We start from the raw sequence: 71,751 nt of genomic DNA on the forward strand, positions 1-71,751 counted from the left end.
TCTGGATGCGCCAAGAAAATAAGAGTCACTTCGCCTTCCAATACCTACTTCCTCATTGTGTATCCGTGTTGATCGGATAACCACTCAGATTGTTCCATAACCGCTCTACCATCCCATTCCCTCTTCCTAAAGGATGCTCTTGTCGTGTAAATTTGCTTCAAAGTGGACAAGTTATCCTTATCATCCTCCTTAATCTTCCTAAGGATGTCACTTGGTTTACACGCTTTCATCGACCTAACTATTTCCAATTGATATGGTTTCAACCCTCAAACGGCTGCGTGTCCAATAAGATATTCCGGATCATTATGAAAACCATTCATCACTTTATAGATCTTGTGAACCTTAACACTGGGTCTATTAACTATAATCTTAAACGGGCAATCATACTTCTTTGATTGAGTAATGTATTCCCTTGTCGTCTTCTTCGCGTACGGTTTGTCTTTTGCCCAATGACTTTCTTGCTTTCTACCTCTCTCACAAATAAGTTCCAAAAGATCTTTACTTGAACGACGACCTAAAACTAATGCGCATTTGATCTCTATTCCCTTGTCTATAAACCATTGCTTTGCATCGTTTCTTTCTTTCCATTCCAAATCGGTGAAATAGTGGGCATAGGTATCAGGACCCAGTAGAGATACGGTTTGGGATGATCTTCATCAAACGTCGTAACAATCTACAACATATATCGACAAGTTGAGGTTTTAGAATCGGTTTATATGTCACAGTCGAGAGAACCGATTGTCATGAATCGGATTACATGTGCAAATATAAAGTCCGATTAGGGACTTGATGATTTCAGAGAAAAATTCCCAAATTTCACAATCGTTTCACGTTAAATAACATATAATCCGATTATGAACCTCATTCTTCCTGGAACATTTCGTGTTCACAATCGAATTACATATACACGTAAATGAACCGATTGTAAACTTCGTATATTTTACGTGATTATCAAGTGAAGGAATCGGATTATGTACATCACCAACAAAAATCGATTTTGGTCACGTACCCATCGCGCCAGAAATTTACTACAATCGGATTATATGACGATGAACAACAACCGATTGTTGTACCCAATTTGGGGATTTTACCTAGAATCGGTTTATGTGGTGATATCGAATAAACCGATTCTGGGGATTTTTTTTGAAATTTTTTCCCTTTTTGGGCGATCTAGACTTGCAGAAACATGTTTTTGGATCATTACAACTCATACCTGTCTATTTGAAGCATTATCACCTTCTTCTTCCCGGAGACATTGTTCTTGTGCTTGAATAATATCCTTAAGCATTATTTGGTTGACACTCTCTTCTTCATTCAACAAATTATCCAATTCAGTAGGATCGAAATCATGATTATATGATGCACCCACTTCTTCATCACTACTAGAGTCTTCATCGTCACTGTAAAGTTTCATTTTTGATAAGAAAAGCACAAACCCTAGTTTTTTGTTTTTTCTCTCTACTTCTTCTTTCCCTCCAAACCTTAAAAGAGGAAATAAATTTCTACTCTAATCCTAACACTATAATCAAACTCAATCACTAATTAATTTAACTAATACTAACTTAATTAATCATCAATAATGAATAAGGGCATATTAGACATTAACATAAATATGAGGATAAGAGGTTTCTAGAGATTACTTCTTAATGATCTTTTTTGTTTTTTAGTCATAGGCCCCAATTTAGCCAGGCTTTTTTCCTACGGATATTGTTTAGATTAAAAAGTCTAATTAAACGGACCGCCTAGAAAGCCACGAAGAAAACCACCAGACACAATAATGTGGCCCCCGGATAAAATCAGGCAGTTGTATTTTTATTTATTTTTCCTGTTGATATTATTTAGATAGATAATGATAAGCGAAATAAAGTAATTTTCAGGAGTCATGGAAGAAATAATAAGAGTACTTTATAAGTTACAGGATCTTTTTGAAATTTGATTTCAAAGTTACATCCTAAGTGGTATCAAAATGCCATCTTAATATATATAATTCTTTGTTTTAGTTGGAAAGACAGGACATACCAATTTTGATGTTCCAAAATTGAACAAATATCATTCTTATCGGATGGAATATTAGTAGAATCATTGAGTGATGATGATACTAGTAATTTATGGTCAAACTTCGTCATCAACATTTTTTTATGGGATAATTAGTGTTTGATATTCAAGTTTTGACCAACACTAGCCTTTGGTATAATATTTGTCCAACGTTAGGGCTTGGTACCTGGACCAAACGATGAACTTGGTTGACTAGTTAAGTCTTGATTTCTGTTTAGTAAATTAAAAATAAAGAGTTGACGCAATTAACACGTGAGAGTCTAAAAAGTCACATGCCTTCTATTTATTCATACGACCAAGATTCTTTAAATTCAAAGGTCAGATTTTCACCTTTTTCAAAAAAAAAATTGACCGTTGGCTGAACTTTATAAAAGCAACTCTTGTTTTTTCATTTTTCACTACAGTCACCTACAAAGTTTTATCTTCTTCAACATCTCAATACCTACCATTTTTCACACACAAACATACATAAAAGAGGGTTCAAGCTCAACACCAGCAAGAAAGTGTCATTTATGTCTTATTGAAGGTCATGTTGACAGAGATTATCCTTGGGAAGGCAAAAAATGCAATCTTACCAACTGCAAGAGATTCCAATTTCTTAGAAAAGAAGTAAAAGGAAGAAATGGTTTCCAACCCTATGTCAAGAGCAAATATTGTGGAGTTTTCATCTGGTTAGATGCTTATGTATCTTCACACCAAGGTATTCCACCACCTCTGAATGATGAAGACAAACTGTTGAAATACAAACAGTTCTACTGCTACTCATGTGGGGATGCTAATCACATGGCTTATAACTGCAAGATCAACCTATTACCATGCACAGATCCATCCTGTGATGGTAAGATGAAGCTGCTCACTTCTAGAAAACCGGAATCCATTGGAAAAAAATACTACTTGTGTCAAACATGTAAGAAGGTTAAGTTTATATAATTTTTAAAATAAAGTTTCAGAAGATGTATGAACCTCGTAAGTTGTCCTAAGTTGTAATGAAGCCATTAAGTTCTAATGAAAAGATGTTCTAAGGTCTAATGAATCTAGTAATAATGTTCTAGTATGTTGTTCATGAGTAGCATTGTTGGCAAGATTTAACTATCCAACATTCATTCTGACAAGTAAATATAAAAAGATATTGTCATTAAGTTGTTCATAAAGATGACAACTACGATACTATCACACTGTCATAAATAGGTAATTAATAACTTAGAAACTGCATATTTTGTTCACAACCATCTAACTTGTAAATAAAATCAATTGCAGTGGTCCAAAAGATAATAACTTAGCTACCTAGAGCAACGTAAAGTAAACACGATCATTCTTCAATTAGGTCAATAGTAATTCCATTAAGGGCATTACCTATGGCCCTTTGAATTCTTATGCTCCTCCTTGGTGGTGAAGCTAGGACGTGTTCAGGCAGTTATGCAGGTTCAATTACTCTTTTCCTCTTATGTTAACCATCTAGCAGCACCACCTCTGGTTTTTAGACCAGTATAGTTACCTCTCATAAAGCAACCATCCAAACCTCTTATAAGTCTGACAGGAATAAAAACTGGAGTTGGAGTTGATTCTTGCACATCAGCTGCTACAATAGTCTAGCAGTAGATGTTCAAGGGGTATAAAAATGGCAGTAATTGCTGGGAAGATATATAATTTAGTAAAAACTAGTTCAGTAGTTATTACCTGAGGTATGGAAGTAAATTTCGAAGGTCTTCTTACTCCTATATCAACTCATGGAATCCCAAGACCAACATTGTTGCCTCTTTTCGTGTACCGAGTCACTGACTCACCTCTTATCCCACCTGTACCTGTACCTCCACCTGTAGTACCTGAAGTCCGACCACCTACACCACCTCTTCCTCTTGTAGTAGATCTACCAGGAGGCACCAAACTGGTTGTACATATGAAGTTGTTATTGTTGTTGGATCTGTTGTTGTTGGTGGAGCTGCTGGAGATGTTTCTTCAACATCATCCCCAAACAACAAGTACTCATCTCCCCTCCTCATTGTCCCATTTACTCCACCTCTAGTTATTGGACCACCTCTTTCTCTTGGACCACCACCTTTCACAATAACTGCCACATCACCTATCACTTCAGCTGCCATTCCATCTCTTTTGCCACTTCTCTTGTTCTGCTGTTGACTTTGATATTCTTCAAAATCCCTAGCTGGATTCCTTCTCACATGTGGTTCAATATATGCAAAACAAGCAAAAAGTTAGAGACAAAGACAAAATCAATAAAGTAAACATGGCCAAAAGACAAATTTAATAAACAAGTATAAAATATGTCACCTTGTTGGAAAAATTCAGCCTTTCTAGGACAACCTTTCTTGTGGTACCCAAACTCTTTACATAGTTTAGATTGCTTCCTTTGCAAATTTCCACCTCTTGCCTCAGCTGCAGCTCTTCTCCTTTCTTTTCTTGGTCTTCCTTTTTGCATTTCAAATGGAGGTGGTGAAACCTTGTGTTCTATGTCATCCTTTTTCATCCACTTTGATTCATTATCCATTGGACCAACAATTCCTTCATAATTAAGTTGTTCTATACTTGGCCACAAAGTGGTATTCATCAAGCAACCTGCAAAAGTGGTTTCAAACAATAGTGGTATTAAACAATAGAAGTTAGATGTAGAAAACTTACTCTTTCCGGTCTGCATTCCTGTTATAGAAAGAGGCATTAATTGCATGTTCACAAGGAATCCTAGTGACATCCCAAAACTTATAGTCACATTGATGCTTGGATAGTGTTACCACCCAAGACTGTCCATTTCTGTGATCAAGGATTTTCTACACATATTTGCTAGTAGGAAATCTTTCAAATGCTATTGCTTTTTCTCTATTCATCTTGTAGATCTCTTCCACTCTAGGCACTACTCCTCTATCTGCATAACCCTCATCTTGTATTTTCCTATTAAACATTAGTCTTTTCACTATAAGGTGATATTTCTTAAGAAACTTGCATACTGGCAACCCTCTTATATCCAAAATCCAAGCATTAGAGGTTTCACGAAAGTTTGAAGTTATATGCTCACAACTTGATAAAGTATCAAAAAAAGTTCTTGCCCACTGTGCTGAATCTTCCTTCACATATGACCTAGGTGCATCCTGTGCAAGTGCCTTTAAATTGTCTGGCTGATATCTCTTGACTTATGCATGTGTCGAAAAAAAAAATACTTATGGTGACGGTTCAAATCACAAAAATTTGTTTCCATAGCTGATATATGACCCTTCTCCCTATCACTGATGAATGTAAGTGCTCTAGGATGTAGTTTCAAATATGGTGCCATAATTCTAAGAAACTCAATCAAATTCTCTTTGTTTTCTTTTCTACACAAGAAAATAACAATGGGAAAAGTTCATTGTTTCCATCTAATGACATGATAGACAAACACACACCACCATATTTATCTTTAAGAAAACACCCATCTAAACCTAGAATATGCCTACAAGCATTTTTAAAACCATCCAATGAACACTTATAAACTATACATAAGTGCTTAAACTTACCACTTTCATCTGTTGCAACACTAAATGCTATCTGGATTCCTCTTTAGCAACTCAAAGATCATTACATAGCTTTCTTCATAGTTACCAAAAACTCTCTCCATACACATATACCAAGCATGCCAAGATGTCCAGTAAGATATCTCTACATGATGAACCCTCTTCGGCCTAGAAATCCTTAACTTAACATTTGGATGATCCATGAAAGTACCTAACATACTGAACACCCACTTGCAGAACATCACAACCATATATATTAGTATTGCAGTGTTGTATATATATATATGGTATTACATAACTTACAAAAAATATGACACTTTCATATTACACACCTTGCTTTCTCTAAGGGATGGTTAATTCCGTGTTTACTAACACATGTGTGCTAAAAATACCATTTTTTTCACCTAAATATCACTTTATCCCATACCCAGGAGCAGTATACCCTTTATTTGCAGTATGGTTTGTTCTTACATTCATAGTGATGTTAAATCTGGGTGTTCTTCACTTGGGTAATGTCAAAATTCTGAAAGATGTTCTGATCCTTGATGTAATCCCTGCATTCTTGATATGTACTCCATTCCTGCCCAAGAAACATCTTGTCCAATATTGTTTTGGTACTTTTACAAGTCTTCAACTCCCCCACTTCAAAAACTCTGCCCGTATCATAAACATAGTCCTTAAACTCCACACTCTTCTTAATCGCACCTGTTAATTTCACAGTCAGGTCATCTTCTTTATCATTGGATTTTTTCTTTGGAACTTCTACTATCTCTCTTGGTCTGACTCACCAGCAGATAAATACTTTTCTTCAGGTCCACAATCATGAATGCTTAATACTTTTTTCTTAGGTGGTTCCACGTCTGCTATTTGTACTTGTGTAACTGACTCAATTAGGGTAACATCCACATCAAAATTTACTGATGGTTCTACTTGAGCATATGTACCACCATCTCCAACATTTACTGATGGTTCTACTTGAGCACATGTACCACCATCTCCAACTAAATCATTTACAACACTACTAGACCCAAGTATGTTAACACCTTTCTTTACTGTCTTCCTTACTTTCCTTCCACTACCCCCAACCACAACTTTAACACCTTGCATAACTTTATTTGTACTACCAGCAACAATATTTTGTACACCTTTGCTAACTTCATTTAACACAGTACTTGACCCAACTGCATTTGACCCACTATCTGCATTCACATTAGCATCGTCATATACATTTACAACACCCCCTGACTTGAAACATTTCCATCTTGATTACTTGTAGTAACAGTTGGCTTGTCATACTTGTGCAACATAGACAACCAATCTAATTCATCTTCCAACAAACAATCAACCTTTTTCACATTTTTAGGAGTATATTTCTTAGCCCTACTTGTCCCTACCACAAAACCATATTTAGTGGGGTAAAACTTAGGCAACTCAAAGCCATCTATTTCTGCATTTCAACATCACACCACAAGTTAGAAAACACTGTATACTTTGATCAAAAGGGAACCAATAACTTCACTGCAGAAAGATAAAATTATGAAAATTAAAATAAAAAACAAGGAATCAAACAAAAGTTGACAAACCCACATTATATTTCCCCTTTTCAATCATTTTAAAACACCCAAATCGAAAAATCCCCAATTTTTTATAAACTCTAAATTAATTTAATTGAAAAAATGAAGAGATTTCAGAGATTAAACGAAACCAAACACTTAAAATACTCTTACAAGTACTAATCATATCATAAATAATGAATGCAGACAAGAAAAAAAATGGTAAAAAGATCGAATCGCTTACCATTCAAATCGATTGAACAGTTAATCAACACCTTTTATAACCTTGCACTCCTAATAACCCTAACAACAATACCTTAATAATATCTTCAAATACCAGTGAATGTCGAACTCAGTCTTCACTTTGTTTGAAAACACTTAACCATTTCTCAGATCTAGTCTGATAGAGGCGGAAAGGAACTAAAGAATTAGGGAAGTATCATTTATGTTTATATATCTTAGGTGAAGTTGAATCGTAAACATTCATTTTTGTGAGAACCATACACGTGTTTGATGAATCAGTCTGTTAGGGACTCAGTTTGTCATTGTTAGTAAAGCTTAGATTGTTTTAGTAATTCTTTATTTAGTCTATGGAATTTAGGACACGTCATCACTTAACTGGTCAACCAAGGTCAGAGTTTGGTTTAGATATCAAGCCCTAACGTTGGAGAAATGTTAAACCAAAGCCTAGTGTTGGTCAAAACCTGAGTATCAAACACCAATTATCCCTTTTTTTATCGATTGAAAAAGTATCATAAAATAACTTCTCCCTGCTTGGCACTTTCTAGATTCTAGTTATAGGCCCCATAAGAATCCATTGTAGACATAAACTTGATAACAAAATTTTTGCAAATTCAACGCGAATTTTAGCTATGCGAACTTCCGCAATGGCTCAAAATATTTTTAAATAAACAGATATACCCCTGTTTTTGAATCTGAAAGTTAAATATATCCCTGTATTTTTTCCCTATCAAATATACCCTTATCCATCTTGATTAATTAAATATTATTATAGTTTACTTGTTTACCCTTTGCTCGTTGCCATGTTGACCTTCTATATTATTTTTCAGGCTCGCCAGGCTTAGATTAGGTTCGTTTCGCCAAGGGTTCATGTTTGGATTTTTAGTTGGTGAGAAGTCAACCTTATACAACATTTTTCAAATTCATCAAGCCTTATTCAGAATCTTTACACCGCTTTCAGGCTAGTCGAGCCCGATTTAGGATTGTTCACTGTTTTTAGGATCGTCGAATCATTTACCATCCTCATGATTCAGGGGTAAATAAGACTTTAAAATTGGTGAAGTAATTTCCACCCAACACTTACAAAATAATCAATGGGTAATTTCTGAAGATATGCTTCAATTTTCACTAGTGTTGAGCTTCCACTAATTGAAAATGACAGAGATACCTAGCATGGTGTGCAAGTCAGACTAGCTCTTTCTCAGTTACTTCTGCTATGGACAGTATCGGAAAGCATATACCTAAACTGAATTGGTTCAAGAAGATATTAAAGAATACAATCCATCCCATTGTTTCAAGTAATATTTGGAAAATTACTAGAAATGATTGTTCTACTGATGAAAATCTTTGAAGAAGAGGTTTTCATATGGCATCTAGATGTTATTTGTGTCGTAAAGAGCAAGACTCCTTAGAGCATAATTTGTGGACTTGTGACGTCAATCAGATCCGGTCTTGGTTGTGAGGTATTTTTCATTTCTTAAATACCTATTCTTTTGAATATGTCCTGAATATGGGTAAAGCTAAAAGTCATATGGTACAAGAAATATGGTATGTCGCTGCCATAGATTTTATGGTGGAGTTATGGTTCTTGGGGAATCTTATATGCTTTGAGGATGAGAAACCATGCAAGGAAAAAAATCAGGAGTAAAATCTTAAGAATAATTCATGTGTATGTGAATGCAAATTAAAGGGATATATGTGGAACAATGATTAAAACATTCTTCAGGTTTTTGACATCTCGTACATGAAGATTCAAAATTTTGGAGTGATTGTATTATACTTCAAGCTTCCCAATACTGATGAGGTCCTTTTATGCAGTGATGGTACTTCAAGAGGGAATCCATGTATATCATGATACGGATTCTTAGCAACAATTAATTATGGTTCTTTCTTATATGTTGAATCAGGGGGTATGAGTATTATAACAAACTACATTGTTAAATACTAAAATTAGTGCTATGGAGTGGGGTTTTGAAAACCAGCTTACCTGAATTTCCGTTTGAGATGGAACATAATTAGAACATGATTCGCAGGTGATTCATTTTTGGCATGCTTATAAGGAGATAAATTTCTCCGCTGGTTTATTAAAACAAAAAGGAGTTTTATTGCAGAGAGGTGAAAAAAGGTATTAATGGTCAAGATTGGAAAATATGTTTAGATTGGAATTTCCAGATATTATTTACTACCGATTTAGAAATAATGTTTGTGAGATTTTTAGTTTTGCTTCTCTTTTTTTAGTCTTTACGGGCTTTGGATATGTTAACTTCTGGACTACTCCTTTTCGCGTGAGTTTTAAATTTATCATCTTCTAAGCTCATTTTCTTTCGGTTCTTGTATTCTTTGATTATTTTTGTTTTAATAAAGTTAGTTTTCTCTAAAAAAATAAAAAATGTCACCTATCACTTAACTGAATGCAAATCGGATCATGTCAAAATAGGTTTAGATTTGCAAAGTGCAAAACAGAAGGGTTATCATCACAGAAATCCAAAGGTTTGGAGTTTGCTTGGCTGAAAGAAAAGGTTTGAGTTTTCCTATATAAACGGACATAATCAAATCAGTAGAGTTGGTGGGCAGAGAATCGGTGTGAAATGACATTATGGTCCCTTAAGTTGCTTAACCAAACCCTAATTACCAATTCGTCATTCGGAAAACGTACGGAACGGCGTACGTACGGGTATTATTCGGATTTATAAAAGTTGAGATCGGTTAAAAATCCGGTCAATGACTCGTGATTCGGCAGTAATACGGAACGGCATACGTACGTATATCATTCGTTTTAGAGATATGAATTCGTCGAACAAAATTCGTCCCATATATATATAATAAATTGATTAATATTGTTTATCATAATATACTAATTTTTTTATATTTACATTGGTTCCAAGGTGAAAAATAAGTTGCAAATGTGTTATATTCAAAACATGTACAAAAACAATCAAAACAAGTGTGTAGAACAGTTGGTTCTATGTAATTCTGGTGGAATTAGATTAGGCAGGTTCGAATCCCACCTTGGAATCATCTTTTTTCACCTAGGAGGAGGCGTAAGGGAAAGTCAACTCAACTGGTTAGTGAGTCAACTCGGAGAGAGAGTCAATTCGAAAAATACGCGCATTATTCGGGAGACTGGTATTATACGCGTACTAGGTTCGGAGTTTGATCCAGACGCGAATAAAACGGAAAACGAATAAGTCAACTCAACTGGTTAGTGAGTCAACTTGGAGAGAGAGTCAATTCGGAAAACACGCGCATTATTCGGGAGACTGCTATTATACGCGTACTAGGTTCGGAATTTGATCCAGACGCGAATAAAACGGAAAACGAATCAGTTCGGAATAATTCGCGAACAATTCACGAATTGCTAACTAGGAACCAAACCGGCTATGAGAAGTTAATAAGCCGTACCCGTAAACTGAACCATACCCAAATTCCCCCATTTATTCCTTTCTTCTTCGTCCAGACTCGTTATTTTTTTTTCTAATATCCTCCTCATTTATAAATTTCAAGAACTTGAAACAACCTTGATCTTTATCTCGTGGACAGGTTTTAAGTTTCCGGTGTAGTTGGTAAACGGCTTTTGAGCAAGTGTAATGAGCTAAGAAATTCAAAAGCTTATATGTGTGAAAACAATCAATCTGAAAAGATAGGTAGGAAATACATGCCTTAATCTAATGTCGATTATTATTATTTTTCTTATTTTTTTTTGTCGTGTCTGTAGATCCGTTAAGTGGTACATGCTAATTAAGGAACAACTTCATCCTGACCAATATTTACTAATGGTTCTTTTCTCATACAAATACTTGATTGTTGGATACCACATGTCTCCCCATGAAACATATTTTCAAAAATTAAGAAGATGAACAGTTCAACGAATTGAACACCGCAGCTGGTGGTGGAAAAAATTGATTAGGTGCTGGCGGTGGCAAAGTCCTCGCTCATAGCCATCCTTTTCTCCTTAGCTAATATGTAATACGGTGTTATCGACTAATAATTGGGTGAAAGAGGTAAATTAAGGGGGAGAGGGTGCATATGCATCGGAGAAACCACCGTGTTTCTCTTAAATGTGTTACATTGTTTGATCCTGATAACGCAGTCATGGAACTTTATGTACTCAAAAGTGTATGTGCAAAATATTTTGACATCTTTGTGGACGTGCCTATCTGACTGATCCTGCTGAATCCAGAAACTTTTTGAGGTGTTATTTTGTGAAACTCTTGACAATATGTTGTATTAATAATTCACACTCTACGGCTCTCCCATATAACAACTAGAACAAGTCTGGTTGGAATGATTTTTCTTAGCTCTCCCGGTTACCAGCGTCTGTCTGATCACATACCCATTTTAGTTTATACACCCATAGATCAGATGACCCAACTTATTTTTTACGACCATCTGGCGTCGTACCCAATTTATTATGCATGATCACCATAGCAAGTTACCCAATTTATTTTATATGGCCATGGTTACCATAATATATGTTTATTTTTTCATGCCATATGCTAAATGGGCAATGTATTTGATCAAGAAATATTACGATGTCACTAATCGTGTTAAGAAGATGACGCCGATGACTTTAATTAATACATGATGATCTGGTAGGGTACGTTTTAACAAAGTGTCCTTTACTCGCATCACTTCATCCCTTTCCCGGCCGACTCGTCTACAATGAATGACTGTTTAGAAAAAGTTTCAACTAAGAGGAACTAGATTATGCTGCAAATATGTAAATGTGATTGATATTTACGCCCAACACCATTCTATAGAAGTTTGAATTCCTTGTACATTACACTTGATCTAACTTACAGCAGAATTCAGTTGACACTTAGGTTAAAAACCACCAAAAGTAACTCTAAGTAGAACCTGAATTCACATCAATACAAGTCATTATAATTACCACAATATAAGATATTTTCCAACCATTTCCTCAAGATCACTCCAAGCTACAACATTCCGTCATGGAGATCATCTCTCTATGAAGCATCATTTCTTTTTTGTAGATGAGGGAGTAACTGCCGGATTTTTTGTAGAAAATGATTTGCTGGCAAGCATGGATGATTCTCCCCCTTTCTTATATTCATGCAACAATGTTTATAGCTAACGTGCATCCTTCAGCTCGCAACAGTATCTCCTTTTGAAACAGCTCATATAAATGCAAAAAAGAATGACAAGTCGGCATACATCATAATGTTAAAAATGGGTATCATGTACGCAGGCATCATGGTATTTGGAAATAAAAAACCTACCAACATATGACATATACTTGTACTGAAATAAGTAAAGAATGTCAGTAAACTGTTACCCTCTTTATCTGTTTTTCCGGCTTTTCATCAAACGCTTTGTGAGTGTCAAAGTTGTATTTAGTACCCATATTAGATCCGGATCTTATAAACTATCCATATTACCAATCGATTGAGGGATTTACTGTGTAGTCCAGAAAACCCAATCCGGATTACTGGCTAGTCCAGCGCCAAAAATATTTACTCCCTAATCCAATTTTTTTTTGAAAAGAGTAAATTTACTCTACTAACCCTAATATATAACATTACGTATAGTAATACATATGTTACTTGTATACTAGTAGTAATTAGTAGTAACTAGTATGTAGTAATAACATATGTAGTATGTAATATACTAGTAGTAACTAGTATGTAGTATGTAGTAATAACATATGTAGTATGTAGTATACTAGTAGTAACTAGTATACTAGTAGTAATATGTTATGTATTGATACTACATATTGATATGTAGTATGTTATGTATTGATACTACATATTGACATGTAGTATGTTATATATTGATATGTAGTATGTTTGATATGTAGTATGTTATATATTGATACTACATATTGATATGTAGTATGTTATATATTGATATGTAGTATAGTATACTAGTAGTATATACTAGTAGTAATTAGTATGTAGTAATAACATATGTAGTATGTAATATACTAGTAGTAATTAGTATGTAATATGTAGTCTGTAGTATACTAGTAGTAACTAGTATACTAGTAGTAATATGTTATATATTGATACTACATATTGATATGTAATATGTTATGTAGTGATACTACATATTGACATGTAGTATGTTATATATTGATATGTAGTATGTTTGATATGTAGTATGTTATATATTGATACTACATATTGATATGTAGTATGTTATGTATTGATACTACATATCAAAAAAAATTTGTTATGTATTGATACTACATATTTTACTACCAGTACCAGTTACTACTAGTTTACTAGTATACTAGTATACTAGTAAACTAGTATACTATAATATAGTAGTATACTAGTTTAGTATAGTAAAGTAGTTACATAATTTACTACTTCCTCCGTCCCACTGTTAAGTGACCTAGTTCAAATTTGCACAATTTTTAAAACAAGCAATGGAAAAGAATATTTTTAAACATATTTTACAATTATACCCTTATAGATAATAATTAGTGAAATTTTGAAATGATTTATCTCTCAAACTACACCATTGATGTTCACAAACTTTATACCATTGAAAAGCATTTTAAAACACCTATGTAACGAATATAAATATGCCTATCAAATTATGCATATTTCATATATTTCTTATAATCAATTAAAAGGATAATTTAAGAAATATCTCCTTGTTTAGTGATATAGGTCACTTAACAATGGGACAAAATCTAAAAATAAATAGGTCACTTAATAGGGGGGCGGAGGGAGTAGTAACAATAAGATATTTTTGTTACTACTAGTACAGTACATATTAATATGTAGTATCACCGTATTGATACTACTAGTATGTAGTAACATACTACTAGTAACATTTACATGTGTTGATACTAATTAGACCTGAAAGGGTGTTTTAGGAATTTATAAAATACACTTTATAGTCTCCACGAAGTTTTTGGACTAGAGAGTAAATAATCTAATCCAAAAACATGTTTTTGGACTAGAGAGTAAATTTTTTCCACGGGTGGACTAGCCATTAACTGGATCTGCTAGAACTGGACTAGACAGTAATTCCTACTATAATTGAAGGGTAAGTTTGGAAGAAAAAAATATGAAACTTAAATAAGAGGGACGGACAACCGATTCTGTCCATTTATTTATCCTGGCGTTTTTAGGGGCCACTCAAAAGGATTTAGGGGCCAACAATAAAACAAAAAAGGTCACCCAAAGGGAAAATGTAGCCAGCCCTTATCTCGCGTAATTCGTAATGGCGAAATTACCCTTATATATTCGGAGGATATGATAACATTGTTACCTTCCGAATGCAATCGTAGGCCGAAATATTTGCCAGACGTCCGATTATACGAGGTGCAGTATTTCTTGGTTCGTGTTTTGGATTCAGCGTTAATCGGGAGTTAAATATATTACAAAACCTACCGATTATAAGTTGCCGCAAATTAAAATTTTGAAAGCTACCATAATCGGTAGATATGCTAAATCCAATACCTACCGACACTAGTAGAAAAATATCTTTTCGTCACAGTAATTTACCGTGACCAAAAGTCTATGGTCACGGTATTCCATTTTTTGAGATTACGTGTCCAAAGGCTGCGAGGCCAAAAGTATGTCATTTGGTCACGGTGTTTCACCGGGACCACTATTTCTATTTAGTCATGTATTTTATTTCACCCGTGACAAGTTTGTGGTTTAGACACAGAATATTTAGATTCACCGTGTCCAAACTTTCTCATTGGTCTCGGAATACATTTCACTCCGTGATCAATCTATGTAATGGTCTTGGATTGTGAAACTCACCGTGTCCAAACCAAGCATCTCCATGCGGGGATATTAAGTGTCCACAGTTTTTTAGATTAATATTGTTCCCATAAAAATCTTCAAAAAAGTAATAAAATTGAATTTTTATTAAATTATAAATCAATCAACAAATATAGCCTACTGTTCACAAAGACAGAGAATGAATAAGAAAGAAATGATGAAATCCTATTTACAATACTGATAGTAATTTTAATGACTATTACCCAATGGAAATTGGTGATAATTGAGCACACATTCACTCCCAACAGAATGTCTGGCGCTTCCATGCCAGTCTTACTGAGAGCATTCACAGGTTTCTTTATCCAAAGAGAAACTCATTGAGATCATAGGAATATATCAATGAAATACCTTTACGCGAATATACTTTGTGCGTTTAAGTTTCTTAGTGAATTTAAATCTCAGACATAGCATTGTGACATCTGTATTATCACATGTTTGGCATCTGGATTAGAAACTTGGGGTGCCTGGAATTGAATGGCATATTGCCTCTCTGCATACACTTTTCCAGAAGTTCCTGAAATGTAGCCAAATTGGTGTCATTGCTTTATCAAAGTTTTAGATTAAACAGTACAGATGATGTTAGTGGTCTGATATATCCACGACAAAATGAAGGAAACAATTTGTTTGTCATAAGTTCAGCATATAAGCTTCATGATCTGAATTTAACACAACATCTTTTCATGGTGGATAACCATTGTAAGCCTAAATCAGATAGCCAGTTGTTCAAAAGAACCGCAGTTCCAACCACCTGAGGGAGTACCAAAATTATTTTGACTATTTTATTTAAATTCTACCGAACACACCATACTTGAGTACCCAAGTTGACTATTTTATTCGTTCTCTGGTTACAGGTTGGTTGCTAAAATTCACTCAACTAAAGGGAACTACAGCCGTCAGGAGGAAGCTGATCCACACAATATATATTATGATGCAAGTATGTTGATGCAGTACATTCAACAAAGACCACCAAGACAGACACAAGTCAAAAGCTTTTCCGAAATACTGAAACAATTATACAAAAGCATTCAGAATACTGGTTTACCTTTATTGGAGGGTACTTAGAGAGCGGACTAGGGAGCATGACCATGGGCCAACTTTAAAGCATTTTATCCCAAATGACCAGATATCAACTCTGCAAAGTGTATACACAAAGAAACGTCATAAGAGTAGATAGTAGTTCTTATAGGGATATGACACAAGGGTTTTCTGTATCAGTAGTTTGTTGAACAGTACAGTAAGACATAGGAAACAACCAGTCACTTAAAATCGTATCCACTTCGTGGCTGCAAAACTTCTGAGCAATCCTGTAAAATGTGGGAATGTTTCTGAATTCAAATTGTGTACATCAATGAAGAAAGAAAAAGAAAAAAGGAAGGAAGAAATATTAGATTTTAATCGAGAAAAAACTTGTTAAAAGGAAAATAAAATAATCGAGCCAGTTATGCACGGCAAGTCAGTGGTTAATGGCCCATCTGATAACTTCAAAGATCACTATCGCCATTACCATTTCCAAATTCCATACGAGCCAGAACTCAGAGATCCAGTACTGCCAAACTTCATCCATGAAAATGGTTGGAAGGGTGTGAACCTTGTGGAGAAGCCAGAATTTAAAAGTTAATAAAACTAGATGGTATACAAAAACCACAAACATAGAAGAAAGTGTGCTACTGAGAACCGCACTCAGGAAGCAACCATTGAAGTTCAATCAGAGCCTTCACTGTAGAATCAAAAAATCAAGAAACAAAACACTAAAAGAAAACTGGAATTACAAGGTAAATCGACGGAATTACGAGGAATAAGTCAAATCAAAATAAAAAAAAAAATGATTTAAAGGGAAATTCAGGGCTTACCACAAAAGTTATAGGCATCGAGGAGGATTTCATTAAAAATGATTTCAAATTAAACCCCCAAAAACCATGTAATAGATCACACTACCTGCTTAGATTCTTTATCACCATCATCAAAACATAATCGAGTAACTCAGAAGGTCAATTTTATCTAAGAGGAAGAAACTGTAAAGTATAAAAACCCTAATTATCTAAGAGATTAAATTCCGAGAAGAAGTAGAAAGAATTGTCTGGTTTTCTAGACATAAAGATGACATTAGAGCAAAGAAATTGCAGTTGGGGTTCATGTAATCGTGTGGTTTCCAAAACTGTTTGGCTAGAAAGAGGGAATGAGATGAGATAAATCAGGAGGTGGAGAAGTGCCCATCGATAATGGGTAACCTTTAATGTATACGTGTCTTAGACAATGAATATTAAACACGGTCAAAATGACCCCGTGTCCAAAGAGTTGAAGAATGGCCACGATTTTACAATAGTCCGAGACCAGCACATTTTTGGTTACGTTTATAGGTTAAACCGTGACGAGGGCAACCGTGACTATAACCCATTATTGTACTAGTGCGATTATTGGTTTCTCCACATTCAACTTTCGTCAAATTAGCCGTTGGAGTTTTTGGGAAAAACAAAAAGAGCCGTTGGACCCTAAACCTATATAAAGAAACTCATATCTATCACCCCAATTGCACCAAACTCTTTCCTCTCTTCAGTTTTAATTTTCATAACAAAAAACATGGATATTGCTTTTGCCGAAGAAGAAGATTGTGCTATTTATAGAGCGTGGGTTGTGGTAACTACTCATGATCGTGTTCACAAGCTCCACAAATCGGAATCCGAAGAGCAGATATGGAACCGTATCTTAATGGTATTTGAGGCCTTAGATGGTAATCGAATTCGAAGATCATCCAATGACATTAAGATGAGAAAGAATGCGCTAGATAAGGAGATTGACAAACTTGAAGATGAGGAACGGTTTGTTAGGAACGTTTTTCCTTGGTGGACGTATGAAAAACGAGTAAGTATCTCTGTAACTCCAATTCACATTAACAAAAGTTAGTACTAACTTGTTACTCATTCATAATTTCAGAGAAATCTTGCGGATCGCCGGTATGTGGACCTCTACGGGAAACGATTTGAACATGAAGGATGCTACAAAATCAAGAGGGACAATTTCTATGGTCACTGGAAGTTATGATCTGTTTTAATACTTTTATGGTCAATTAGGAGTATGGATTTAGGTGCTTTTGACGAAATTGTAAGGTTAAGGCCGTTTGAACTTTATGTAATGGATGTAATCGGAGTATTATTAATATAAAAACTAGCCGATTATACGAAATCGGTAGATTATTTTGTTAAACAACCTACCGATTGTAATATTCGGTTATTTTATGAGTCAACTTTCTTTCCGATTATGGTGTTGTTTGGTTCCAGGAAACAGTTTGTTTTGAACTTGTGATATTCGGAGGATAGGTTTTTTATAAATTTCCGAATGTACGATGGCCCAAAAATCAGAATTTGGAAAAACTTATACTTTTCAAATTTTGTCTTTGAAATAATCGGAAGTTAAATTAGTTACCAAAACTTCCGAATATGGGATGTCTAACCTTCAATATTGGCCCTTGGAACCACCTGGAGCCATGGCGTGGTTTGTTTTGAACTTGTGATATTCGGAGGATAGGTTTTTTATAAAGTTCCGAATGTACGATGGCCCAAAAATCAGAATTTGGAAAAACTTATACTTTTCAAACTTTGAAATTTAAATAATCGGAAGTTAACTTAGTTACCAAAACTTCCGAATATGGGATGTCTAACCTTCAATATTGGCCCTTGGAACCACCTGGAGCCATGGCGTGGTTTGTTTTGAACTTGTGATATTCGGAGGATAGGTTTTTTATAAAGTTCTGAATGTACGATGGCCAAAAATCAGAATTTGGAAAAACTTATACTTTTCAAATTTTGTCTTTGAAATAATCGGAAGTTAAATTAGTTACCAAAACTTCCGAATATGGGATGTCTAACCTTCAATATTGGCCCTTGGAACCACCTGGAGCCATGGCGTGGTTTGTTTTGAACTTGTGATATTCGGAGGATAGGTTTTTTATAAAGTTCCGAATGTACGATGGCCCAAAAATCAGAATTTGGAAAAACTTATACTTTTCAAATTTTGTCTTTGAAATAATCGGAAGTTAAATTAGTTACCAAAACATCCGAATATGGGATGTCTAACCTTCAATATTGGCCCTTGGAACCACCTGGAGCCATGGCGTGGTTTGTTTTGAACTTGTGATATTCAGAGGATAGGTTTTTTATAAAGTTCCGAATGTACGATGGCCCAAAAATCAGAATTTGGAAAAACTTATACTTTTCAAATTTTGTCTTTGAAATAATCGGACGTTAAATTAGTTACCAAAACTTCCGAATATGGGATGTCTAACCTTCAATATTGGCCCTTGGAACCACCTGGAGCCATGGCGTGGTTTGTTTTGAACTTGTGATATTCGGAGGATAGGTTTTTTATAAAGTTCCGAATGTACAATGGCCCAAAAATCAGAATTTGGAAAAACTTATACTTTTCAAATTTTGTCTTTGAAATAATCGGAAGTTAAATTAGTTACCAAAACTTCCGAATATACCACACAAATCATTGTCATTTGAACTTGTCTAACTTAGTTACCCAAACAAATTTCCGAATGTACAACAAAAATCATTGTCATTTATCTGCTCTTCTTTACTTTACGACCGTGACTACCTCCCAGTCCTGCACGACCACGGGTTTGAGCACCTTCAGTTTGAGCAGCTTCAGCGCTCGATGAAGCTCGAGTTCTTTTACCCGTCTTTGATACTGCCACCTTGGGCTGATGCCTCTTCGTGACTTTCTCCCCAAACTGGGCAGCATAATCTTCGTTATCCATATTATCAACTAGATATCTAGCCTCTTTGATCTTCTCAGCTGGCATGGGATCTACGCTCTTCAAGCATGCAATTAACATTTTGGAAAAACGCTTGAACCTATTCACCTGTTTTTTATACGTAATAACATAACATCAAACGGTAATTACCTAAGATTTATAGGAATAATATAAAATAAACAAAAATATAAGAACACGCACCAGTCTATCATAACCAGCTGGTTTGTCTTTGATGATACAATTATAACTTGAACCCGCCGGAGTAGTGTTGGATTTGATTTCACGGATAACCAAAGGATGTGATACCTTGTTATACCAACTCATATAGTCTGGAGAATTTTCATCACCTCGGATGGTTCGTCTACCAGTGTCGATAATGAAGTCATTCCTCTTATCCCAGTTATCAAGAACAGTAGGTGGGCCTGTGTGAACAATCGTGAGATTGTCACCACTAGAAGAACACAACTCCAACTCCAATTTGTAGTAATCCCCCATTTTCTCCAGAGGTTGATGTTGTATATACCCGTGTTGTCGCATCACCCTAGAGGGGTTATACATCACATATTTCCGATTGTATATAATCGGAAAACAAAGTAAGTACTTAACCACCGAATAACCAACATTCGGGAAAAGAGATGGATAATTTCCTACCGAATATGCGTCATTTGGATTTATGGATATGCATCATATGTATTGTCTACTGAATAACTATAGAGTGAGTTATAGAGTTAAAGAAAAAACCTGCAATAGAGCCACATTCCCGGCAACTTGGCAGGTTCCTAGCCTCGAAGCCTTTCTCAACTCTTCCATCAAGAATGCTAGGCATGTCGTGCCCCAAGAATAGTCACCGACTTCATGGAGAGGATCCAAAAGTTGTATAAGGTTGGCTTCGATCCGGTTGCCAGAAGTATTGGGGAATATGACACATCCCAATACACAAAGGAGATATGCGGTGGCAGCGTGGTTCACTTGCTCATCAGTTAACGTTCCATTCTTTTCCTTCTCCAAGGTGCCTCGAAACATATTCATCAAAGATGTAATGTTGATCTGTCTTGTTCTGTAACTTGCATGCCTCCTAAACTCTGCTGTTGTTGTCTCTTCATCCCAACCTAAGCACTTGTTAGTTAGAGAATAAAGTTGTTCCCAACTTAACTGCTTTGTGTAGTTAAACTTCACAGCTGTGCCTTGGTCGGGAAGGTTAAGAATCTGCACAACATCATCCGGGGTGATCGTCATCTCCCCAAACGGCATATGGAAAGTATCGGTCTCATGATACATTCTCTCCACGAACGCCGATATGGCCACACGATCATGTTCCAACAATGAATTCTCGGCGGCATTAGCTAACCCCGAGTTGGCAACAATTGTCTTGAACCTTTCACATTCACCGGATAAAGGCCACGCAAGCATTTTTGTTGGTGCGACGGTAGGTTTGAGTAGACGGACCGCATCTTGATGATCCTATTAAAGTACATAAAAAAATCCTTAATACAAGTATTACGATATAACACATAGACAATACATTAATAAAAAATAGTAATTTTATTACCTCGGTTTCATATATTTCTCTGGCCCATGAGTCTTTGTATCCAAATAGCAATTTTCCTCCATCCGCTGGTAGTCCAAGGATTGTGCCTGCTGGAATACCCTTCTTCTTCAAGTGCTGAGGGACAAGATGTGATGCTTTCTTAGCAATATCCTTCCTTACAACATCTTTTCCTTTTTTGGCTTTTTGGGTACCACTTGGTTGTCCTTCTTCTTCTACTCTTGCCACTGGATCAACTGGTTCAACACTTGGTCCTGCACTTTGTTGAACGGCTTGTTCAACACTTGGTCGCACCCCTTGTTCACTTCCTTGTTGTTCAACAGTTGGTTGCACTCCTTGTTGACTGCTTTGTTCTTGTTCGCTTTGTTGAGCACCTGAATTATCTTTGGCACTCCTTTCCCTCCTAGCACTAGCTGTCACTTTCTTCCTCCCTTCTCGACTTTGTCTAAACAACAAAGAAAGGAACAATATTTACAAACTATACAATCGGAAGACAAAGTATGGAAATATAACCCGAATGTACACATTCGGACGTAAGAAGACACATATTGTTCCCGAATACAAAACAATCGGAAGCTAACTAAACATATTTGCAACCGAATATACATCAATTGGAGTTCAGAAGCTGTAAATTTTTCATCCTACACAATCGGAAGAAAAAGTGCACCTCTATAACCCGAATGTACAAATTCGGAAGTAAGAAGACACATATTTTTTTCGAATGAAAAACAATCGGAATATAACTAAACACGTTTACAACCGAATATTCATCAACTGGAGTTCAGAAACTCTAAAATTTTATCCTACACAATCGGAGGTATAAAACATTATATTGTCTTCCGAATAAATACTGGCCCCAAAATGGGATTTTTCCTATATCATAAATTTTGAGATTTTTTCAATATATACATTCGGTAGTGAGTGTTCTTCCGAATACTTTGTGTCTACTTAAATATATTCGGTAGCCAAAAAATTCATTAAACTACCGATTATTAGAAGTTTGTATCCAGGAAGATATGGCCACCAATATTCGGCAGATAATCATCAAATCTTTCTCCCGAATACTGTCGATGTTCTTGAAAAATGAAGAACACGACTACATTCGGAAGTAAATGAGCATGCATATCGTCCGAATCTGGATAAATAACCGAAAACTCTAGAAATTTTTTTTCTCGATTCGACGAATTAAAGCGAAATAAACCCCAAAAATGATAGATTCTTACCTAATTGGGGCCATTTGAAGTTGACGAAGTGTTTGAGTCTCGGAATCGCCACCACCGACTACATTGCCGGGTACTTGTTCTTCGCGTTCTTCGCGTTCTTCTTCATTTGAAGCAAGAATTTCTTTATTTCTTGCTAAAATTCCAATGTTTGGATCGATACCCCGAGCAACATTTTTGGTTCTAGGTCTGTGGGTTTCATTTCTCTTATCCATTGTTTTATAATCGAATCGACGATGTTTTGATTTTACGATTCGCGGCGATGTTTCGGTTGAACGAGGAAATTTTTTTTTCTTCCACAATCGGAAGATAATATGAAACTGGAAGAAGAAGAGTTGGAATGAGTAGAATTGTTTTTGATTTGGTTTTTATACAGTTTTACCAGAAGGGCATTTATGTAACTTCAATATCATATAGGGTACCCTTAACTAGAGTCTTTGGCTGGGTATAAATTGATGGCCCCTAAATCTTTTTGAGTGGCCCCTAAAAACGGCAGGTTATTTATATAGGAAAACTCAAACCTTTTCCTTCAGCCAGGCAAACTCGAAACCTTTGGATTTCTACGATGATAGCCCAAAAAAGAAGAATAAAAAGAAAAAATAGGATCACATTTACAAGGGCCCAGCCCCACACAACAGGGCCAAAAATAGCAAGTTACTGTTTTTAAGCTTTGCTCTCAAAAAAATTCATCTTTCAGATCTTCCCCCTCAAATGCTAAAAACCCTAACTTCTCTTTCTAAACACAGTTTTCAGATGGTTCCAATCTCACTCTTCTCTTCTAAGATATTGCATCAATTCCAGGATGGGGAATTTTAAGTAAAGCATGTGGCTAGACAAGTAATGGAGTTGCTGCCGGTACTACAATATCAACAGAAAGAACTCGACTACTCATTCAATTTTGGGTGATTCATGTAAGTTGATTGAATTTTTTTTCTAACACTTCAATTTATGTTTCTACTAGATGCCGAAAATTAGAATACTACTCACAAATTCAACATACATGCTGATTAACAATCTGCTTCACAAATTTGATACTCGGACTTGTAAATTGCGTATTTCCTGATAAATTTTACTGAGAATGTGAATAGGAATTCTCAGCTAGTTGATGTTCAATTCTTTCTGAATTCGACGATTATTGGGTTTATTGGTCTGTGATTTTGCTATGAAGTATTTCGCTTACAATCTTGTCTATAGTAACATAAGAGGAACCGCCAGGTGAGGTGGCCTCCTCCGCTTTCTTCTTCCACTCCATGACTTTTTTCTTCATCTTCTTACCTTTCTCTCCATCCATTAACTCTCTCCCTAACCTCTCAACTTCATCTCTCTCAACATTGCTATCGATTTCCATACCGACTTCCCAGTTCTTGCATAAGTACCTGCAATTTGGTTGTTGATCCCCCAAAAACGGCCAACAGAGCATAGGAACCCCACAGCTCAAGCTTTCGAGAGTTGAATTCCAACCACAGTGTGTCAAGAATCCAGCTATTGATGCATGATGCAGGACATCTTCTTGCGGGCACCAACTTGCTAGTAGTCCTCTATCTTTAGTTTCTTCTGTAAACTCAGCTAGCAACGAAGCCAACTCACCAACTACTATATCAGGTCTAATGATCCATAAGAAATTATGGTTACTGTTGGCTAGTCCCCATGCGAATTCGACGAGTTGTTGAGTTGTCATAACAGTGATGCTGCCGAAATTAACATACATGACTGAGTTAGGTTCTTTCAGATCAAGCCATTTCAAGCACTCTGTATCTTCTTTCCACAGATTTGATCCAAGAGATTGCGACTCGCTTAAAGGAAACTGATTGAGGAGTAAATGAAGAGGACCAACGGCGTAAACAGGCGGCAGTGGCAACTGAGACTTGAGTGCATCCAAAACCTCCATCTCCAGGGCGTTGAAGGTATTGAAAATCAAGGCTGTAGCACCGGTGTTTCTTTCAGCTTCTCGCCTAAAAAAATCGAACAGGGCATCATCAGGATCGGTTGTCCGAACATAGCTGAGTAAATCTTTGAATCTGATATCTTCCATACCAGGTATCCAATCAATTACTGTATTCTCCATGTATCCATTTGTTAGGTAACTTTCATCTGTAGTTCAGACAATACTTTAAAAGTTCAAAATATTATACTATAATCGATGAAGTATATAAATGTTGACAGATTCTCAGTACATGTTTTAAAATATGTATATTGATTTTGCATACCTTTGAGTGGAACAAGACCTCTTTGGATGAGATTACCAAATTGCAGAACACAAACAAAGGCGCTAAAGCTGACGGGCCAGTATAAGAAAATTGGAATTCCAAACTCTTTAGCAGCTTCTAGAGTGAAGCTCATACAACCATCAGAAATGATACAACTCACAGGAGGGACATTTGAATGTTTAGTATTGCTTAGTCTATGCATAAGATTTTGAAAAGGTTCTAAGCAGTTCTTTTGTGTTGACATGCACAGGGTTAGGAGATCTTGGCTGGCATTTGGATGGGTTGGTGGTGGAAGGCCGTCAGGAATGGTTTCGAAACGAAAATCAGGTAAGCCTATTAGTGAATCTGACCCCCTTGCATTTAGTAAACGTTGATGATTGAATTCTGTGTTTACAAAGGTTATTTGAAAGCCTTTGAAATGAAGAATCTTTGCTAGCCTCATCATGGAGCTTATGTGGCTCTGAAATGGTAAGGCGATGCAAACCACGTGAATCTTCTTCTCCATTTTTTGTGTGTGATTGTGTGAAGGGAAGATTGCTGCTATCTTAACGCATCCTTATAGAAAAACATTAGGTTGTTATATATGTATTTCAGGTAAACAAAAACACTGGTTGTAGATATCTTTTCAACCATGTAAGCAAGTCCAATAGAACATCCAAATCAGGAAAACTACAAATGCGGAGTGGTCCCGTTAGAGGATATTTATGACGAAAATTGGCAATAATTGAAAAGGAAGCAAGTGGCACAGCCAGAAATAAACAAACCTGTCAGAAGATATTATACTCAATCGATCATTAGAGTCGTGCATTTTGACTTTTGACTACTGACTTAGTTCTCAGTATCTCTGGTCTAATGAGCTTTCAGTTTATTGCTGGTACATGTTAGCTATTTGCCAGTTTTAAATACAGTGGAAGTCGATTTGACAAATATCTCCTTTTCTAGACAATATTTCCTGAATAAGATCAACAAAACTGCTTCAAAAAAAAAAAAACAAAAAAAAACAAATTAAAAATATTTGCAAGTATTGGTTTGATGTTCTATAAACTGTAGGTTTGAGACGGGTATGTGTATTAACATTAATATATACGTATTCACTATCTAATGTTGTTAGGTGTTTTCTGTTGCATACACAGTGATTGAAAATTTATTTTGTTTTGCAGGAAACAAGTACGCCACTAAAATGAGTCGTTTTTTTGAAAATTTGAAATAGTAGTTTTTATTCCTTTTCATAGGGAAGAATCCCATCACAAACTAGGATAGCACGTCCTAGCATTGCAAGACGAATCACCAATGCACAAAACATTTAAATGCTCAAGTTTGACTGTTATATCAATCGGCCCAGTTATTTGGTTGTTCTGTGGTCAATAACGTTATGCCACATCATCTATCCTAGGAATCTTTTGTAGCATAAATTTGATGTGAAGCATTTTTGGCTGTATGTATGCTATATTATGCTGCAACAATTTTCAGTCGCATAGCTAATGTAAATTTCTGCCATGCTTCAAAGTTTTCTTACATAGCACTATCATGCCCTAAATTAAAACTACAGTTCTAACATTTTCTCTTTCTAAACACAGTTTTCAGATGGTTCTAATCTCAGTCTTTTCATCTCAGGTTTATATCAAATTTCTGCCATGCTTCAAAGTTTTCTTACATAGATGCTTCCATCAATTCCAGGAAGGAGAATTTTAAGTGAAGTATGTGGGTGGGAGAACTCCACTACTTATCAAATTTTGGCTTATTCATGTAAGTTGATTGATTATCTTATAAGTAAAACACTTAATTTTATGTTTCTAAATCCCGAAAACTAGAATATTATGCACAAGTTGAACACAAATGCTGATCAACAAGCTTATAAGACTTCACAGATATGACACAAATGCTGATTAGATAAGTCTTAATAGATTTCACAGATTTGACTGCACTCATACTTGTAATTTACATACTTCCTGATAAAATTTTCCAGAATGCAGAATGTGCTCTTTCGTTAAATTTTACATTTAGTTAAGTAAATAGGAACGCTTAGCTACTTGTATCTGTAATTCCACCTGAGCCCCTGCAATCATTTGGTTGCTTGGCCTGAAATTTTGCTACCAAATATTTCGCTTACGATCCTGTCTATAGTAACGCAAGTAGAACCGCCCGGCGAAGTGGCTTCCTCCGCTTTCTTCTTCCACTCCAAGGCTTTTTTCTTCATTTTTTTACCTTTCTCTCCTTCCATCAACTCTCTCACTAACCTCTCAATTTCATCTCTCTCAACATTGCTGTCTATCTCCATACCAACTCCCCAGTGATTACATGAGTACCTGCAGTTTGTTTGTTGGTCTCCATAAAACGGCCAACAGAGCAAAGGAACCCCACAGCTCAAGCTTTCGAGAGTAGAATTCCAACCACAGTGCGTTAAGAATACAGCTATCGACGGGTGATTCAGGACATCCTCTTGCGGGCACCAACTTGCTAGTAGTCCCCTTTCTTTAGTTTCGTTTGTAAACTCAGCTGGCAACGTAGCCGACTCACCAATTACCAGGTCAGGTCTTATGATCCATAAGAAATTATACTTACTGTTGGCTAGTCCCCATGCGAATTCGACGAGTTGTTGTGTTGTCATAACAGTGATGCTGCCAAAATTAATATACACGACCGAGTTAGGTTCTTTGGAATCAAGCCATTTCAAGCACTCTGTATCTTCTTTCCACAGATTTGATCCAAGAGATTGCGACTCACTTAAAGGAATCCGATTGAGGAGTAAATGAAGAGGACCAATGGTGTAAATTGGGGGCAGTGGCAGCTGAGACTTGAGTGCATCTAGAACCTCCATCTCCAAGGTATCAAAGGTATTGAAAATCAAGGCTGTAGCATCGTAAGTTCTTCCAGTTTCTCGCTTTATAAAACCAAGCATGGGATCATTAGGGTCGGTAGTCCGGATACTACTTGGTAAATCTCTAAACCTAATATCTTTTATACCAGGTATACAATCAATTGGTGTATCCATGTACCCATCTGTTAGGTAACTTTCATCTGCAGTTCAGAATACATCAAAAAGTTCAAAATACTACAAAAATATAGTTGATGAGGTATAAAAAATGTTGATAGATTTTCAATACCAGTTTATATTAGTTATCCTTACCTTTGGGTGGAGCAAGACCTCTTTGGATGAGATTAGGAAAGTGCATAATACAAACGAAGGCAGAAAAGCTAATTGGCCAGTACAACATAACTTGGATTCCGAACTCTTTCGCAGTTTCTAGAGTAAAGCTCATACAACCATCAGCAACAATACAACTCACAGGAGGGACATTTGTGGCATTGTTTAGTCTGTAGATAAGACTGCGAAAAGGTCCTAAGCAGTTCGTTTGTGTGGAAATGCAGAGTGGTATGACATCTTGGGTAGCATTTGAATCGGTTGGTGGTGGAAGACCGTCAGGAATTGTTTCGAAACGAAAATCAGGTAAACCTTCCATTGAATCTGGCCCCCTTGAAGAGAGTAAACGTTGATGATTGAATTCTGTGTTTACAAATGTTACGTAAACCCCTCTGAAATGAAGAATTTTTGCTAGCTTCATCATGGAACTTATGTGACTCTGAAATGGTAAGGGGATGAAAACCACGTGAATCTTCTCCATATTTCTTCACTTTGGTTCTATCTGTTGTAAAATGTTGTAAAATTAAGGAACTTCTGAAGATGGTACAGCTGACTCTTAGTCTAGGCGTCTCTACCTTCAATATAGAACAAAATACTTGAGATGCAAGAACACTTTGACATCATTTAAGGTCAACTATTGAAGGCACCACGATAATGGAACCACTACTAGGTAGAATATTTAAATATCTAATGAAAACCCGATTGCTTTTTCTTGTCGTTTTTGAAGAACACAAGTAGCTGTAACTGTGATTTTTGAGGATCGTATGTTGTGAGTGGGAGGTTCATGGTTCATTTTTTATATGCTAAATGAAAATTTATTATACCATAATAAGTAACTAAACTGAGATTTTTTTTTATGATTAGTGTATGTTCATTTTAAATCATGTGAAAGCATGTGCCGTAGTGGCTTAGTGCTTTGTGCAGGAACAGTCAACTCGGGCCTCGTAAAAGTCTAATCTCTATGCATGTGGGTGTGTTAAGAAATAGCCTAGGGAATGTCGACGAAGTTACCCAAAGTAGTTTGGGCCATTAAGTTTTATGGTAATGGTCTGAAGACTCTAAATCTATGTCTAGTATACATGAGAGGGAAAAAGTTTGGCCTATTTTGGAACTCACAGGTCCCAATCTAGGTTTGTTATATTTTTTGTTTATCCCAAAATAGGTTCCAACATATTGATGCACCTACCAGTCTGTCTGTGACATATAGGTTAGGAATATTAAAAACAATATTTATGGTCTGAACTATTTATTCTTTAGGTGTTCTTGTTCATTAGATTTTCCCCTAATATGCTAAATCCTTAAACCCTACTAATTTCTCTTTTTGAACACATTTTTCAGATGGTTCTAGTCTCAATCTCCACCTTATCGATTTCATCTCTTCTAATATATCCCATCAACTGGAGTGGGAATCTTAAATAATGCATGTGGCTAGACAAGTAATGGAGTTGCTGCTGGTACTGCAATATCAACAAAAAGAAGCTTTGGCTTATTCATGTAAGTTGATTGATTATCTTTCAAGTATCAGACTTAATTTATGTTTCTAAATGCCGAAAACTAGAATAGTATTCATCAGTTAAACACAAGTGCTGATTAACAATCTTATTAGACTTCACAAATTTCAAATTTGACACTCATACTTAGTAAATTACATATTTCCTGAGAAATTTTACCAGAATGGAGAACGTAAATAAGAATACTCAGCTAGCTGTGTGTTTCATTCTACCTTAGCCTGGATAATCATTTGGTTTATTGGTCTGTAATTTTGCTAGCAAGTATTTCGCTTACAATCTTATCAATAGTAACATAAGAGGAACCACCAGGTGAGGTGGCTTCTTCCGCTTTCTTTTTCCAGTTCAAGGCTCTCTTCTTCATATTCTTACCTTCCTCTCCTTCCATTAACTCTCTCACTAGCCTCTCAACTTCATATCTCTCAACATTGCTATCGATCTCCATACCGACTCCCCAGTGGTTACACAAGTACCTGCAATTTGTTTGCTGGTCCCCGAAAAACGGCCAGCAGATCATAGGGACCCCACAACTCAAGCTTTCAAGAGTTGAATTCCATCCACAGTGTGTCAAGAATACAGCTATGGATGGGTGATTTAGGACATCTTCTTGTGGGCACCAGCTTACTAGTAGTCCTCTTTCTTTAGTTTCTTCTATAAACTCAGCTGGTAACGAAGCCAACTCACCAACTACCAGATCAGGCCTTATGATCCACAAAAAATTATGCTTACTGTTGGCCAGTCCCCATGCGAATTCAATGAGTTGTTGAGTTGTCGTAACTGTGATGCTGCCGAAATTCACATACACGACCGAGTTAGGTTCTTTGGAATCCAGCCATTTTAAACACTTTGTATCTTCTTTCCATAGGTTTGATCCAAGAGATAGTGACTCACTTAAAGGAATCCGATTAAGAAGCACATGAAGTGGACCAATGGCGTAAACAGGAGGTAGTGGCAACTGAGACTTGACTGCATCCAAAGCCTCCATCTCCAGGGCATCAAAGGTATTGAAAATCAAGGCTGTAGCATCATAAGTTCTTCTAGTTTCTCGTATTAAAAAATCGACCATGTCATCATTAGGATAGGTAGTTCGAAAATTGCTAGGTAAATCTCGAAATCTTACATCTTTTATACCTGGTATCCAGTCAACTAGCGTCTCTAGATATCCGTTTGTTAGGTAATTCTCATCTGCAGTTTAGACAACACTTCAAAAAGTTCAAAATACTATACATGTAGTCATTTAAGTATATAAATGTTGATAGATATTCAGTACCAGTTTTCTATTGACTCTGCGTACCTTTGAGTGGAGTAAGACCTTTTTGGACGAGATTAGGAAAGTGCAGAAAACAAACGAAGGCACAAAAGCTGATTGGCCAGTATAACATATTTGGAATTCCAAACTCTTTAGCAGCTTGTAGAGTGAAGCTCATACAACCATCAGAAACGATACAAGTCACAGGAGGGACATTTGAAGATGCAGTATCGTTTAGTCTATGAATAAGATTTCGAAAAGGTTCTAAGCAGTTCTTTTTTGTTGACATGGACAGGGTTGGGATATCTTGGCTGGCATTTGGATTGCTTGGTGGTGGAAGACCGTCAGGTATTGTTACGAAACGAAAATCAGCTAAGCCTTTAAGCGAATCTGGCCCTCTTGCATTTAGTAAACGTTGATGATTGAATTCTGTGTTTACAAAGGTTATTTGAAAGCCTCTGAAATGAAGAATCTTTGCTAGCTTCATCATGGAGCTTATGTGGCTCTGAACTGGGTATGGTATGCAAACCACATGAATCTTCTCCATGCTGTTTAATCTTTGTCTCTCAGTCTCTCAGTCTCTCTCTCTCTCTGTAGTGTTGGGGAGATTACTGCTATCTTTAGCATTTTTATAGGAAAACAGTAGGCTGTCGTGTATTTCAGGTATACCACAACTTTTTTGTTGTGGATATCTTTCAGCCATGTAAACAATCTCTCGTAGAACATTACGACGAAAACCATTAGTGAAGCTCTGAAGGATAGTATAATTAAACATGTATTGATAGATAAACGATCTTGCATCGCATCGATAGTTTTAGAGTCCTTTCTTAATCTGTACTTATGTTGTTTATAGCGGGGCGAACCTATTCTCGTTTTAATGTATTGAGAGTGGCAATTTAAACCATGCTGTAATTAGGAGTAAATGTGCAATCTTGTGATTCTTTTGTTCATGGGATTGTGATGTCTATTAGACCGTGAGCAGTTAGATCCATCTTGCAGAAATATATGAAATTGCAAGGGCTTGTTGTGTTGCTTTTCGGTTTTGTAATTGATCGAGTTCTCTTAATGTTTTTCACTTTAAAGCCTGAAGGGTAGTTTTTTATTGGTTCTATGAGCGTCAAATGAATAGCATTTTATGAGTGATCCCGACATGGAAATATCTAAAGTGAACTGTTTTGAGGCCGTAATATTTAGAGCCACATTGTAATATTAGGTAGCTTGAGCATTTTGGATTTCTGGAACTCCGCAAATCAAATCCTGCAATTTAGTTTAAAGTATAGTGTTTCTTTTTTTTCTTCATTTTTTCAACGGACTTGGGTAATTCATTGTTTGTTCTGTATCAAGAATTTTAAGCAGGACTGGAAAGCATGATTGCTTTCTGTATAGTGTTCATTTCAGTTCAGACTTCTGGCTTCTTCTTGTCATTAATTTCTTCCTGTTGCAAGCCTATTTTTCTGGTTTGCTGTACTTCTAATACTGTACATCCTTCTTAGCATAGTCCACTTTTCTCCATCAAAAAGAATCTGATTACAACTTTCCGGAAACATATCTAATGTGGTCACACTAGAATATCTATAACGGTGTATGCATTACTGGTGACAACTACAGCAGCATCGGGCCCTTATTCTTGAGTTATTATTTGGGGGTTGGGCACAATAGGGTTGGTACCACAGTCACTAACAATCCAGTATCCATTGGACCAGAAAGAGTCGCATTTTGAATTAAATTCCTCAACTGTTTTATGTTTAGCTACGAATCTTATGATTCTCATGCTGTTTTAGGTTGATTGGCTTGTTGAAGATGTAAAATGAAGATATGAAAAGTCTCACCGTCCTACCCATACCGGATGATTTCTCCGGCGTCAGTTAGTCAAAAAGGTTTGACTTTTATGTTCGCGCAGATGGTATCGAAGTTTAGGCATTTAGCAAAAATAGTGAAAGCGGATGACAGACCATCCAATCAGACTACACAGAACAGACACAAATAGTGAAAGTGGGACCCCAGTTTTCCCACGTGTCTTTGCTGTTTTTGGAAGTGTAATCACATTTTTTTCAAAAGTAAAGTGGCACCACACAAAGAACTGAAATATAAGGGGTAAAATTTAAGAATTTTTGGGACTTCCATAATTAAATCGCGGTCCCTTCCAACGGAGACAATAAGGAGGGAACCCACCCTAAATCCACTACGTGTTAGACCACAAGTTGGGGAAACGGTCCATTTCACTGTCTCTATCGGGGTAGATCTCTGGATTCAATTAAATTATGGAAAAAATCACAATTGCTAAAGAGCTAACACAGCCGGCTGAAAACATGGCCAAGCAAGCATCGTTGAAGCCGAGGCTCTCGGACGACCCAGCCATCGGCACCCATTAAATTAATGAAACCTTAAGGCCTATTCATATGCACATGTTAAAGAAATAAAGTTTGATACCAGGTGGGCATGACAAATGAACTGCGCTACTATGGAAAATCACTGAACGATAGAATTACTATCGGTTATTATCAACAGCGTTGGCGATATTGTGAATATAGCTATCGTCATAGACTTCATCACACGCTTTACTATATATACGTCCTTGCACTTCTTCAAATTAGTCACACTTAGTTCTACATATATTTTTACCATTTTCTCTATCTATATTCTCAATTTTAAATTTCATAATCATTTATGGCGAGACCCAATGAAGAGAGAAATTTTATTATGAATTGGATTGGGTTACAGCAAGAAATACATCAACAGGGGTTGCAACGACTTGATGATGAGGAAGCTTAAGATAAACAACTAATCGACACTTTGATGTTCGTACATTTGGGTCAAATACCTAGAGTTCCAGAGCCAAAAGAAGTATACTCAACAAGATATAGTATCGAGGGAGGGAATTTTACCACCAGAAGCTGATGCACGATTATTTCCTTCCTAATTGTGTGTACTCTGATCAAACTTTCCAAGGTCGATTCCGCATGCCTCAGAACATGGTGAGAAAGATTATTGAAGAGCTTTTTCTAGTAGAACCTCAATTTAATTATCAGTTTGATGCACTAAATATTAGAGGTCATGGTCCTAAACAAAAAGTTACTTCGGCTTTAAGGATTTTATGTCATGGCAAACCAGGGATGCGAACGATGTGTACCTTCATATGGGTAAAACAACTTTCATTCAGTTACCTTTCATTGTTTTGTGAAGTTATGATTAATCACTTTGGTCCAACATATTTACGAAAACCAACTAAGGAAGATGTTACACAAATATTAAGGGAGAATGAGGAAAGGGGATCCCAGGAATGCTAGGTAGTCTTGATTGCATGCATTGGGTATGGCATGGATTCCCTGTTTATTGGTCTGGTCAATATAAGGGTCATTACCCGAAACCAACCGTTATCCTTGAAGCTGCTGCTTCTTATGATCGTTGGATATGGCACTTCTTTTTTATCTTCCAGGTTCACAAAATGCCATTAATGTTTTGCACAAGTCGTCTTGTTTGAAGATCTAAAGTATGGAATTTGTCCCCAAGTCCCTTTTACAATCAACATCCATCAGTACACTCATGGGTATTATCTTATGGATGGTATCTATCCAAAATGGTCAACTTTGGTTCAATGTTACCGTCATCCACCTGTTTATGCATTGGGCCATTCATACCGACATTTTAACGAGCGCCAAATTGCTTTGAGGAAGGATGTGGAACGCGCTTTTGGAATTTTGAAGATGAAATTTGCTATCATTTGTGAGCCATATCGTGGTTTAAGTCCTTGTGAAATGCACAAGGCTATGCTCACTTGTATAATTCTCTATACCAAGAGAATGAGCGAGCGACTTTGTTAACCTTCGAAACCTGTGGTGGAACCTAGCGCCCTACGAGAAACGACCAGCAGGCAATGACATGGATAGACTGTCGTCTCACCCGAAGTCAGGGCGGAAAATTTGTGTAGGATTGAATCTCAGAGCTTCTCGCACATCCGGAGTTTTTCGAGAAAAGGTCCATTCCCTCAATATCAAGATTGGGTCGAACATGGTAATTCAAGAAACCCGTCGCCATAAGGAGTGAACTAACTATGAAGATGAAGATCTGATGCCTGAAATTCAACCACAAAGAGACTTGTCTGCAAGAATTATGGGTAAGTGAATAATTACATTTAGAACCAGAATTTATATGACAATTTAAGAGAAGATCTGAGAGTGAATCTTTGACAGAGTATGGAAGAGCGGGTGGGGGTACCATTTAATTGTTAATTTGTTTGTAGTTTTTTTTATTCAATATAAAGTTAATGATTGAAACTTATTTAAGTATACTACGATAACATTTCAAATTAATAAACTTTTCATTTCAGACTAATATGTGTTTGGCATAGATGGATTTGAGGGTGGAGTAGAGTTGGGGGAGGTAGTTGGAGTAGGTACTTTACTTTAACACTGGTTGGCATAAATATTTTAGGAAGGATTTCAATTTCCCGTCAGTTTGTTCTCCTTTATTCCGTGGAAAAGAAGTTGACAGGGTATCCCTCAGAATTCGAGTTCCACTATTTATTTTCCACCCATATAAAAAGCAATTTTTCGTCCTTCTCTCTTCCTTTTCCATTTCTTTCTCCTCTTCGTGAAAAACTCCGCCAAAGCGATAAAGCTCTAGATCCAAATATGGGTAACTCTCAATTTTTTCCTCATCTTTTCACCTTCATCTATGAGTAAATCGTTGTCGTTCTTTCTCTTGTATAGTGGTATTTTTCCTTGTTTGATTGATCTACAAAACCCTAAATTTTTCTTCTTCTAAGAGCAACTGCACTGGTGCGAGTATAACCAAAGACCAAAGAGGAAAAAAAAGACCAAATTTTGGGTTTAATCTGGTGTGTGACCCTACGGTGGAAAAACTAAATTTGGTCAGACGGATATTATACCAACGCCTGGTGTGGGGCGTAGAATATACCAACGCCTGGTGTGGGGCGGGGAGTATACGTTCGCCCGGTGTAGAAAAAAAAAATAAAAAAAAGGAAAAAAAGTGGGGCGGAGGTATTATGCCCGCCCCATGCATTTGAAGTTTGTAAAGAGTGGGGCGGAGGTATTAAGCCCGCCCCACACAAAAGATAAAGAAAAAGACGGGCGTGCATTATACGTTCGGCTGGTGTGGGGCGTGGACTATACGTCCGCCTGGTGTGGGGCGTGGACTATACGTCCGCCTGGTTATGGGGCGTGGACTATATAAACGCCCGACTATATTTGGGTTTGGTCTTGGTCGCAGACCAAATTTGGTCCGGAATTTAGTCTTTGATCAAATTTTGATCGATGGTCCGTCCCACTACACCTATCAACTGGACACTATATTTGGGTTTAGTCGTACATTGTGGACGCTCTAAGGATTAGTAAAGACCAAACTTTTGGGTTCCTATATAAACTAGTAAAAAAAAATTGATAATCAACAAGATGTTTAACTGGGGTGCGAGATGTATATGTATTGATGAATTTGTGTTTTATGTTCGATCGGTCTTTAATTATGATGATATTAGCTTTGATCCAAAGCCTTTACTTGATCTTATTGGATGGGTTGCATTTTTTATGTTTCATATTCGGGTCATGAACTCCTATTGCGTTTAATTAGTTGTCGGTCTTGTTCAATCTCCTTTTGAGTCTCGAAATGAGATTAGAGTAGGACTCTGCAGTAACTAAATTTTACATACTACTTACTTGTTTTGCTGTACAATTATGAGTTGATCTATTTCTTTTTTGATGGATATGTCAAACCCTACATTTTTATTATGAATCAATACTACTTGTTGTGCCGTATAATTATAAATTTGATCTACTTGTTGCTTTAATTGTGAATATGATTACTTGTGTTTGTAATTTGTGTATAATTTGTTATATGGGTTTGCATGCACTTTATTGATTTGTGGTTTTTTATTTTCATATGTCTATGTTAGTTATAAGATTGTCCATCAGTTTTAGCATGGTCGATTGGGATAATAGCAGAGATGATGATGAGGGAGTATTGTATGTAGTATGTATGGCCGTTTTTGCGGTTTGTTTGGAAATGGAACACCAACCTCTATTTATTGCAGATGAACCACTAGTGGATCTAATTAAATATTGAAAGAGAGTGTTATTTAGCAAGATTATATAAGGGGAGTGATAGGCATTGTCATAATGAACTAAGAATGTACAAAGCCCCTTTTGTCACATTATGTGAAAGTTTAGTTGCGAAGGGCTTGTGTGACTCAAAATATGTAAAAGCTGAGAGAAAGTTGCAATGTTACTCCTTGTTATTGGCCATGACACTAAGAACCGACACTTTACGTTCGATTTTATACGTTCAGGGGAAATGATTAGTCGTTGTTTTAATGAGATATTGGACACAGTAATTAAACTTCAGGCAGGTCTTTTAAAACCTGCCAATCATAGATCATCACCTACAGTCAGTAGTCGCCCTCATGCATGGCATCATTTCTTTGAGGTAACTTTGTACTTGTGGTGCTGTCTTTGTTGTTGTTGTTTTTTTTGTGATATTATTTGGAATTTACCTAATGAGTTAGTTTAACATGGAAGGATGTTGTTGGAGCACTTGATTGTACTTACATACATGCCTCTGTGTTATCGAAAGATCAACCAAGGTTCCGTAATCTAAGAGTGACATACGTCAAAATGTGCTTGTCGTATCTTCTTTTGACATGAAGTTTACTTACGTTCTAGCTGGATGGGAAGGGTCAGCTCATGGTGGGAGAGTTTTAAACTCTGTTGTGAGTCATCCAATTCATCCTTTGACTGTCCCAGCTGGTTAGTGGAAAATACTATGTTTTCTTGACTGTCGCTCTTTTGTTGCATTATATACCTTTTCTTGCCATCATTTAAAACACAATGTCAAATACTAATATCTTATTTCTACTTTAGTGAAGTACTACTTAGGTGATGCTGGCTACCCAAATGCACCTGGTTTCTTAACATTATACCGTGGAACCCGTTATCACCTCAAGGATCATCAAGGTCGCCCTCCAGAAAATGCTAGAGAGTTGTATAATTATAGACACTTTTCACTGAGGAATGTGATAGAAATGTGTTTTGGGTTATTGAAAAAAAGATTTGCATGTCTAAGAACTTTCACATTCTTCCCATATAAAACACGAGTTAAGTTAGTTATAGCTTGTTGTATCATCCATAATCATATTAGGGAGGTCGATCCAGAAGACTTATTTGATAATGAACCAGACTTACCCGAGGATTCTGACGCCGAAATTAATCTGACGGAGCAAATTATTAATTTTTTACCAACACCTGAGTGGACAACCAAAAGAGATCAGTTAGCCGAAGCTATGTGGAATACTTATAACCATAACAACCTCAGAGATCATTAGCTTATACAGTATTATGTTTTGTGCTTTTTGTTAAAAATCATATATATAAGTTGTTAGATTTTTTTTCGTGGTTTGTGAGAAACAATATTGTCTTTTACTGTGCTTTATCTAATTAGTAACTGTTTGGCATATACATCTTCCTTCAATCATTTTGCTCAGTGTGGTTTATTTGGAGTGCCAGTTTGCATGTTATAAATGAAATGTGATATATTTTGATTTATTTGTATTCGCAATATTATTAATAGTGAATTTCAGGTTGCAGAACAAAGTAAACATGAGTAGAGCGGAGAACAATGCAAAGATCACGCATGTCAGATGGCATCCAGATATGGATCGTGTTCTGATTGATATACTGGTCGAACAAATTGCATCAGGAAACAAAGGTGACAACGGTTGGAACTCAGTAACTTATCATCAAGTTTGAACAAACATAAAATCTAAGTTAGAGCTAGATGTCAGTGTTGATAACGTGAGAAATCGTCTGAAAACATGGAAGGAAAGCTACGCTGCAATGAGTTTTCTTCTTGACAAAAGTGGAGTTGGTAGGCATCCAACAAATAACACGCTTACAGCTCCCGACTCGGATTGGAAGGAATTCCTTGAGGTAACTTTTTCACCATTTTGATGTACTTGGAATACGTTGTATATCTGCAAGTTATTAATTTGCATCTCTTTTGATTATACCATAACTCATAGTATAGTAAATACCGCGATAAGTCCCTAAATAATTTTGATGATATTCGAATTATTGTCGGCAATGATCAAGCAACTATTAGTGAAGCACAAACAATTGTTGTTGCTGAAAGTAATCTCAGAGATGATGGTACCGCACCTGATGGCAGTGAAATACAAGAAACTGATCATGCTGAAAATGGTGAGATAGTAGGTCATGCTAACATCGGTGAAGCAACTGGTAGTGCATCTAATCGAACTTCTAATGTAGCTGCATCTACTACCACAGATAATGTAAATAAAAGGAAAAGGAAAAATCGGGAGGATGCAGCATCCAAAAAGGAATCAGTGACCCAAATGGAAGAAGGCATTACTAGCATTGCAAATCATATGATCTAAAGAGATATGAAGCCTGACATTGATGTCTTATTTGAGTCACTAAGAGCACTATTGCATATAACCTCTATCATGCGTGTGAAACTTGTTGAGTATCTTGTGAAATAACGCTACAAAAACTAAGATGTTTTTCAAGATGAAAGAGGATGAGCAATTAGATTGGTGTAGCATTCGATTCCATGCACCGACGGATGGATAAGATCTGAATTAGAGGGACTTTTTTGGGGATTGGTTTGGAATATACCAACTTTTTAGGATGTGTAGTTTAATGCTCTATCACTACTAAGTAGCTTTTGGACAACATACAGTTGAACTGGCTGGCTGTTTTTTGAAGAAGTTCTGCTCAAATTTTATATATGAACAATGAACAAGTTCAACTCGATCTATATATGTTATATATGTAGATGTCTTTTGTGGAAGGGTACAGATACAGACTCTGTATTTCTACTGCGTCGACTTTTGGAGATGGAATTATCAACTCTGCGCAGTTATAATTAAAGGTAAAAGTCTTTCCATCTTCATTTGTTTTCTGTTATTTTGTCTTCACTTACTTTTTAATCGACAGTGGTACTTTTGGTTAGCTTTTGAATCCCTTTTTTTAGGGCGGCTCCTATGGCAATGAACAAAAATAAAAATTTGTTAAGCCACGTGGATGAACAAACTACATTCTTCACTATGGAAAACAAGGTAAAATGAACAAATATGATATTTTAGGGTCCCACTAGTGATTTTATTAATATAAACTAATAAGAGTTGGGCCCCACTAATGATTTTATTTATATAAACTAATAGGAGTTAGGTCCCACTAATGATTTTATTTATACAAACTAACAAGAATTGGGTCCCACGGATTATGTATATAATAATAAAAAATAAACCTTAAATATAATAATCAAGTTTGGGAGAGAGAAAAGCAATGGGAGATCTTCTTTCCAACTCCAACGATCTTCCCTACACCTCCGCGTCTGTGGCACGATTTCCCGGTCTATCATCAAGCACGCGTTACATTATCCAACTCAATGAACAAACCAACAAATTTATTTGTTTGAACATCCATTTTTCATGTTTGTTGAGTCCATAGTGGGAACAAAATGAACAAACTTAATAGTTTGTTCATTCCATTGGAACTGCTCTTAGTAACTTGATATTGAGATCTGTACATTGTTTATATAAACAACAACAATACTCGTAAACTTCTCCCACACATTTTTCATGTTTGTTGAGTCCATAGTGGGAACAAAATGAACAAACTTAATAGTTTGTTCATTCCATTGGAACTGCTCTTAGTAACTTGATATTGAGATCTGTACATTGTTTATATAAACAACAACAATACTCATAAACTTCTCCCACACATTCGCACTCGACACACTTATAGGTCATAACAATCCAACAAACCTTACATTCATTTGGGTATTCTTGTTTGCTTCTCCCCACTTGTCTTTATTTTCTGTTTCTATTTAAATTTCTCTAATGTACCTCTTTCGCAGGCGACTGATTCGAACGCCAGCAGCACCAGAGCAGAGCATAATTCCCAAGTTCTTTTTTTAAAAGCAAAATGTTCGCGAATGATCCAGTAGAAGCATTTTAAGCAGGACTGGAAAGCATGATTGCTTTCTGTATAGTGTTCATTTAAGTTCAGACTTCTGGCTTCTTCTTGTCATTAATTTCTTCCTGTTGCAAGCCTATTTTTTTGGTTTGCTGTACTTCTAATACTGTACAATCCTCCTCAGCATAGTCCTCTTTTCTCCATCGAAAAGAATCTGATTACAATTTAATTGTTCGTATAACATTTTACTTTATGGAAACATATCTAATGTGGTCACACTAGAATAACTATAACTGTGTATGCATTACTGGTGACAACTACAGCAGCATCGGGTCGTTATTCTTGAGTTATTTGGGGGTTGAGCACAATATGGTTGGCACCACAGTCACTAACAATCCAGTATCCATTGGACCAGAAAGAGTCGCATTTTAAATTAAATTCCTCAACTGTTTATGAACAGTCTCATTGTCCTACCCATACGGGATGATTTCTCCGGCATCATCTAGTGTTAATATGTGACTTGTGTGAAAATCATAAGTCGAAGACAGGATTCTGGGATAGAGCAGGAATCTATCATCTTGTCTAAAGTTAACATATCAGTTTTAAGCAGGTGCACGCAGTTCCAAATTTTAAGCATTTTTACCTATCATTTTTCTTTTTCAGAGTAAAATTTAAAAACTTACGCAACTTTTCTAAATCAAATTTTTAACACTTCAGAAAACCAGTGGGGAGTCTGAGGACTAGTGTCCCCCACCTATGTAGCTTTGTCCATGCCTATTGAACAATATCGACACGGCAGATCAATATGTCGCTATGATTTGAGGTGTGTGTGTCCGGTTTAAATCCTGTGAAGTAATTAGTGACTAAGATAAAGTAACATAAGATTTTGTGCAAGATCTCAGTTAACACCTGATTCCACGTGAATCAGATGTCTGATTGTTTCTTTTTCTATTTTGAATCTTTTCTAGCTCTCTATTTGGCTTAGATCTTGATTGTTTTCTCCTGAGTTACCTGACTCGTCTGTCATTTAGATTTGACTGAAATCACTTGACTTATCTCGATCTGACTTAATATGTTTGTTTTTTTAGTCAGATCTGATTCAAAAATATTAGTCAGTGGTTTGTTCCCATGAATCAGGTGTTTTATTACCTGACTAAAACATGTTCGAGTCAGGGGTTAGCCTGACTCAGATCTAACTCGAAAAAGAAAACAAACGGTCTGACATCTTACTCGGACTGAGTTAGTGCCCGAGTCAGATCCAGACCCCGAGTCAGCAAAAAACAAACATGCTCTTAGACCTAATTCCTGATTCAGACCCGTTTGAACCAGGTAACGGGATTCATCTGATTTACAAGACTAAATCCCTGATTCGCATATTTTTGTGTCAAATCTGACTTATAACACAAACATATTGAGTCAGATCCAGACGAATGAGCCAACAGTCGCATTTAAATAAGTCGGACTTATACAAAAACAAAAAAAGATGGTGTCAGAAAATTAATTTTGAATAAAAAAAAAAAGTAAAAGAAAAAAAACATAGCCATGCCAGCATAGAAGACGGGGCTATTCGAACTGACAAGTGCCCATAAAGGTTTAGAACTCTATTATTGGGGCTTTGAGGGGGTGTGACTTTGGGGACTTAAAATGCTAGATGGAGACTAAATGGTATAGGGGGAGATCAGATTTATGTGAAAGTTCAAAAACACCCTCATATATTTTCATTTAAGACACTTCTACCCTTCCATTAATTGATTAATCTAACCAATAAAAAAAAATTTAAAAGAAAAAACTGATTTTTCATTAAATGTTAAAAAGCCTGAAAATCAAATGAGTTAAAAGAGAAAAAAAAAACTGCCCCTCATTCCCTTTCTTCTTCTCTGCCCCTCTTCTTTTCTTCTTCTTCTTCTTCCATTCTTCTCCGTTCATCAACGATTAATCGTCGATTCAAAAAAATTACGTCGTCGATTAAACTCATTGTATAAAAGCATGAAAGCAAAGGAAAAATTAGGTCGTTCTTCTTCGAATCAACCTCCTATTGAAGCAGAGAAACCAACTTCAACTAATGAAGTGGTAACTGAAGATGAAGAGGAATTGAATAAAGAAGATGGACCAGCCTCCCAGACTCCTGAGATGACAACAATAAGGTACGAATCGAAATACCCACTGTTTATTTAAGCTCTTTCTCGATCTTTCAGTTGGTTTCGAAGATTTTAGGTCTGAAAAAAAAGTTTCAGAATTTGATTACGGCTAGGAGTTCTTTGATTCCCAGCCGTAAATAGGTATCACGGTTGGGAGATATAAGAACTCCCAACCGTTTTAATTTTCACGGATAAGAAATTGTTGAATACCCAGCCGTAATTCTGGTCGATGCGTACGACCAAGAATTTTCCCATCCGCAAAGACTGAATCACGGTTGGGACTTTCCTAGCCGTATATGTCTCTGAGTTCGAATGCATTTTCAGCGGTAGTGGTAACGTCTGGGTTTTGTTGTCCGTAATTGGTTTTCCAAACCGTAAATAATAGTTTCCTAGCCGATTTTATTAGGCGTCTAGGTCTTCTTATCCGTAATATGAGAAATCAATGAAAAGAAAAAAAATCCCAGCCGTTATGGTTTTTACGGCTTGGTCGATAAATCAACTTCCCATCCGTTATTATATTTGCGGCTGGAATTTATTATTTATCCTAAACGTTTTTTATTTACGTCTTGGACTTTCGATAAATATCCCATCCGTAGTTATGTTTTCGTCCGGAGCTTTGTACACATCCTAGCCGTGTTTTTGTTTTCGTCTAGGTTTTGCCTAGATTTCCCAGCCGTTGTGACTTATCTTCTTTTGCATTTTGGTATGGTTTGTCTTTGAACAGAAAAGAAGAAAAGAGGAAGAGAAGATCAGCAGAATTAACACCTTCTAGTGAGCCCACTCCGCAAACCCGTCACGGAAAATCATTGGGTGCAAACGCAAGGAATACAAGTGAAGTTGCAGGAGGAAATGATGATCTTGTTGTTACTGAAGGAAATCAAGGTGAAGTTGCTCTAGGAAATGAAAGTGTAGATGCTGTTACTGAAGGAAATGTAGATGTTGTTGTAGGAAATCAAGGTGAAGTTGCTCTAGGAAATGAAAGTGTAGATGCTGTTACTGAAGAAAATGTAGATGTCGTTGTAGGAAATCAAGGTGAAGTTGCTCTAGGAAATGAAAGTGTAGATGCTGTTACTGAAGGAAATGTAGATGTTGATGTAGGAAATCAAGGTGTAGATACTGTTTTTGTAGCAAATCAAGGTGTACTTGCTGTCAATGAAGTTGCCACTTCTAGTGCTTCTCTTGATAAAGGTGTAGTTGTTGCTGAAGTTGGTAGTTCTAGTGGTGCTGCTCTTGATAAAGGTAAAGCAGTGGTTGAGAAGAACAAGAAGGATGGAAAGAAGAAGTATGCACCAAAGGATAGAGCAAGAGATATAATTGATGCCATGGAGTTTTTACCTAAAAAGAAGAATGGGAGATCTTGGGGTTCGCCAAGAGATCGTTCCGTCTTGATTGGTTACGAGTCATCATGGGCTTCTAGAGTCTGTGCCGCAAAGGTAATAAATCAAACTTAATATATGTTGTTTTCAGTTTATTATGGATATTCAATCGTAACAACCAAAATTTTATATTATTTGTAGTTTCCTGATAAAGCGGTCCCTAAACTAAAGCACCAACAACCAAAGTTTTGGCCGTTGGAGGGTGAGCATCCAGATGTGGTAGCTTTGGTAAAAGCTTCGGGGTTATGGTCCGAAATCGAGGCGCGGTTTGCAACTTTAGAGAAAGATTCTGGCCCGAAACCATGACTTTCCAACTCTCATTCAGCGAGATGAATATTATTTCGGATGATGTGAAGGAAATCACCGATCTTGCTTTGGAAGGAAAGGCTGTGCATCAGGGTTTCAACAATTCTCTACCTTATGATGAGCTTTATGTTTTGGTTAACCATTGTCTTGGATGGGATAAAGAGAAAGCGGAAGAAGAGTTTGAGATTGGTTATGGAGCCGCTCCCATAGATAAAAGGGGATTTAATAAACCGCTGAAACTTATGAAACAGTTAATAAGTCAAGGAAGATTAACCTGGTTCGTCTGAGGGAGCAGTTTGAGGATTCTGGCCGTAAGACCAGGAATGGACAGATCATAATGGACACATAAAGAGCTAGACATACGGGTATAGCTTACTTGTTTCACGCTCTTGGGACCGTCTTTTTTCCAGATTTCTCAGGAAATAAGGTCAATGCTTGTTATTTGCAATGGTTGAAGACTCTCAGTCTCGATCCAGAAACAAACGAGGTTCCCAGGTACTCGTGGGGCACCGCCCTACTTGCTAGTGTGATGGAGAATCTTTGCAAAGCTTCTAGGTGGAACATAACACAAATTACGGGTTGTGTTGCTCTTATCCAGGTATTTGTTTTGTGTTAATATAACAAATGTTGGTTTATTTTACTTTTGTGTTAATTGATTAATTTTTGTTCCGTAGTCATGGGTTTACGACCATTTCAAATCCTTGAGGCCTACTAAGGAGAAAAACTGGCCTCTAGAGAAACCTACAGGAGGAAGATACCCCTTTGGAGGGACCCAACACTAGGGTAAGGAGAACGAAATGATCGAAATGAGGAGAAAATTGGATGCTTTGAAAATTGATGATGTGAACTTTGATCTATATTTGAAACTTGATGAGGATGGAGATGAGGAAGTTGGTGATAGAGTATTTTCTAATGTGGTGACCTATGCGGGACCTTTGTTTCATTCAACCGGGTTCGTTATTTTGGATCCTCGTAGAACGCTCCGCCAATTAGGTTTTTTCCAGAAAATTGTACCTCAAGAATCTCGTTTTCCACTGAGCGTAGCCAACTCCATATTTAAGGACAAAGAAGTCAGATTGAAGTATGCAACAACAATAGATCCGTCGGTCGAAGATTGGAATGATCGTTCCCAACCGACAAACCAAATGAGTAGAAGAGGGCTTGAAGGTGCTCATGGGACATCCGAAGCGGATGCCAATTACATGGAACGGTATCAAGAGTGGGCTCATCCTTATGTGGAAAATGTGGATCCCGAGGCGCAACGATATTTGAAGAAAGCGGCGAAAGAGAGTTCAAAATCAGTGGAAGAGATAAATGAACAAGATGAATGGGAGGGGATGGTGGTACGTATACTATTAATGATGTTTATAAATGTTTTTTTTTGTTGATTAGATATGAATAAGTGTATTTGATATGAAAAATAGGTTGAACGAGTTCATTGGGTGTCCAAGGTTATCACCCGTATGATTGATTCGAGAGAGCAGTTAACCGTCCCTGAACTAAGATTACTTCGGAATCGAGTTCAAGGCATAATACTCCCTGAGGTTTATATCCTCAAGAAGATGACCGATCAAGGAGAAGTAAGAGGGCTAGGTCTCCTTCTTCTAGCGACGACTCGGATACTCCCTCCCGCGTGCAAGCTCCATCAAAGCAAGGAAAAGGCGGCAAAAAAGGAGGCCATGCTGGAACAAGTGCTCGATGTGGAAAAAAAGAAGGCCGTGGTGGAACAAATGCTGATCGAGGTGGACGTGGTGGAGGTAAAAAGAATACCACTCAAGCCGGTAAGGGAAAAGGAGGTAAAAAGGCTAGAGTTGTAGAACCAGTTGTTGAACATGACGATTTGGATGAGTTTTTACAAGAGTCTTCTGGGGAGGAATCAAGTGAATGACAATCTACTCGTTTTTTAGTATTTTACTTCATGAATATTTTGTTATCTAAGCCTTTAACATTTTACTTTGGTTAAGGATTGATATGGATGGATTTTTATAACTTTGCATTTATGAATTAATGTTAGTCTTTCAATGTGTTTGTGTTTAATCTAAGAAAAATAAGGAAAAAAACAACATCATTGTTTTTTTCAGGCATTTTCGGCTAGGTCGTTGCTTCACAAAACCTAACTGAAAATACCCATAAATATTGAAAAACAAAATTTGATAGCCGTAAAAGCTAGAACGGTTAGGAACTCCCAGCCGTAAAACTGCCCGCAGTTAGGAAACCCGTTCGTTTTACTTCAACAGTTGGGAAATACCTACCCGTTTTTGATCTGACTTCCCTGAACTACATTGAGTCATGTTTACGGCCAAGTTTCCAAGCCGTGCTTGTTTCACGGTTAGGTTTTATATACGTGAATTTATTTACGTCTTAGTCGACCTAGATACTTCCTAGCCGTTACAATCTAAACGGTTGAGAAACCCATCCGCCGGTGTTTACGGTTTGGACATTCCTGGACGTATATTTCTCTGTTAAACCCCAAAAAAAAGAGTCCTACACGACGACTGCATATCCTAGACGTAATTCTTTTCCCGGACAGGAATCCCAGCCGTTTTTCTGATCAATAGTAAAAAAACAGGTATACGACCAGGAATCCCAACCGTAACTCTGGCAGACACCAACTCTGCATGTCACACAGAATTACGGCTGGATGTGCCTTGAATTTCCCAGCCGTAAGTATCTATAGTTTCACTTGTACCACTTCAAATCGGCTAGTTTTTTGAATTTTGAAAAATATATCCGTTGGAAGACTGATCTATAGAAGGTTCTAGTTGTTCAACCAATTATTTAAACTTGAAATAACTCCACTACCTCTCTATAACCACCCATTCAAAATCAAAATCACACCTACATCAATAATCTCCACCAAAACTCCTACAAACTCAATACAATGTACTCAAAGGATAAACCCAACTTCACTTTGGAAGAAGACTTATCTCTTTGCAAAAATTTTGTACTATGCTATCCAAAGAAGGGAGAAGAACGAAAGAAACGTGGTTTACCAAGTCAATCGTATTGGAGTAATATTTTCGAGAATTTTTGTGGTGAAACAGGTAACACTAACAACCGCGATGGGGTTGAATTGTATATTCGATTTTCAGACATACGCAAAAAAGTGGAAGAATATATGGCTTTACGTCGTATGTGCAACCAAGTTCGACTTAAAGATGAGACTGATAGAGAAGTCGCAGCTCAAGCTAAGAAAGTGGAGAAAATGGAAAGGTTATGATTTCAACTTGGAAGCTCAATTCTCCATCATCAAAGACTTCGTGTTATTAAAACCATCTTTGTAATGGGGATATATCAAGCATTTAATGAGTTTTATTATGGTCTAGTTAGTGAATTTGTTAGTAATTTTCAATCGTATTAAGAATTCATGTTGAATCAAAAAATTTCCCAACTTTCAAATTTAATTACGGCCGGGAATGTTTGGTAAAACATCCGTTTTGCAGACTTAGGTAATTTAGGGAAGAATAACGGCCAAAAGTTCGTATATTCCTGTCCGATTATTGTAATTACGACTGGGAGTTCCTTACTTCCCAACCGTTCTCATGTTTTATGTCCGGGTATTAATAATATCCCAACCGTGGTGTTTGTTTTCGGCCGGGTCGACAAGTTTACCCAACCGTTATGGCAGAAAATTCCATATTTTTTTTCTTCAGATTTCCGACTGATTTGAACTCATAAAATCGATGTTCGGAGTTGATTATAAGGTTATCTTGAGTTTTGTGATAAAGGGTTTCGTCATTTGTCTTCAAAATTTGTCATTTGTCTTCAAAATTTCACCCAAATCACCATTTTCCTTCTTCAAAACTCAAAAATATCAAGTTTTGATTTGTATAAGATTAATGTTTTTATTAGGCTAATCGATTCACTAAGACTGATTAATTAGCTAAATCAATTTAATTAACACTAATCAAATTAAGGGTAGATTAGACATTAGAGAAAATATAGATAAGGGGTCATATAGGTTGTTATTTCATGACCTTAAAATGTGGGTGACAACACCTTAGGCTTAAAATGTAAATAAATCCAAAACAAAAAGCCGGAAAGGAAAAAAAAGAAAAGAAAAGGAAAACAGCAGAACCCAAATTAGGTCTCCAGTACACTGCTCGTAGAACCACGATCAAAGTCTAATGAGGTTATGGTTTGAGCAAATTACAATGTCAAACACAATTTTACAAGTTCATCTTCAGATTTTTCCGCATTATGCTAAATCCTTAAACCCCTACTAATTTCTCTTTCTAAACACATGGTTCTAATCTCAGTTTCCGCCCTATCGATTTCATCTCTTCAAAGATATTCCATCTATTCCAGTACGGAGTTGCTGCTGGTACTGCAATATCTATAGAAAGAATGGAGGTACTGGACTGCTCATCGGATTTCGCTTATTCAAGTAAGTTGATTGATTATCTTTCAAGTATAACACTTGATTTATGTTTTTGATTGCCGAAAACTAGAATACGGTTCACAAATTAAACTCATGAAATGCTGATCTACAAGCTTATTAGACCTCACAGATTTGATACTCATACTTGTAAATTACATATTTCGTGATAAATTTTATCTGAATGGAGAATGTAAATAGGAATATTCAGCTAATTGTATGTATAATTCCACTTGAACCCCGACTCCAGACAATCATTAGGTTTATTGGTCTGTAATTTTGCTAGCAAGTATTTTGCTTACGATCTTGTCTATAGTAACATAAGACGAACCACCAGGTGAGGTGGCTTTCACTGCTTTTTTCTTCCACTCCATGGCTTTTTTCTTCATCTTCTTACCCTTCTCCCCTTCCATTAACTCTCTCACTAACCTCTCAACTTCATCTCTCTCAACATTGCTATGGATCTCCATACGGACTTCCCAGTGCTTACATAAGTACCAGCAGTTTGTTTGTTGGTCCCCGCAGAATGGCCAATAGATAACCGGAACTCCACAACTCAAACTTTCAAGAGTTGAATTCCAACCACAGTGCGTCAAGAATCCAGCTATTGATGTGTGATTTAGAACATCTTCTTGCGGGCACCAACTTGCTAGTAGTCCTCTTTCTTTAATTTCTTCTGCAAATTCAGGTGGCAAAGTAGCTGACTCCCCAATTACCAGATCTGGTCTTATGACCCATAAGAAATTATGTTTACTGTTTGCTAGTCCCCATGCAAATTCGGTAAGTTGTTGGGGTGTCATAACAGTGATGCTCCCGAAATTAACATACACAACTGAGTTAGGTTCTTTGGAGTCAAGCCATTTCAATCACTCTGTATCTTCTTTCCACAGATTTGATCCAAGTGACTGTGACTCACTCAAAGGAAACTGATTGAGGAGTGAATGAAGAGGTCCAACGGTGTAAATAGGCGGCAGTGGCAACTGAGACATGTGTGCATCCAAAACTTCCATCTCCAGGGCAGCAAAGGTATTGAAAATCAAGGCTGTAGCATTGGAATTTCTTTCAGCTTCTCCCTTAAAAAAATCGAACATGGCATCATTGGGATCGGTTGTCCGAACAAAGCTAGGAAAATCTTTGAGTCTGATGTCTTGTATACCAGGTATCCAGTCAACTGCTGTGTTTTCCATGTACCCGTTTCTTAGGTAACTCTCATCTGCAGTTCAGATAATTCTTCAAAAAGTTCAAAATACTGTACACATAGTCTATGAAGTATATAAAATTATAAATGTTGATAGATTTTCAGTACCAGTTTTATATTGATTCTGCGTACCTTTGAGTGGAACAAGACCTCTTTGGATGAGATTAGTGAATTGCAGAAGACAAACAAAGACACAAAAGCTGACAGGCCAGTATAAATAATTTGGAATTCCAAACTCTTTAGCAGCTTGTAGAGTGAAGCTCATAATACCATCAGAAACAATACAACTCACTGGAGGGACATTTGAATATTTGGTATTGTTTAGTCTATGGATAAGATTTCGTAAAGGTTCTAAGCAGTTCTTTTGTGTTGACATGCACAGGGTTGGGATATCTTGGCTGGCATTTGGATTGGTTGGTGGTGGAAGACCGTCGGGGATGGTTTCAAAACGAAAATCATGTAAGCCTATAAGCGAATCTGGCCCTCTTGCATTTAGTAAACGCCGATGATTGAATTCTGTGTTTACAAAGGTTATTTGAAACCCTCTGAAATGAAGAATCTTAGCTAGCTTCATCATGGAGCTTATGTGGCTCTGAACTGGGTATGGTATGCAAACCACATGAATCTTCTCCATGCTGTTAATCTTTGTCTCTCTGTCTCAGTCTCTCTCTCTCTCTTTCTCTGTAGTGTTGGGGAGATTACTGCTAGCTTTCACATTTTTATAGGAAAATAATAGGTTTTTGTGTGTTTCAGGTATACCACAACTTTTGTGTTGTGGATATCTTTCAGCCATGTAAACAATCTCGTATAACTAAACGTGTATTGATAGATAAACGATATTGCACCGCGTCCCTCCAGCCGACATTTTATAGCGGGGCGGGACTATTATCGTTTAAATGTATTGAGAGTGACAATTTTAATCTCTGGCTCTCTCTCCAGCCGACATTTTAAAAGTAAAAATGCAATCTGGTGACTCTTTAATTTTTTTCATGGGCTTGTGATGTCTATTAGATTACGAGCAATTAGATCCTTCTTACAGAACTCCATTAAATTGCAAGTACTTGTTGTGTTGTTCTTCGATTTTGTTGTTTATTGAGTTCTATTAATATCTCACTTTAAAGCAAGAAGGGTAATGTAGTTATTGACTGGTTCTATGTGCTTAAAATGAATAGCATTTTATGAGTGATCCTGACATGGAAGAGCTGGATTACTCATAGGATTTTCGCTTCTTCAGGTAAGGTCATTCATTACCTTTCAAGTATAACACTTGATTTATGTTTTTGAATGCCGAAAACTAGAATAGTATTCAAAAATTAAAAACACATGAAATCCTGATTTTACAAGCTTATTATTAGACCTCACAGATTTGATACTCATACTTGAAAATTACATATTTCCTGATAAATGTTACCAGAATGGAGAATGTAAATAGGAATATTCAGCTAGTTGTATGTGTAATCTACTTGAACCCCGACTCCAGAAAATCATTTGGTTTATTGGTCTGTAATTTTGCTCGCAAGTATTTTGCTTACAATCTTGTCTATAGTAACATAAGACGAACCACCAGGTGAGGTGGCTTCCACTGCTTTCTTCTTCCACTCCATGGCTTTTTTCTTCATTTTCTTACCTTTCTCCCCTTCCATTAACTCTCTCACTAACCTCTCAACTTCAGATCTCTCAACATTGCTATTGATCTCCATACTGACTTCCCAGTGCTTACATAAGTACCTGCAGTTTGTATGTTGCTCTGCAAAAAACGGCCAAGAGATCATCGGAACCCCACAACTCAAGCTTTCGAGAGTTGAATTCCAACCACAATGTGTCAAGAATCCAGCTATTGATGCATGATTTAGGACATCTTCTTGCGGGCACCAACTTGCTAGTAGTCCTCTTTCTTTAATTTCTAATGCAAATTCAGGTGGCAAGGTAGCCGACTCACCATCCACAAGATCAGGTCTTATAATCCACAAGAAATTATGTTTACTGTTTGCTAGTCCCCATGCGAATTCAACGAGTTGTTGAGGTGTCATAACAGTGATGCTGCCAAAATTCACATACACAACTGATTTAGGTTCTTTGGAATCAAGCCATTTCATACACTCTGTATCTTCTTTCCACAGATTAGATCCAAGAGATTGCGACTCACTTAAAGGTATCTGATTGAGGAGTAAATGAAGAGGACCGACGGTGTAAACAGGGGGCAGTGGTAACTCAGACTTGAGTGCATCCAAAACCTCCATCTCCAGGGCATCGAATGTATTGAATATCAAGGCTGCAGCATCATGAGTTCTTCCAGTTTCTCGGGTTATAAAATCAAGCATTGGATCATTTGGATTCGTAGTTCGAACAGGACTAGGTAAATCTTTAAATCTGATATCTTTTACACCTGGAATCCAGTCAACTAGTGTGTTCTCCATGTACCCATTTGTTAGGTAACTCTCGCCTGCAGTTCACACAGTAAGTCAATAATTCAAAAGTTCAAAATACAATACATATAGTCCATAAGTATGTAAATATTGGTAGCTTTTCAGTACCAGTTGTATATTGATTTTGCATACCTTTGAGTGGAACAAGACCTCTTTGGATAAGATTAGGGAAGTGCAGAATACAAACAAAGGCGCAAAAGCTGACAGGCCAGTATAAGAAAACTGGAATTCCAAACTCTTTAGCAGCTTGTAGAGTGAAGCTCATAATACCATCAGAAACAATACAACTCACAGGAGGGACATTTGAATATGTAGTATTGTTTAGTCTATGAATAAGATTTCGAAAGAACCATGATTTTGGGCATACCAAAATCTTTCAAGGCATACAAAGCAATAGTCCCATCTTGGGTGACCTTATAAGGGGTACCCTATGGGTATTTCAATTACCTATATACCCTTAATATAAAAAATTAAAATCAGTTTTCTAATCAAAATCAGTTTCCCTTAACATCTCTTCTTCTTCTTCCTCCTCTAGCCGAACACTTCCCCCTCCTGCGAAAAAAAAAATTCATCATTGTGATTAATTGTCGATTCGTAAAAATTTGATCGTCGATTAAACTCAACCAAATAATGACTCGTACAAAGAAAACTAGGGACTAGGCAAACCAAATCGTCTTCTAATCCATCAATTGAAGAAGAAGAACCAATTGAAGATGAAGGTGTAGAAACTGAAAATCAACCACCAATTGAACCAGAAACTGAATAATTACTGGTTCATCACAAAAGCTTCATGTAAGTTATATGAACAATTCGGCTTAAAATTTTATGAAATTTCAAGCCGAACCTAGTCACAGATAGAGATGCATAGGGGTTCGGCATATTCGATAATCATAATATGTGCCGAACCTAGCAGATTTATGAGGTTCGGCTATTACGATATTCTCAATATGTGCCGAACCAATAACAATATTTTAACCCAAAAAATAACAAATTGATGTTCGGCTCATACAATTTTCGAAATATAAGCCGAACCAGTAATTATTATTTTTCTGGGCTATTCAGGATGTTGTTCGGCTCATAGATGTGAGCCGAACCGTTCATCAATTGGTAGATTCGGCTCATAGATGTGAGCCGAACCTCAACATGTTTCGCCGAACCATGATCAAAAAAATCATCTAAACAACCTTTTATAATTCTGAAAATTATCTTAATCACTAAACAAAATATTTAATCACTAATCAATATTACTAACACTAACCGTAAAGGGCAGAGTTGCCATTAAAAAAAGTTTGGGTTAAGGGGTAATCTGATTTTGCTATTTCACAACCTTTTTTTGTCTTCATGTGGTATGCCTTGAAAGATTTTGGTATGCCCAAAATCAGGGTTCTTTCGAAAAGGTTCTAAGCAGTTCTTTTTTGTTGACATGCACAGGGTTAGGATATCTTGGCTGACATTAGGATTGCTTGGTGGTGGAAGACCGTCAGAGATTGTTTCGAAACGAAAATCAGCTAAGCCTTTAACCGCATCTGGTCCTCTTGCATTTAGTAAACGTTGATGATTGAATTCTGTGTTTACAAAGGTTATTTGAAATTGAAGAATCTTAGCTAGCTTCATCATGGAGCTTATGTGGCTCTGAACTGGGTATGGTATGCAAACCACATGAATCTTCTCCATGTTGTTTCTCTCTCTCTCTGTCTCTCTCGCTCTTTGTACTGTTGGGGAGATTACTGCTAGCTTTCGCATTTTTATAGAAATTCAATAGGTTGTCGTGTATGTCAGTTATACCACAATAGTGTTGTGGATATCTTTCAACCATGTAAACAATCTCTCGTAGTGTTGGATATTGGCTCGATTTTTAGGACACATCAGTGTGATTTCCTAAATCAGTTTTTACTGATTTTTGGAATGTGTTTAGACTTCTATCTAAACAAGGGGTTCCTATCTTAGCTAGTTTGGATTTCCTAATTAGAGTAAAGCTTGGTTTCCTATTTGAAATATTGTAAGCCTATAAATAAAGGCATAACCTTTAGGTTATAGGTATCTACATCATCTACATCAATATTGTTGAAACCCTTAGGTTGTAGACATCTCCTCACAAAGAAGAGAAGTAATATTTCCATTAGAAAGATGTAGATCCTCTCATAGTTTTGGGCTGGGGAGTTGGGAGAGAGTTGAAGGTGAGTTGAGAATGTGAAGAAGAAGAACGGGTGTCGAGTGTCATGTGCATTGTGTATTCTCTGATATATGAATAAGTGAATTTCTGCTGCCCGTGGACATAAGCCATTGCCGAACCACGTAAATCTTTGTGTCTTGTGTGTTATATGTGCATTAGCTTCCGTTGAATGTTTAGTTTTCGTTTTTGATGTCGGATCCTGGAATGCCTTGAGGAACAATATGAACCTCTCGGCACAACAAACTGGTATCAGATCTTAGGTCTAGGTTCTTGAAATCTAGAGTTTGCTCGTTTGAATTGGGTCAGAAACGGTATGTGAAGATATCAAAGAAGATGTCAAATTTGAAGAAGAACACAAAGACAAGGTGACGTTTTTTGACTGAAATTTGTGGTAGAAGAATCGTGATAGTTCTGAAAACTTGTGGTGAAGATTGGTGACAGTTTTAGAACTATAGTGCAAAGTTGTAACAGTTTCGTCAGAAAACGTGGGAGGGTTTATGGAAGAAGACATAGATGTTGAAGTAAAAGCCTAGAAGAAGATGCATCAATAGGCATGTTGTAGAATCAAGTTATGTCGATTTGAAAATCAGAGTTACGTTGGAATTTAGAAAATTGTTATACAACCTCATATGAAGAATCTTAGAAACAAGATCGTTTGAATTGCATCAAGGTGAAGAGGTGGATTTTCTGATTTGACAGCACCATTTGAAGCATCAATTACTCATAAACGAATTTATTTGAAGTGTTTCACATTCGTTGATTGTTGATTGATACACTTTTGAAGTTGAAGCTCTACATGAAGGGAGGATGTGACGTTGGAATACTTCTTGAGGTATAAACTCTATGTATTTTGCATAGTTTCGAGTAAGTATTTCCATAACCTTATTAACTAGTTTGATAAAGGTGTTTAGTTGGTTTTTTGTCTTTACCTCGTTTGTTTGAGACTTTTGTGGACTATTTGGGAACACCTAGTCGGTTTTCCGTTTGAATGTGCTTGTTTTGCAAGCCAAGTTGCTAGGAAACAAGAGTATCGTGTTTGAAGTACAAGTAGAATGGTTTGTACGCTGGAAGCGGTAAAGATGCAAACATTGAATTCGTCAAAGATCCTTAGAATTGTTCAAAGTATCAAGGGGAACGATTGTGAATATTACCGGTTATCATTAGTTCGATCATGTTGTCCTTGACATAGTCGAAGGAATTGAAGAATAAGTTAAACTCAAGTTTGCCTCAGTTGCATGGTGTAGCGAGGATTGCAGAAGTCTATTAGTAGGTTTCACGTGAGAAATATCGATCATTTGAATGTCTTAGTGTTGCGAGGGAAACAGTGGAAGGTTGATAAATTCTGGTTGAAGAGTTTGATTTCACGAAGAAGTGCTTGAAGCAGGTGGCTATAAGCATATTGCATTGTTGATGATCGAATAAAGACGTGGTAATTGGATTTCCTATATGGAGATATTGTGTGTGGTGGAGCTGTAGTTTTCTTATTCTGTTTTGAAGAGAAGAAATTGAAGATGAAGTGAACACAATTTTTTGGCATGTCCTTGGGCATATGATTGAAAAAGGGTTTATTTTAGTGTGTTGAGTTTGAAGCTTACTTGTAGATTAAGCTTATGAGCATTGGATTTCTGCAGGCTTTTGTTGTTTACACAACAATGTAGGAGCAAAATTTTTTGATACCGTTGAATATCGGTACATTTGAATCATCCATTCAGACGTTTGCAGGCACCTCTTTGACTTACTGTTTTTGAAAGAGGAGCTAGGTGGTTTGTTATTTTTGTTGTTTTGATGATATTTTGCGGAGAATAAAGGTATTTTTATTTTGAAATCATCAAGTTGAAGAAGTGCAAGACCGTGGTGGAAAAACAGACTGGTCATGTGGATATGTTACATTTTTCGAGGCGAAAACTTGGATGCAAAGAACAAGGTATCATCATTGTGGCACTTCACAATTGTAAGGTACAATACTACATGTGAAGAATGTAGTTAAGCGAAGAAATCGCAAACTATTTGAAGAATACGGTATGTGAATTGAATTGAATTGCTTTTTGTCATAAGAAAAAGCATTGGAAAACATGAAAGAAGTTTCAAGTTCAGACGTGAATGTTGGAACGTGAAGATCTAGTGTTGATGAAGAATATCCGGAATTTCTCGAGTGTCTGAATGTTTGTGTATCATGTGCATCCTCTAGGGAATGGTTTCCGACTTTTAGGAGTTGGAGTTTGAATTTGAAGATGTTAAACATTCGTTTGAAGTATTTAGGTGCAACTCGAGAAGTTTGAAGTTATCCGGTGTGTATCGAAGTTTGAAGAAGATTCTGAAATCGATTAGATTCATTTGACTCCGTGGGGTTTAAAGTTGTTTAAACGGTGGAGTATTGAAGAAGCTTTTCCAATGCAGTAGCAGTGGTGAAAGGATTGAGAATGAAAATCTTTATTGTTGAATGTAGAAGTAGAAGCGTTAGATAGTGCGCAATCGAATACATTTGAAGACTAAATCATGCAGTTAAGGCATGAATTTGAAGAACGCAGAATCATGCAGTTTAGGATTTTGCGAACATTGTACGAAAGTGGAGAAAAAATCAAGCTTGCAGTTGAAGTAGAAAATTCTAGTTTTTTGAAGATATGAAAATATCATGAATATCACCACATATGGAATATTGGAATGTGTTCACAAAGATGTTTGGGAACTTACAAAGACTGCATCTTTGTAAGGTATGAATTATTTCATCTTTTGAAGAGAACTTCGTCGGTATGAGGGGTACACCATACAGTTGGATGTGATGATATTGAACTCCGCATGTAAAGACGAAGTGTTGGAATTTGAAGAAGTAGGATGGAGGAAGAGCTCAAATTTGACAAGTGAAGTGATCAGTTGAAGTCAAAGACTATATCCTACAAGTTGAAGCAAATGTGCAAAGAATTGAATCTTGCAAGTTTGAAGAATATGTGCATGTGAGAATCTATAAAGTTGAAGACGCATCAGGAATTCATAGATAACTGGAATTTTTGAGAAATCAGCAAAGTTACGAAAGAATTGGTGATGTTTAAGATTGTCCATCTTGAACTAAATCAATGACTTACGTTTGCAGCATCTTTAGGTGCATTAGTATGTTGGTGTCTTTTAAGACACAGTTGCAGCCCTAACATGGGATCGAATTTGTGAAGCACATTGCATCCTTAAAAGGAACTTGAAACACCATTTGGTGTGTTGGTGTCGGTTGACACATTTGAACCTTAGACAAGGATTTTGGAAATTGTACCAGTGCAACGTCTTCGGATGAATGAAAAATTGAAGCCCATTTGTGGGAGTGCAGCATCTTTAGGATGATTGAAGTATGAAGGCATCATCAGATGATTGGAGAATTGAAGCCCTATGAGGGATTGAAACATCTTCGGATGGGTGACACCTACGGGTGAGTGAAGTATTGAAGTCCTTTTATGGAAGTGAAACATCTTCGGATGGTTGGCACCTATGGGTGAGTGAAGTATTGAAGTCCTTTAGTGGAATTGAAGCATCTACGGATGATTGGCACCTCCGGGTGATTGAAGGCAGTAGAATATGAAGGCGTGGAAGGTGAATGTCGAGATTTCATTCCAAGGTGGAGAAATCAGAGAATAGTGAAGTTGAAGTTGTCCTGAAAATCTTGCCAAGGTGGAGAATTGTTGGATATTGGCTCGATTTTTAGGAAACATCAGTGTGATTTCCTAAATTAGTTTTTACTGATTTTTGGAATGTGTTTAGACTTCTATCTAAACAAGGGTTTCCTATCTTAGCTAGTTTGGATTTCCTAAATTAGAGTAAAGCTTGGTTTCCTATTTGAAGTATTGTAAGCCTATAAATAAAGGCATGACCTTTAGGTTATAGGTATCTACATCATCTACATCAATATTGTCTAAACCCTTAGGTTGTAGACATCTCCTCACAAAGAAGAGAAGTAATCTCTCCATTAGAAAGATGTAGACCCTCTCATAGCTTTGGGTTGGGGAGTTGGGAGAGAGTTGAAGGTGAGTTGAGAATGTGAAGAAGAAGAAGAACGGGTGTCGAGTGTCATGTGCATTGTGTATTCTCTGATATATGAATAAGTGAATTTTTGCTGCCCGTGGACGTAGGCCATTGCCGAACCACGTAAATCTTTGTGTCTTGTGTGTTCTATGTGCATTAGCTTCCGTTGAATGTTTAGTTTTCGTTTCTGATGTCGGATCCTGGAATGCCTTGAGGAACAATATGAACCTCTCGGCACAACACGTAGAACATTACTATGAAAACTTCTAATGAGGGTCGTCTATAATTAAACATGTATGGACAGATGAACGATCAATAGCTTTTGAGTCCTTTCTCAATCTGTAATTATATTGTGGTTCATAGCGATGCCAACCTGTTCTCATTTTAATTTATTGAGAGTGGCAATTTGATCTAGGTCTCTCCCTCTACCTGACACTGACATTTTGAACCATGTTGTAATTAGGAGAAAAATAATGCAATCTTGTGATCCTTTTTTCTACGGGCGATTGAAGTCTATTAGAGTGAGAGCAATTAGATGATGACATTAGATTACGAGGACTTGTTCTTTTGTTTTTGAGTTTTGTTATTGATTGGGTTCTATAGTTTTTCACTTTAAAGCAAGAAGGATCACTTAGTTGTTGATTCGTTTTATGAGCATAAAAATGAATAGCATTTAAGGGTGATCCTGACTTGGAATGATCTAAAAGTTTACTATGTTGAGGCCGTAATATTTAAAGCAACACTATAACGTTAGGTAGCTAGAGGATTTTGGATTTATGTTTTGAATTGGCTTGCGTAATGGTTTGTTTTGTATCAAGAATTTCAAGAAGCAGTGGAAAGCATCATTTCATGAGTGATTGTTTCTGTAATTGGATTGTATAGTGTACATTTCATTTCAGACATCTGACTCATTCTTGTCATTAGTATCTTTCTGTTGTAAGCCTAGGTTTCTGGTTTTTTAATGGTTTCTGGTTTCTGGTTACCTGGTTTTTTGTAATTACGCAGGTAACGGGTCTTTATTGTTGAGTAGTTGGGATGGGAACAATATGGTACAATATAGTACTATGGTCACTCTATCCAGTATCCATATTAATAAAGAGTCTCATTTGAATACTGAGTCTATTTGACAATATAGTACTATGGTATTCCTCCACTGTTTTGACCAAAAGGGAGGTTAGCTACTGAAATTTGTCCAATCTGGGTATTTGAGAATACTGAGCTCACCCACAATACACTAAAACATGCTTTACTTGACACGTGAATCTATTTGTTCTGCAGTCTAAGTATCCACCAGACTAAATCTGTTTAATCTTAAAATCCATCATGGATAAGAAATTTAAGAATTATAATCTGTAAATTGCAAATGATACTTTTCTTATAATGCTCTCGATTTTGACTGATACTTTTTTTTTTGTTGTTGTTGGATTGAAACTTCAATTACAGGATTTAAATGGTGAGTAATTGGAGTACAAGTAGAATAAATTGCCAAATTAATGAAGAAATGCTCCATAAATTCGACTGCTGGTTTGTCTTATACAAGTAAGATGATTGTCCTTTCTGTATATCACTTCTGTTCTGTTAATTTGGCATGTGATTTTGTTAATTATCTGTCTGTTTCATAGACCCCAAAGGTTAAGGTTTAGGTCCTAGTTTGTGATTTAGATGTCACAGAACATGTCATGGTCTGAAAACTACTTAAATGATATATCTAATCGCACATGTACATATAGGAACCGGTATTGGTCATTTTCGGTCATGTTCAATGTTTACCGCGTTCGGCGTCTATAGAATCTTCAATTTAGGGTTATTTGCCAATTAGTGCATAGAAAATTGAATGTATCAGACTAAGTAATTTATGGATGCCTTTGTCTACTTTAAAAATGGAGTCAATTTATTGCATCATTTCCATCTCGAGCGGCATTAGAGAATAATTACTTTTAAGATTTATGTTGAACACTAAACCCACAAGACCTATACACAATAGCTTTTGCTTGAATAAGAGATTGCATTGTCATCTAAATGTGAACCTAACACCGTTCACCTGAAATGATTTTACACTGCTAATAACTTACTAATTATATTTGAACTTTGACACTTAGCTTATGTTTCCAACTGCTGAAAACTAGAACACTGTTCACAAATTAGACACAAATTCTGATGAAGATACTTCAGAAATTTAACATTCATACTTATAAATTACATAGTTCCTTATAAATTTAACCAGAATGGAGAATGTAAATAGGAACACTCAGCTAGTTGTATGTGTAATTCTTCTTGAGCCCCGACAATCATTTGGTAAACTGGTCTCTAATTTTGCTACCAAGTATTTCGCTTATAATCTTGTCTATAATAGCATAAAAGGAACCACCAGGTGAAGCGGCTTCCTCCGCTTTTTTCTTCCAGTCCAAGACTATTTTCTTCATCTTCTTACCTTTCTCTCCTTCCATTAACTCTCTCACCAACCTCTCAACTTGATCTTTCTGAATACCGACCTCCCAGTGGTTACATGAGTACCTGCAGTTTGTTTGCTGGTCTCCAAATAACGGCCAGCAGATCAACGGAACCCCACAACTCAAGCCTTCGAGAGTTGAGTTTCGACCACAATGTGTCAAAAATCCAGCTATTGATGCGTGATTCAGGACATCTTCTTGTGGGCACCAACTTACTAGTAGTCCTCTTTCTTTAGTTTGTTCTGTAAATGCAGCTGGCAATGAAGCCAACTCACCAACTACTAGATCATCCCTTATGATCCATAAGAAAGTATACTTACTATTGGCTAGTTCCTCAACAAATTGTTGAGTTGTCATAACAGTGAGGCTGCCAAAATTCACATACACAACTGAGTTAGGTTCTATGGAATCAAGCCATTTCAGACACTTTGTATCTTTTTTCCACATATTTGATCGAAGAAAATGCGACTCACTTAAAGGAAACTGATTGAGGAGTAAATGAAAAGGACCAACGGTGTAAACAGGCGGCAGTGGCAACTGAGACTTGACTACATCCAAAACCTCCATCTCCAGGGCGTCAAAGGTATTGAAAATCAAGGCTGTAGCATTGGGATTTCTTCCAGTTTCTCGCATTAAAATGTTGAGCATGACAGGTTGTGTGACTCTAAATCTAACATCTTTTATACCAGGTTTGTCTAGATTGCTAGGTAACATCTAGAGGTCAGACAATATTTCAAACAGTTCAAAATACTGTACATTTTTCAACATAGCTTAGAAAATCTCTAAATCTAACACCTTTTATACCAGGTATCTAGTCAACTAGTGTGTTTAGATATCTATTTGTTAGGTAACTCACATCTGCAGTTCAGACAATACTTCAAAAAGTTCAAAATACTGTACTGTGTATAAATGTTGATGGATTTTCAATACCAGTTTTATACTGATAGTGCAGAAAACAAACAAACGCACGAAAGCTGATTGGCTAGTATAACAATATCTGGAATTTCAAACTCTTTAGCAGCTTGTAGAGTGAAGATCCTACAACCATCAGAAACAATAAAACTCACAGGAGGGACATTTGAATATGTAGCTAGTATTGTTTAGTCTATGAAAAAGCAGTTCTTTTGTGTTGACATGCTCAGGGTTGGGGTAGTAAACTTTGGTGAAATTTGATGACTGCAGAAGCAAAGATGTGAAGAGGAAAACCTTAAAGAATCGCACCAAGATAAATAATACCATGTGAAATAGTTAAAGGTAAAATTTTATTGGTTGTTTCTCAAAGAGAACATATGTTCCTGACATACAAAATATAATGCAGATAGAAAGACAGTAATACTCTAACAGAAACATTGTTAAGACCTATAATCCATAGTTGCATGTTTATACTTCAACTTATAGTAAGTATTTTATCGGACCAACAGCTACTGGAGTGACATGGGTGCCCTGCAGATTGGACAAAGCTTTCCTTTACTTTCATCAATATATCTCACTTGTAAACACATCCGGTGTGCCGAATGGCCACACGATGGAATAAAACTCAGAGTTTCTCCGTCTTCATATACCTCGAGACAAATAAAGCACCCTTCATTTGCATTTGCGGACATATATGAAATAACAGGAAGTACCAGGTCTTCAGGTTTTTTAGTGAAAAAACCTTTTATCTCTTTTCTATAGAGATATAACAAAAATACCAAGAGTCCTGAAATCAATATTAAACTTGGTATTGTTAACCATCTGTAACTCCATATAAACTTCCATACATGATAGAGAAACGAAATGCCGTGACCTGCATGCACATTGAGGGGATTAAACCAACAGTCTTTTGATATGTTTTAGGAATTATAATTATCACTAATTAAGGAGTAAATCCTTATGCAAAATGACTTGAACAGGATCAGACCAATATCAAACCTAAAAATTCCCAACAAACATTACTTTTTTTCTTTTCTTTTTTTTTTTTGTGTAAAAAATGAACACATTCAAAGAATTTTTTCCTTCATGTTAACTTATATATCAAATAAACTGAAAATTCAGTAGAAAATTTTGGCTCATTAGGATATGGTTTGACAAACCCCATGGTACTACTGAGAGCCGATTATTATCCATAATGCAAGTGCTCTTAGTTATTAAAGTTAATCATCTTTGGCATAAAAGAAAAGAGAAAAAAAATTTGATCGAGTTCATAGGAATGTTAATGGATCTCACAAGAAACACAATAACCCACTATAAAAAACATACATTTCATTGATTTTTTCGCCCAAAATTAATCGATTTAGTTTTTCAATTGGCGTGAGATATCTGATGTTGATCTAAGGTGCAGAAAAATTAGTGATTTTGTTTAAGAGTTTTACCATGGAACGATAGATTTGTGGTTCTACAATGATTTAAAACTACTGATTTTGTAAAGAAAAAAAATTGATCAATGGGGCTTCACCGTAACTCCCCTGTAAAGAAAAGAAAGAGGAGAAAGAAGAAGCAAAAAAAACAACAACAAAAGAACAAAAAACGAGAGAATCAAAACAAATATTAATGCTCAGTTCTCACCTTGAGCATTACTTGTCCTGACACGATTCGCCATTAACTGCTGTCTCGTAGTAGTGTACCTTAGAGTTTGTAGTTTCAGTAGCAACGCCTTCAAGAAGTTTGTAGTTATCAGTATCAACGCCTCAAGCTTCAATATTGCCAGAAAATGTTTAAGGGTTTTAATACATTGAGCAGTTATGATCAGAGGTTCAAGTTATTCTTGTAAGTTTACAAAGAAGCTCGATTGTGCACATCATTTTCAGACACGTCACTCCTTTCTGAAGTTATTATGGAGTCTTTGTTAAATTTCACTATCACTCCTAGTAATAGAAACTTGTGAAGATCACTCTTTTGCATAACAGAGAAAGTTATGATCTGTAATCCAGCTTTTGTTATGCTACAATGTAACGCTCCCCACTAAGCCTTCAATTTCTTTACGTGATATATCATCCTTAACATGTTGGATATCCTTCTTAATCAGTCACCATCCTTTGAACTCGACCATGCACCAGACTCGACAAAACCCATATCAGCACCACCACCACGGCATGAGTTGGTGAAGACCTCGACCTAGTTCCCTGTTTCCCGGCCACCCCAAATCAATATCCAACGGGTTTCAACTTTCATTTCCAAGACTAACCCCGAGTCCAAATTTGTGCACCACACAAAACTGGGGTGCACGTTCCTGCCTCTGGTTTTGGTTTTTATTTTATTATGTTATTTTCCGTTAGATTCCACCTATTTGCCATCTCACTTTTCCTATTAGCCACGCTCATTAATTACCACCCTCATTTATCCTATTTGCCATCCTCATACATTTTCATATATCCTAAACACCACATCTTTGATTTTCTGTTTCCACCCAACAGCCAAAGCACCCCACTTAATATATACTCTAAGAAAAGAAAACGTTTTTGACCCGGTCTCTTTTCTATATTTAGAAGGACTCAGTGTTTTCTAGGTCTCCCTGTACTTTCCGCCTTTCTCGCGTCCAAATAGAATGGGCGATCCCTTGCAACCTTGATTTACATTCTTATTCACCGTCTTAGCAATCACAACAAGTACATTTTTTTGTATACTGATTTTATGACACCATACTATAACGGCTTCTCTTGAGTCAAATATCTACACACAACAAATTAAATATATACCAACACGACCATTATAAAATGAGAAAATAACTGATATATCACTTGTGAAACATACACTACCTTATATGTAGTACAGAAATCACTAGAATCAAAGCCAACAACATTGATAGGTGCCAGTTGATCCACATTATGTTGGTTGGCGAGATATAAAACGGTCTCATCCCCTTTTTCTTCAGCTGATTCAAATTGGGAATAAGAGTTTAATGAGTTGTGAAGTACCTGCAAAAAAAAATGTCAGACAGTTAAAATCGTTCACTTAAGAGGAATCACAGGATACTAGCTAGAGTCGTCCAGCAACAATCTCGTGTACAACTTTATAGTTGTCCAGATATAGTCGACTGTTTCTCTCCAAAGTCGTCCCTGTTTGGACATTTGAGATACCATATAGTCGTCTTTGTCTGGATGATGAAACTACCATGTGGTCGTTCAGAAACTGGAGACCAGTTCAACGAAAATTAGAAAAATAAAAACGGGGTAAACACTAACCAAACGAAAATAAATCAGTTACTTACCTCAAAATATTCTTCAATGAATGTATTTTCATCTAAATTAACAAAATCTTGTTGGATGTTCCATTCATTTGTGGTTTGGATATTTTTCCCTAGATTTTCAATCATAGAATCTTTCATAATAATGATTCACGGATTATTTTCCTATTAAATCGTTGAGTTCTACTAGTTAAAGAAATAATAAATGTTTTATACATAACAGTGAACCAATTGAACAGAGCACTAACGTAGGGTTAATATTTTTGTAATGGGTTTTCAGTGAATATAGAGATTAATGGAGAAGATGACAAATAAAAGTGGTGATAGTTATAGTCAAATTCAATTTGACTAATTTTGTAGGTGGTAAATAGGAAAAAGTAGAATTGAAAAGTAGAATCACTTTACAAATTTTGATGAGAATGGAAAATAGTAAAAGTGAGGGTGGCAAATAAGTGGAGTCTTCCTTTAAAATATCCAAAATTGTGTTCAAAACAGAAAAGTAATGTTTCACATTACGCCTCTTTCTTCCATAATCCTCATGACAATACGAGTGAAACAGAGAAAAAAACCTCCATATCGCGAAATCAGCTGATCAAGCATTGTTGATGATTCTATGATTGCAATCCATTCCACGGTCATAATAATTGAATTGAACCAACCCCCTTATTGTCCTATCCTTGATCAAAGTGTAGGTACAACAAACCTACTCGCCACGTGGTCGAACGAGAAGAAACGAAATCACCAAATCAAGAAAAGAGATATCAAATCAAGAGAAGAGAACCATCCAAGTTATTCCTTGTATTTGATTAAGACTCGCAGATTTCTATTTGCTTGAGTAATATCAAATCAAGAGAAGAGATATTAACTCCTTGATATATTTTTATCTAGATTGTGTCTGACTGTCTAGTTGATTCTTTAGAAAGTTTATTGGAGTTAGTCCATACAGATTGCTAAGAGAAATATTGGGTGGTGTTGTTAGACCCCTGCTTTTTCAATTGGTATCCGAGCAGGCAAACACGCTCAAGACCTAAAAAGTCTGTGTTTATAGCGATCTGACTCTATGGACAGAGGTGTTATCTCTATTGACGTACCACCAGTCTTCGATGGCTCAAATTACTTATGGTGGAAAATTGCTATGCGAGCTTTTCTTCAATCGCGTGATTTTCAATCATGGGTATATGTTGTTAATGGCTATGATGCTCCTGTTGTTGCAGTAGGTAACGTTAATGTTCCAAAAAATATTGGCGAATACGATGTTGCTGAGATACTTGCTGTAAAGCAAAACTCCGAAGGTTTGAATGTCATTACCACAAATCTTCAACACCATGTGTATAATTGCACTAGTGAAAAAGCAGGGTTATAACAACACCACCCAATATTTCGATTAGCAATCTGTATGGACTAACTCCGAAATAATTATCTAGAGAATCAACTAGACAGTCAGACTCAATCTAGATAAAAAGTATCTCAAAGAGTTATTATCTCAATCTCTCGATTTGATCTTTACTCAAGAAAATAGAAATCTGCGAGTCTTTATCAAAGAGAGATAACTTAGATGGTACCAAAGACCAATGTCCAAGGATCAATCAACTACAATCAACAACCAAAGGTTGGATTAGAGAAGTTGATGATCTTAACGCACAACCTGAAATATTTCAATTATATAAATATAATACGGAAAAGAAATAACACAGACACCAGAAGTTTTGGAAACCGCAAATGCAGAAAAACCCCGGAACCTAGTCCAGATTAAATACACACTGTATTAAGCCGCTACAGACACTAGCCTACTGAAAACTAACTTCAGACTAGACTATAGTTGAATCCCTATCAATCTCCCACTGATACAAGGTAAATTTGTACTCCTACGCCTCTGATCCCAGCAGGACACTGCGTACTTGATTCCCTTAGCTAATCTCACCCACAACTAAGAGTTGCTGCAACCCAAAATCACAGACTTGATAATAAACAAATCTGTCTCACACGGAAAAGTCTATCAAAAGGATAAATCTGTCTCCCACAGATAAACCGTAGGTTTTGTTCCGTCTTTAGATATAAAATCAAGGTAACATGAACCAATTGATAATCCGGTCTTATATTCCCGAAGAACAGCCTAGATTAATCAATCACCTCTTAATAATCCTTCCTGACTACACAAGCGGATTATCGAGGAATCATAAACAGTGAGACGAGGATGTTTGTGACTTCTTTATCTTGCCTATCGGAGAACTCTCACGTTCTCAAGCCAATCAAAGATTGTACTCGTACGATAGAAGATGCAAGATCAGATCACACAACTACGATAAAAGTAGTATCGGTCTGGCTTCACAATCCCAATGAAGTCTTTAAGTCGGTAACCTGATTTTAGAGAAGAAAATCAAAGGTTAATGGAGATCGACTGTAGCGAGCGCACTAGTATCACACAAACGTGTGGGGATTAAGTTTTTGCTCAAGCTAGATGTCTCCTTTATATAGTCTTCAAATCAGGGTTTTGCCTTAGTTACAAAGCAATCCATATTCACCGTTACATGAAAACCTGATTTAGATTCAAGCTAATATCTCTCAACTGTTAGATCGAAATACATAGCTTGTCACACACACTTAGGTACACGTTTACTGGGTTCGTGAAAACCAAGCCCAAACGTGTACGTGTATGTTGGTTCAACATGATAACCCAAAAGGTCAACCATATGAGCATTTCATATTAACCTTGTTCTTCTTCACCATAACTAGTTCAAACGACTCAAATGAACTAGTTAGAGAGTTGTTCAATTTCTATGAGATCTTATGTAACTACACAAGACACAACTGAATCAAAGATGATTCGATTCGATTAGAATCGGCTCATGAACATTATAGCCACGGTTTACATAAAACATTCCTTAATATTTAATGTTTCATGTTTAGAGCACATCTTTAGATCATAACTTCTTAAGCTCACAAACAAGTTCGCGGACTTAAGTTAATCGGCTGAGTTTTCAAACTCAGCAGAAATTCTCGGTTCGACAACTTCCGCCAGTTCGCGGATTAGCACACAAACGAGTTTTGGAAAATCCAGCAGATAGACACATTTTTGTGTTTAATTTGATCTCAATACTATATATTGTTGGCACTCGAGTTTGTACTAATTTTGGTGTTTTATGTGTTTGTAGGCACCTTTGGAAAATAAACATTTTTTGGAAAATTCGGCTCGAAAAGTTAGTAAAAGCCCCGGAGGACACGTGTTATTCGGACTCTCACCGTTGGATAAGGGGCACCTCAATTACTAAGGGGCACCCCAGGTCACCCCAAAAGGTATCTGCTATTCGCACCCCAGTACAGGATTAGGGGGAGGTCATCTTATCCATTTGAATTTTGTTTTTTGCGGGAAAATGGAGAACACTTCTGCAGATTTTTGATCGAATTGTTGAACGTGTTCTAGGGAGATTCAATGGGTGATTTTTGGTAGATAGTTGCGATATGGCCTATTAAACACACTGTGGGCGTTTGGTTCGACCATAATTGGCTAGAATCAGCTAAACAATTCACGGGTTGAAAACAGGGCAGTTCGTGTATATCACGGGTTTCACGTGATTTGGAGAAGATTCAACGTGTTTTGTGCGTGCATGGAAGACCCTCAAAGCCTGTTGGAGTGTGAAGGAGTTAAATATGGTAATTTGGAGGCTTGAAAACGCGTGAGAAGATGAAACAGGAAAGAAAATATTCCCAGAAATATTTTCTTTACTGCCGAGTTAAAGATAATTATATGGAGTGGATGAGCCAGATTCGATGGGTCTGTTGGCTATAAATAGGTTGTTGGGGTTGAGTAGAAAGGGTGTCGAGAGTCTGGGGGGCTGAGGAGAGCCAGAGAAGAATAATTTCGAGTTTTCCCAAACTCGGTTTCTGCTGCTGCTGATGATGATGAACATGAAGAACACGAAGAACGGACCTGCACCAGCAGTCGTTTTTATACAGTAATAACGACTCACACCTGTGGGTCGTACATCAGGCAGACTTATTTGCTACAACGTTTGCGACACAGCTGCAGCAGTCTTATTTTGTCACTGAGGGTCGTAGTTCTCTGTTTTGTAACAAATATAATTGTTACAAACTCGGTTTTATTGTATTTCTCATATTCTCATCATTTGTAAACCATTTTTGAGCATCAATGAAATTTTTTGAGAGGTTTTCCAACATGATGAGCGGCTAATTCCCTCGTAACCAAGGAAATGGAGGAAGCTATTCACGCAACATAAATGGGTAACTATTTCATTTAATTATATAATTTACCAAATCGCTGCTTTTGCAGAGTTTTAAATTATTTGAATGATTGTCTTAATTATTTGTTATTCAGTTTGATAGGTTATGCTTCGTTTAATCTCTTGATAATCTATGCTTAAGGTTTACAAATAATATTTTAGAATCTGTATGATTGATAGTGAATTAAAGATAAAAGAGGACTTAAGAATTGAATAGAGTTTTGAAATATTTATCATTCAATTTTGCATAATAGTGGAATCTAGTGTCTTGGTTACCTCTCGCCCACTTTGTTAATATTTTTGTATATAATTTTATTGAATCTTTAAATTTAATCTTCACAAGTCCGAGAGTTTGAACCTCATTACTACAACATCATCAAAAACATTATCAATTTTTGGCGCCGCCGACGCGGATTTGTGCTTAGGTAGAATTTTTAGGGTTTTTTTTTTATTTCATTTGTTCTTTTTACGTTTCTTTGGGTGTGTCTTTGTATTACAGGTTTGAAGTTGGAGAGAGATTTTTTTTTTTTAGAGATCTTACATTTTTTGTAATTATTTTTTTATTTTTTTTATATTTTTTTTCTTTTCTTTTGCACTTTATTTGGACTTTGGACTTGAACAATTATTTTATTTTTTTTAAACCCTAAGGAAGGGTATATTAAATATAAAATTGTTTGCAGGGAAGGAAGACGATTACAATATCGTCTCGGCCCCTCGGGTTCGCACATGACATAGGAGTCGTGGCCCGAGTCGACTTCAGCGGTTCTGCGCCCGTCTGGTACGGGAGGTAAGCTTTCGAAACACCCGCGAATCCCCTGTCAGCGGGTTTATTGTATGCCTTAAGGTGAATATATGCTGAGGATTTGAATATGGTTGTTTTAATTTCCTAGTAAAGGGAAAGGCCTTGCCAAATTATGATAAGGACTCGGATTTCATCACCGTTCCCTTCTTGCCCGCCTTAGGAAAACGAAACTAAACGCAAACCTAAGCCTAAAATTTTGACTAGAAAGAGACCTATAGGGTAACGAGCTTAACAGGAAAGTCATTCGAAAAATATTGGTTACTCTTTTAAGCATACTTCAAAGTTCTTGATGGTTTCTGTAAATTGAATGCGTGACTGCGCCGCCTTGTACCGGTGAGGCTTTGGGTATCAAAGCTCCACTGAGCTTACCTCGCCTCGATTCAACTTACTTTAACCCGGATTGATTCCAGAGGGGTTTGCTTAAATTGTAACGAATTCCCTTTCGAAGGATTAGAAGCTGGTCCAGAAACAATCTAAGTGGAGCCATCATGCTTTTTGTTTGCTAGAAATCAGTAGGTTTGATTTGGTCGAGTCAGCTTTGTTTGTGATTGTGTAGAATTCCCTTGCAATTAAGAATGTCGAACTGGTACGACAGAAGCCAATACAATGAGTATCGATCTGAATTTGAATATGGACATCATCATTTTTATGACCATGGTGGGAATAGTAGTTGGGAACGCCAACCTTTTCAAGGTTATGGTTCATACCATGGTGAGCCCAATTACTATCCACACGCGAATTGGTCTTACGAGCAAGAAAATCAGGAACACTGTAGTACTGGTTACTCGTTTTTGGAAACTAGTCCTGATTATGATATTTCTGAACCTGTTCCATCTCTAGAAGAGACTCAAGAACGGATTGAAAGGATGTATAAAAGTTTAGTTGCAATGAATAGTTCAAAAGAAGAGTGTACACGATATTCTGAGATGATAAACGAGAGTGGTAAACGTATAAGTGTTATGCTCAGTGAAATTCAGGCACGTCTAGAGGAAGAAAATGAACAGTTGGCTAATGCTGCTCGAAATAATCTAAATTTTCAAAATAGGGTTTCTATTTCTACCCTTGATATCAATAGTGAATATTTGCCTAATTTAGAGGATGAGGCTAGAATAAAAGACACTACTTATTTAGATAAGGTTCAATCATCTTTGTATTATTATGATGATGAGGATAGTAGTAATGAAGAATCTGAAATATGTAGGCATAGTGATCAGGAATCTATTAATCCAATTGAGATTTATAATGATTATATTATTTCTAGTTCAAATCCAAATAATTTTTATGATTATTCACCTATTCAAAAGGACGAGGATTTGATTAGGGATACCACCGTTTTAGACGATGTAGTTTTTCCTTTTGATTACGCCGATAGTGGTTTAGAGGAACAAGTTTATTCCGAAAATGCTGTTTTAGAGT

At 36.6% G+C, this 71,751-nt stretch overlaps 5 protein-coding genes, 2 long non-coding RNA genes and 1 pseudogene across 11 annotated transcripts; 2 read left to right on the top strand and 6 right to left on the bottom strand.

Moving 5' to 3' along the window:
- Positions 1 to 23,340: 23,340 nt before the first annotated feature.
- Positions 23,341 to 32,788, top strand: LOC113336004. Of its 3 annotated transcripts, none has more exons than XR_003353589.1 (11): positions 23,341 to 23,541; positions 24,399 to 24,667; positions 25,088 to 25,164; positions 26,452 to 26,583; positions 27,536 to 27,671; positions 28,207 to 28,285; positions 29,318 to 29,473; positions 30,353 to 30,488; positions 31,032 to 31,084; positions 31,180 to 31,250; positions 32,518 to 32,788. It is a non-coding gene; the product is annotated as an uncharacterized LOC113336004 (long non-coding RNA). The 3 variants fall into 3 exon arrangements; XR_003353588.1 differs by lacking the exon at positions 32,518 to 32,788 and adding an exon at positions 27,129 to 27,364 and having other exon boundaries at positions 31,180 to 31,317; XR_003353587.1 differs by lacking the exon at positions 32,518 to 32,788 and having other exon boundaries at positions 31,180 to 31,317.
- Positions 23,549 to 25,378, bottom strand: LOC113336000 (7-deoxyloganetin glucosyltransferase-like). The gene is made up of 2 exons (XM_026581992.1): positions 24,838 to 25,378; positions 23,549 to 24,721 (listed from the first exon to the last, which is right to left on the bottom strand). The coding sequence occupies exons 1-2, from the start codon at positions 25,340 to 25,342 to the stop codon at positions 23,772 to 23,774; spliced, it is 1,455 nt and encodes a 484-aa protein (XP_026437777.1). The 5' UTR covers positions 25,343 to 25,378; the 3' UTR covers positions 23,549 to 23,771.
- LOC113336002 (7-deoxyloganetin glucosyltransferase-like) lies at positions 26,724 to 28,819 on the bottom strand. The gene is made up of 2 exons (XM_026581993.1): positions 27,965 to 28,819; positions 26,724 to 27,855 (listed from the first exon to the last, which is right to left on the bottom strand). Exons 1-2 carry the CDS (start codon positions 28,458 to 28,460, stop codon positions 26,900 to 26,902), a joined length of 1,452 nt encoding a protein of 483 aa, XP_026437778.1. The 5' UTR covers positions 28,461 to 28,819; the 3' UTR covers positions 26,724 to 26,899.
- On the bottom strand, positions 29,554 to 31,797 carry LOC113336003 (7-deoxyloganetin glucosyltransferase-like). The gene is made up of 2 exons (XM_026581994.1): positions 30,782 to 31,797; positions 29,554 to 30,672 (listed from the first exon to the last, which is right to left on the bottom strand). The coding sequence occupies exons 1-2, from the start codon at positions 31,281 to 31,283 to the stop codon at positions 29,726 to 29,728; spliced, it is 1,449 nt and encodes a 482-aa protein (XP_026437779.1). The 5' UTR covers positions 31,284 to 31,797; the 3' UTR covers positions 29,554 to 29,725.
- Positions 32,789 to 48,760: 15,972 nt separating the features above from the next.
- On the top strand, positions 48,761 to 51,047 carry LOC113336186. Of its 3 annotated transcripts, none has more exons than XR_003353646.1 (3): positions 48,761 to 48,893; positions 49,775 to 50,086; positions 50,465 to 51,047. It is a non-coding gene; the product is annotated as an uncharacterized LOC113336186 (long non-coding RNA). The 3 variants fall into 3 exon arrangements; XR_003353644.1 differs by having other exon boundaries at positions 49,775 to 50,043; XR_003353645.1 differs by having other exon boundaries at positions 48,792 to 48,893; positions 49,368 to 50,043.
- On the bottom strand, positions 48,888 to 50,747 carry LOC113336184 (annotated as a pseudogene).
- Positions 51,048 to 51,258: 211 nt separating the features above from the next.
- Positions 51,259 to 54,182, bottom strand: LOC113336185 (7-deoxyloganetin glucosyltransferase-like). Its single transcript, XM_026582172.1, has 3 exons — positions 53,908 to 54,182; positions 52,641 to 52,858; positions 51,259 to 52,525 (listed from the first exon to the last, which is right to left on the bottom strand). The coding sequence occupies exons 1-3, from the start codon at positions 54,180 to 54,182 to the stop codon at positions 51,576 to 51,578; spliced, it is 1,443 nt and encodes a 480-aa protein (XP_026437957.1). The 3' UTR covers positions 51,259 to 51,575.
- A 6,789-nt stretch (positions 54,183 to 60,971) lies between these two features.
- On the bottom strand, positions 60,972 to 61,766 carry LOC113336055 (7-deoxyloganetin glucosyltransferase-like). The gene has a single exon (XM_026582047.1). The coding sequence runs from the start codon at positions 61,764 to 61,766 to the stop codon at positions 60,972 to 60,974; it is 795 nt and encodes a 264-aa protein (XP_026437832.1).
- Positions 61,767 to 71,751: the final 9,985 nt, after the last annotated feature.

Source organism: Papaver somniferum, unplaced genomic scaffold, assembly GCF_003573695.1.
Source record: "Papaver somniferum cultivar HN1 unplaced genomic scaffold, ASM357369v1 unplaced-scaffold_150, whole genome shotgun sequence".
Lineage (NCBI taxonomy): Eukaryota > Viridiplantae > Streptophyta > Magnoliopsida > Ranunculales > Papaveraceae > Papaver > Papaver somniferum.

What these genes read in the sequence shown, in the direction of transcription:
- LOC113336003 (XM_026581994.1), bottom strand. Translation starts at nt 31,283, where the DNA reads ATGGAGAAGATTCATGTGGTTTGCATACCATACCCAGTTCAGAGCCAC. An exon ending in AGGTCTTACTCCACTCAAAG is followed by an intron (nt 30,673 to 30,781) that starts GTACGCAGAGTC and finishes TCTAAACTGCAG; the next exon opens with ATGAGAATTACCTAACAAAC.
- LOC113336055 (XM_026582047.1), bottom strand. Translation starts at nt 61,766, where the DNA reads ATGCGAGAAACTGGAAGAAATCCCAATGCTACAGCCTTGATTTTCAAT.
- LOC113336000 (XM_026581992.1), bottom strand. Translation starts at nt 25,342, where the DNA reads ATGGAGAAGAAGATTCACGTGGTTTGCATCGCCTTACCATTTCAGAGC. An exon ending in AGGTCTTGTTCCACTCAAAG is followed by an intron (nt 24,722 to 24,837) that starts GTATGCAAAATC and finishes TCTGAACTACAG; the next exon opens with ATGAAAGTTACCTAACAAAT.
- LOC113336002 (XM_026581993.1), bottom strand. Translation starts at nt 28,460, where the DNA reads ATGGAGAAGATTCACGTGGTTTTCATCCCCTTACCATTTCAGAGTCAC. An exon ending in AGGTCTTGCTCCACCCAAAG is followed by an intron (nt 27,856 to 27,964) that starts GTAAGGATAACT and finishes TCTGAACTGCAG; the next exon opens with ATGAAAGTTACCTAACAGAT.
- LOC113336185 (XM_026582172.1), bottom strand. Translation starts at nt 54,182, where the DNA reads ATGGAGAAGATTCATGTGGTTTGCATACCATACCCAGTTCAGAGCCAC. An exon ending in ACAAAAAAGAACTGCTTAGA is followed by an intron (nt 52,859 to 53,907) that starts ACCTTTTCGAAA and finishes CCCAAAATCATG; the next exon opens with GTTCTTTCGAAATCTTATTC. An exon ending in AGGTCTTGTTCCACTCAAAG is followed by an intron (nt 52,526 to 52,640) that starts GTATGCAAAATC and finishes TGTGAACTGCAG; the next exon opens with GCGAGAGTTACCTAACAAAT.